General features: G+C 48.3%; 1 protein-coding gene across 1 annotated transcript; it reads left to right on the top strand.

Annotated features, from left to right (window-relative positions):
- The first annotated feature begins 4666 nt into the window (after positions 1-4666).
- Positions 4667-63031, top strand: LOC149337839 (uncharacterized). The gene is made up of 4 exons (XM_089554526.1): positions 4667-4842; positions 32700-32820; positions 55764-56045; positions 62840-63031. Exons 1-4 carry the CDS (start codon positions 4667-4669, stop codon positions 63029-63031), a joined length of 771 nt encoding a protein of 256 aa, XP_089410652.1.
- The last annotated feature ends 1422 nt before the right edge of the window (positions 63032-64453 follow it).

Here is a 64453-nt window from a genome sequence, read left to right as displayed (position 1 = left end):
CTCATGCCGACGACATCTGTGTATGGCGTTCTGGACACAGTAGGCGTATTGTGCATGCCCTACTGCAGAGGGCAATAGTCTGCATTGAATTATTCTTAAGCAAGCGCGGTCTCGCCTTGTCGCCAGATAAAAGCTCAGCAATTGTAATATCGAGGCGCGATCTTTCGCGCAACGTGCTCAAAGTTGCTGGTACCCCGATACCTTACGTCACAAGCCACAAATTTCTAGGGGTGACGTTGGACAGGCCACTGTCATGGTACTCACATGTGCAAGAGCTGCAAATCAAGCTGTGCTCTTACGCCTTTATCTTTTATATGCTCTCCACCACCAAAGCTGTTCTCCAACTTCATTACTACGACTGTATGGAGCGCTCTGTGAAAGTCTTTTGCGCTACAGTCTCCCAGCTATTCAGAGTATTTTGCAAATCAATATTAAAATACTTGAAGCTATGCAAACTAAAGTCTTGCGAATCTGCCTCGGCCTTCCTAAATATACCTCCATAGTGGGTACTCTAGCTGAGACCAGACGTCTATCTGCATCGGTACTGTTAACCCAGGAGCTCATTCGTGCTGAGGTGCGGTTTGTGGCTCGTGTACCTCACCACGCACTCACATAATACTGCACGGAGGAAATTTCTAACATTCTTCCATCACAGTACCAGCGCCCTATGACAACCTCCTCCGCACTTTGGAGGTACGCAGCATGGCAAATCGAGACTGCAGTCCCTGTCGTTAAAAGAAAAACATACACCCCCGATCCTGCACTTAAATACCTTGCTCTTGAGCACATTTATGGTTGCTACAGTGCGTACTGCCACATCTACACTGAGGCTCTGTCACATCCATCTCATCAGTGATTGGCCTATGGACTCCGTCAATGTGCACCACAATTTCGGCGACACTCAGTCCACCACTGCTACCGAGCTGGCGACTCTGCGAGCAGCATTTACTTACATCCTACAACAACCGCCAACTGCGTGGTTCACCTTCAGTGACTCTCGCGCTGCACTACAATCGATAACGCCAGCAGGAAGCCTTCAGGAGCACATTTTCGGTGATTTGAACGGATTACACACCGAGGCCTGTGGGCTGCGTCAGCGTGCTGTGCTTCAGTGGTTACCTGCTCACTGCCGCCTCGAGGTCGGCGCATGGTGGCACCTCCTTGTTTCTACCGATACCCTCTTCTCGTAGTGATGGCGCGAGACTTCTGGCTGTTAAATCCTGCCAAATGCAATGCTCTTTGTGGTGTGATCCGCAGCGTCAATATAGACCCCTTCTACGCATCGACCCCACTTGTGAATTTCGCATGCCACGCGATTTAGACAGACATGATCGTAATTGCCTGCAGCGAATTCGTCTGGACGTTGCCTTCACTAAATTCTATCTCTGTGCTCGATATGTGGTGTGCACGAGGATCTTAAGCACTTAATATGCCGCTGCCAAATCATCACTCCCCATCGCAAGCCACTGTTAAGTGCTTTAGGACTCCGTCAGGACGGCACCGTGCACCTGGATCATGTACTTCGACCGCGAAGTGATGCGACTTCGGCTGCGCGAGGGACAAAAGCATTCTTACATTTTCTAAGGGACTCGAGTTTAGTGAACATCCTTTGATAATTATGCATCTTTGTGAGTGCGTGAGTGTTGAGTATGCTTGATGTCGCCTTTTTTTTCTATCTTTTTCCCCCTCATATCGAGTAGCATGTTAAGCTCATAACCAGGCAGACCTCTCCTTTAGTCATTAAAGTCTCTCTCTTCTCTTCCTCTCCGCATAAACCCATTCGCACGTAATCGTGCCGACAAGGTTGTGATGAGACTAAACCGCCCACTTTTAGAGCGCAGCTCTTTGGCGCCCGTTTCTGCGTTTCGCAGCGTTGCCGTCGCCGTTGTCCCTCGTAACCAGCTGTGGACACCTTAGTCGCGCTTTAAGGTGCGAAACCAATGGAGCGGGAGCTTGGAAAGCAGACGGAATAAAGGGAAGTGAGCATAATGGCTCCCTGCGTCAGTGGACGCCTGAATCGTGCTCATAGTTACGTGGGGTGATGAGAGAGAGATGGGGGCTAGCCGTATGATATGATATGATTTATTTGCGTCAAAGCGGTAGCGGCTCGAACAAAAGTGAAAAATAGTTCACTTGACGAGGTTCAAGCCCCTCTTTACAAGGCATACAACGGTTGCGCAACGTATTTACATATGTATGCGTTCGCGCTGACAACGATGAGCGTACACTCGCGCTCAACAATTAACTTGCACGTGCCAGGGTGGCAGGGTGGGTGCACTGCCTACCCAGTGTCCGGAACGAACTCAACGTTACAGACGCCATGCCGCGTACAGTTGCCCGATACTCCGTAGCTTTCGCTCTCCAACCAGGTTCAGCAGCTGTTGAACTGCCACTAATTTTGCGTTTCGCCTCAATCTATCGAAAAGCTGGAACAGCAGATTAACTGTGCTAAAATTTGGCATTAGGTAGTAACGTGATCGTCAGCATTTCTTGGATATTTCTGGCTGTAATTAATTAGCTAATTAGCTCACCTCAACCCCCGATTTCCCATGCGACATTTATTGATGCTCTATCCTATGGTACTACTATTTTCCCATAAAACGATTCGTTCGGAGGTAATCGAGCGGACACTCACCGCAAACATAGCCATACAATGCTTACGCATTAAAAACAGATGCCCTTCTTCATCATCTGTCTCCCTCAGTCTCCCTTGTCTGCTAAATAACTTACCGAGTGTGTCGCTTGTGGCGGTCTTGATGCCGTAGGTAGCACAGGAACGTTCTCACAGGATCACAGGAAGGTTCTCGCACAGCTTGTGCCCTCACCGTTCGATGCCGTTCCACGTCAGACTCGCGTTAACACAGGACGTGCCATGTCCGCCGCTATTGACGAGGGTGGCGCTGGCGAACACTCTCAGCGTTCGGTTACACGCAAACATAAATGCCCCAGAAAGTAGCCCATTGGACAGCCGTCACCACAGTTCAGTTGGTAAAGCACCACACGCGAAATTAAGAGGTCATGGATTCGGATTGCACCAGCGGCAGGGTTATTTTAGAGCGCAGCTCTTGGCGTCCGTTCCCGGGTTTCGCGTCGTCGTCGGCCTCGTAACCAGCTCCGCCCCCCTTTCATCTCCCCAGCGCTAGCAGCGACCGACTGATACCGCTGGATGCCGCTGACGCCGCTAGAGAGTCAAGATAACGTGACTGCATAGAACACTGTCGCCGTCATGCAGAAAGAGGAGGAAAGGGTCCCCCCCCCCTGTTCTTGTGTGGCGGATAGGGTGCTCTTCAGTTGCCGACGCGCCGGTTATTTAACGTAGGCCCCGCCACGTCGACGAATACGTGACCACCTTCCCACGGCTAGACCTGGTTCTTAGCGCTGCGGAAACGAGGGTATCATATTGTTTGTGTCGGCATCGGCGGCGTTGTCCCTGAAACCAACTCCGCAGCTGGGGTTGACTCACTATCGGCGTCAGCGGCATCAGTCAGTCGCTGCTATCTCTTCCCTCCTCCCTTTATCGTGTTGTCCGCTTGCTGCGCGCTTCTGCCCCCATCGTTTGCCGCTGGGTGTACACGCCGCCCCCCTCCCGCCTCTTCCTGCGAAAAAAAAAAAAAAATTCTGTGATAGCGCATACATGTGTTGCTCGATTTCTTTGCCTCAATCTATCGAAAAAGTGAAACAGCTTATTTGCTGCGCTCAAATTTCGCATTAGGAAGTAACGTAATCGTCGGTAATTTTTTTCTTCTGCTTTACTATTATTTGTCTTTAAGCGACAGATTAATCAGATCATTATTCCGCCATTGATCAGCACTTCTAAATATATAGAGAAGCATTCTACTATGAGCGATGGTTTCGGTAGTTGGTGGCTTTCTTCATATATATATATATATATATATATATATATATATATATATATATATATATATATATATATATATATACAGGGTGTTTCACCTAAGACTCTGCAATTTTTAAAAATAAGCTATTTAAATTAGATGCGCGCTTTTTCTTTCATAGCATTGTGAGTGGTGTAGTACATCATAATGCAGCTAAGACGTGCTAACTAGCAGGATTGTTAACCATTTTTTAATAGTTAACTTTTAAACTATTACCGTTGGGTTCCTTAATTATTAAGGGGCATGTAGCCCACCGTATGTAATGTCCATATCCGTTTTTATAATTTCGAGAACGCGATTATCCTCGGCGCTATGGCCCAACAAATTTTGGCTATCCCGACGAGTTAGGTTCACTGGAGAGGTTGCTTTGCCTGCAAGCTTCTCAAACCGCATGTATTTTGGCGCGATGTAGGCGAAATTTGTTGGGCCACAGCGCCAAGAGTAACCGCGTTTTCGAAATTCTAAAAACTGATATGGACATTACATACGGTGGGCTACATGCCTCTCAATAATTAAGGAGCCCAACGGTAATAGTTTAAAAGTTAACTATTAAATATTGGTTAACAAGCCTACTAGTTAGCATGTCTTAGATGAATTATGATGTACTACACCACTGAGAATGCTATGCCAGAAAAAGCGCGCATCTAATTCAAATAGCTTATTTTTTAAAATTGGAGAAAGTCTGAGGTGAAACACCCTGTGTGTATATATATATATATATATATATATATATATATATATATAGATATATTGCTGGCAGGCCTCTGGGCATGCTGGCACAGACAAGGACGGCACTTCGTTTCTCACCGCAGGCCGTGTCGAAGTTCGTGACAGCGCTTCCAAAAGGGACGTCGTTTTTGGGCCTCAAGCTCAAGGACAAGAGCTCGGACCTGGCAAACATGAAGGATCTGGCCCAGGATCTTTTGGGCACGGTCAAAGACTTGCAGTGAGCACAATTTCCGTATAGCCCGCACGTGCCATATTGTCATCCCTGCCACGAGCCTCGCCTTAGGCCGAACTGCTCATAGCCTTTCCCGCTTTAATCCTCTCCCGTGCCAGCTCCCGTGGCTACCCTTTCCCCGCAGGCTGTGTCAACTGACCCCCCAATAAATGGAATGCTGCCGACTAGTGTGCAAGTGTCATGCGTTAAATAACCTGCAATGTAACGTCTGCTGCGCCGAACGAAATCAGCGTTAAGTCTGACATTAACAGCATGAAGTGCGCGATTGCTTTGAGTTGCGTATCGTATAAGAGTAGCGTCTAGCGAACCTCCGTACAAGCAATACGAATTCGGTTAGATTCAACCCTTTCTGATTTATTTCCGTTCTGTCCAAACGAAACGAAGTGATTCACTCATTCAAAACAAGTTACCCGCAGACAAGTTCCAAAGCAGACAAACTGCCGTACCGTAGGGACTGCAAAGCCTGAAATTCAAACAAGATCTATAAGAGGGTCCACCAAGTAATGAGAAACAGACTTTTAGTTTTCGATATGACTGATTATTGTAAATTATAATGAATGATAATCCTTGTGCGATTTTTTTTTTGGAAGCATCTAGATGTGCTTCAAGAAGTCAGTGAGGCCAGCCACTTTTGAAATCCCTGTTAAACGTAATTTTAGGGCCATTCCAAGTCTAGAAAAAAAAAAGATCACTTTTCTAAAACAATAAACACGGACTTCAAGAAGCATTGTGACCCGTCTAGCGCTTTCATGCCCTTTCAGGCTGAGGAATGTTTCACTAAAGAACACAGTAGCCGAGTTTTCTTTGCTCAAATAGTTTCGGATGATAAAGAGTAATTTATTTAGTAACAATCTGTTTTTCTTTTGCATAAATAGGGCTGCAGTTCGGCGAGCGGGGAATGCGGCTTGCTATTAATGCTATTTTTGTGAAATAGTTGGTTCCAAACTGCCTCTTCGAAAAGGAGTGCGCAAACCGCAGTTGCTATAAACTTCGCCACACTCGGTCGCGCAACGTTGATAACCTCGCGCCTCTCGAAGCTGTCGTCCAGCGTATTACATCCACGTTCGGGGAATGCGCGTCGTGGTTACTCAGGCAGAGCTGCGGCTGTTGAAGATGAACATAGAACACCGACCAAAAATGAAGTTTTAAAAGACGTTTCGGCTCCCGCACGGGAGCCTTGTTCACAAAGAGGAGCAGACGTGAAATGCTGGCTATTTATGCTTCAAAATGTGCCCTAGGCAGAGCGCGTACGAGCCAGGAAGTGCCCCGTCAGTGCGATTAAGAGTGTTTTCGGTTGTCTGGATGATTAAAGATTATAGATAAAGAAGACTTTTGAAATTCTTTTCTGTTTTTAGAATGTGCGCCTTGCTCCAATCTGTCATGCTGCCCGCTTTCAGAATGTTCGGAGAGTGCAATTGACGAAACTTTCTTGTTCGTAACAGCATACTGGTGATGTTTCAAACTTTTAACAATGTTTCCACTTTCACCCACATACACATGGTCACAGTCACTGCACGGTATACTGTACACTACGCCCGCATATTTTCTTTCGCACGCAATGTTTTACGTTGACGAGGGCTTGCCGCAACTTTTCGCCGGCACGTGTGACACCTCAACTTCACAGGGTCGCAAGGTGCGCGCCAAGGTTTCGCTGATTCCGGGCACATAAGGCGCAGGTGCACGGCTGGGCCACTCTCAGATCGTGGAGACCGCAGCGGTTCGCGTTCCACAGCGTTGACAAAAGGCAACGGGTAGCCACATTCGCACAGCTCCCTGCGAACTCATCGCCTTCACGTCCTCTGGCTCTGTGCACATGCGGTGTGCTCGACGAAAAAGCGAGGCAACCACTGATCTCTTGTGGGAGACTGGATGAAGTGTGCTGTATTGTTGCTAGCACGAAGTTTCGTCATATGGCCCATCCAAGTTGATTTGTTATTTCGACACTCAGGTGCCTGCATGAGTTAGCCACTGATAGCGCAATGGAATTCATGGAGTATCGGAAATGGGTAGGCGAACGTTTTTGTGAGACGTGCATGCCTTTCTTAATATTAAGCTGCATGAGCCAATCGGAACACTATTTCTGGTTTTTGTCGTCTGGTAATGATTCCTGGTCGGTATTATCAGAGATGCGGTGATAACTGACGCAGTCGTTCGCACTGAAACGGACGGATGACGAAATCGCAGATAGCAGGTCATTGATGAAAATTAGAAGGAGAAGTGGCGCAAGAATTGAACCCTGGCGACACCAGAAAAAACTTCAGTAGTTTCAGACGCATGACTGGCGATGACGGTGAACTGTGAGCGGTTAGTTAAGCAGAAAATCCAGGATTAGACAAAGGGGTCGAGGCATAGGCATGCGAGTTTACACAGAAGACGTTGGTGAGGGATGTGGTAGAATGCTTTTGAAAAAAGATACATGACGTCTGTTTGGAGTAAATAATCTAAATGTAAACTGTCTCGTTTATGCTGACTAACAAACAATAACCTGCAAAAGAAAGTAGGCTGCGGTGTCAACCACAACCTAAGTTTGTAGCCTGTAAGATGGGAGTTATCTACGAGAATCCATTCAGCTGTGGTTCCGTATATGTAGGGCAGACGGGGCGCTGCATTAATAAACGTCTTCAGGCAAACAATAACTCTTTGAGCCAGCACGGTGGGCAGCATTTAGCAAGGCACTGCCAGTCTTGTAAGATCAATGACAAGAAGGAAAAAGTATTTTGTACGCCGCTTTTCAAGCAAACGAAGATTATAGGCTGCGCGAAGGACAGGAAGGCACGCGGTATTTTTGAAGCCTGGCAGATTGCTAGATACGGTGCGGAAAAATGTGTTAGCGAGGCATCAATTCACCTGTATCAGAAATAACTTTACTTTTTGGGTTGATTAGATTGTGTACTTTTGCTTTGGGCGTTAAGTTTGGTTGCGCATGCGTTCTCTTGAAGGAAGGTCGTTTTTTCGTTCAATAAATCAGTTGTTAGTCTACGCTCGTCCTGTATGCATCTTTTCTGTGTCCTGTCTCCTGCGTAGTTTTATGTCTTCAGAATCTAAATTTAGGCGAATGTCAGTTGTAAATTAAAAAATTTGGGTTTCCCACTGGAAACCTGCCCTGAAACCATGCTGTTTGGGAAAGAAGACCGAACTATAATCGAGGTGGCTCGAAGAGTTTGCATGAGTTAGCCACTGATAGCGCAATGGAATTCATGGAGTATCGGAAATGGGTAGGCGAACGTTTTTGTGAGACGTGCATGCCTTTCTTAATATTAAGCTGCATGAGCCAGTCGGAACACTATTTCTGGTTTTTGTCGTCTGGTAATGATTCCTGGTCGGTATTATCGGAGATGCGGCGATAACTGACGCAGTCGTTCGCACTGAAACGGACGGATGACGAAATCCCAGATAGCAGGTCATTGATGAAAATTAGAAGGAGAAGTGGCGCAAGAATTGAACCCTGGCGACACCAGAAAAAAACTTAAGTAGTTTCAGACGCATGACTGGCGATGACGGTGAACTGTGAGCGGTTAGTTAAGCATTGTTAGTGAAATGGGACGATAATTCGAGGGTCACTATGGTCTCCGCTCTTTGCAAACTGGCACAACTTTCTTTGATTTCCAGTCGTCCGGAAGTTTACTGGTATTGAGGGACTGGGCGAAGATGAGTTGCAGGATTTGGCTTGTGAAAGAATCTTAGCACGAATGTCATCAAGTCCGGGTGAAGTGAAGAGCTTGAGATTATTGATGAGCTCGGAAATTCCCTCACATGTGATATACAGGTGGCACTGGAGTAAAATTTAGGCCCCATAAAGTTACGCTCTTATCCGCTGGCTTGCGGGTGAAAACTGAGGTGAAGTAGGAATTCATTGTGTCGGAATGCTCGGAAAGCGGAACGTCTGTGCCACCTTGTCTCCTTAAGGATATGTTATAGGAAACATTGTTGTAGGGCATTAGCAAATTGCAAAATTTCTTGGGGTTAACGCGATCGTGACTATAGCATTTTTATTTGGGTAAACGTAATAACCTAGTGTATTCGCAAAGGCTGCAGAAGTATTTCTCCCATTTTACCAATGATCCGGAGTTCTTGATATTACGAAAAGTTGTTCTTTTGTTTCGAGCTAGTTTCGGAATGTGTTAGGATACAATGGTTTTGTTGCATCCCTGCGGATGCATTTGAGTGCGACGTCAGTGGGTGATCAGAATTTGTTCTTGAAGACGCACCAATCTTTGTTCCCGGATCTCGTAGCCACAGACGCAGGTGGTGAAAAAGTGCTCGAGGTCGGAGTTTATGCTCGCGAAGTCAGCTTTACTGTAATCGTGGGTGTATCTCACAGACAGCTGACGGGCGGTGACATCAATCGTTAGGTCAAAGAAGAAAAGACTGCGGTCGGTCAGCCCACTGATCAAGAATATTTGAGCCTCCTGTTGGCTCATTTACTGCTTGAAAAAATATGAAGGTGAGAACGAGTTGTACAAAATCTTAGGATGGCAAGACGACGCAGTCAGAACCTCCCAGTTGGTGTCTGGGTGAATAAAATCTCCGCAAAGCATGAGAATGGCGCGAGGAAGTCGAATTGCAAGTCTTTGAGTACCGAGTGAAGATCCGTAATAAAAGAGAGATCCGGGCTCGACGAGATATAGTGATACAAGAGGGAGGACAAATTTTCAGACACATTGTTTCGTGGTGTCTGTTTACCTCTGCTTAAGCGGATTAAAAAGTTGACTGTAAAAGACCTAGAATGCCGCCTCCCCGGCAACCTGCTCGATCTCGCCTGCAGGTGAGCGAAAACCGGTTGTTGTGCGGCAACTCTGAATCGTGAATATCAGGTGTTAGCCAATATTCAGTAAATAAAGCGATGCTATAGCCTTCGGCGACGGGCTCAACTATTTCTTTTTTTTTTTTTTGGCAAGTAGCTTCGTATATTTGTGAGTAGAAGAGAAAAAGGATGGACAGTTGGGTAAGTTGGCCACGGTTCATATTGAAAAACGTGGCAGGGCGTTTCGAGTTTGGCGTCATTTCTTCAGCGCCGTATAAGTTGAGCGGGCTGTGCCGCGTGATCAGAGGCCATCGTGAGAGGATGACAAAATTTAGCCCCTTTAGTAGTAGTAGTAGTAGTAGTAGTCAGGTATGTCAGGTATCACACAGGTGGACTACGCGTGTGCCGTAGTATAGAGAAATTCCACTGCCGTGTAACAAAGTATACATAGGCCAAACCGGAAGACGCAAAAACATTCGTCTGCGAGAACAACTCAGATCCCTCTCCGATACCAACTACTCCCATTTGAAAGAGCACTGTCGCAAATGTGAAAAGGATAAAAAGAAAGAGAAAAATAAGAAAAGCAAGACCTGTCACCCTTTGGCTGCTAGCACTAAGATTTTATTTCGGGAGAAAGATAAAACAACAAGAAAACTGCTGGAGACCTACTTCATCCAAAAAAGACAATCGCAGTGTGCAAGCCAGCCTTCTATTATGCTAGTTGATAAAGAGGTCTCATTCAGTTGGTGATTCCTTAAGTTCAGGGGAGGGTGGTTTGGTTTAGCGTGGTGATAGTGGTTTTAATCAACTTTATTCAACTTTATTCAGCATTTTTGTCCTGAACAACAGAAAAGAAATGCTAGGGTAGGAGCAAAAAGCCACAAACTCAGTAGCTTGACGAGGCTCCCACCCCTAACTGACAAGGCCAACAGACTGTCACGTTATTGCATATATATATACACACACACATACACACACATATATATATATATACATGTAGGACTTACAACCAGCGAGAAAAAAAGTAGGCAATGGAATGTGCAGTAAGACAGGTGCTATATCTGAAATATTTTTGATGTGAGAAATGAACATGTATCTGTGTTAACTCGTCGCAGACTATTTATACATATTAAGATTACAATTCAACGCACAGAAAATGAAAGAAACATATCTAGCAGGAAAACAAACAAAAAAAATCGCGTCAGCGGCTCCAAAGGGTCAAATATAATCGGGCGTACACAAGTTCACATAATAGAAGCAGGAAAATAGACGATGATAAAAAGATACAATACATCCGCAGTACAAAAGCAGTTTGTGTCGGAAAAACCTAATTAAACTCATATGTCTTCAAGAATAAGGTATTTCTGCCACTTATATTTGCTTAGGTTATGTATATCTATATTTTTATTTTGTAGGAAATTCAAATATGTAGGCATGTGGTACTGCAGCATGTGCCGACCCTGATTAGTGCGGGAAGAAGGTATAGACCAGTGTTCTCTGTTTCTGAATATGTAGGGCACTTCCAAAGGTCGATGTAAATTACATAAGTTGAGGAAAGCTTCGTTGTTAGTTCGAATACTGTGTTTGTACTTCATAACGAGGTTAAGTTTATGTATGTGGTGTATAGGGAGTACATTAAACGAAGCAAAAAGTTCTCTTGTATGGGCGTCATATGAGGCATTTGCTACATGACGAATTGCTTTCTTTTGTAATAGCATCAATTTGGTAAGGTTGGATTGAGTTGTGTCTGTCCATACAAGACTGCAGTAGTTAATATGGGGAGCGAAAATTGAATTATAAAGGATTAACTTAATTTTAGTCGGAAGCATCGTTCTAAACTTACACAGTACGCCACAAGCTCTTGCCAGGTTTCCCGCCACGCGTTCCACGTGGGCATTCCAGTTTAGATGTTGATTGAACGTCACACCCAATGTTTTTATTTCTTTAACGACTTTTATTTGTTCGGAACCGAGTTTTATGTCGATATCCTCTGCAAAGTGTCTGCGCAAGTGCTCCCTTCTTATTATCGCATGACAGAGTTGTATGAAATGTGTACTTTTTTCTAATAAAAATTGATTGCGAGTCAGCGCTTGTCTTGGTTCTCCTTCTGAACGACTTGCGTCTCTTTTGCGTGGTACCTTCCAATACCATCAGTAGAATGCAATTTTTTGACTAGCTGTAGCTGGGCGCAAGCATTTTGACGGTTGGACTTGCGGGAAGGACGCGTCAGACGGCGCCTGCTTTAACCGCTATAGATTTAGTCCTACAACAAAATCCGTTTCGGCGCTGTAGATGAGACGACCTTTGCCAATAACAAAATTATAAAGGCGAATCTTTAATCAGGCGTTAATTTCTCGGCCATAAGAAAAAAGATTTTCCTTATATAGCCGAACTTTTGCGGTGTAATCCTTACGAACTCCGAATGCGGTTTCTTTAAGTTTCTGTCCTGCAACAAGAATTCTCGATTTATCTTTATTGTGTGCAATCTTGACCAGGATTGGCAGGTTTTTACCTGACTGGAAACGTCCGAGTCGGTGTGCGCGTTCTATATCTTGATTAAAGATTGTAATATCTAGGTGTTTATAGCAGAAGAAAATAGTGCGAGCCTTAGACTGGTCCCAGCCTTTTCACTGTTCCTCTTGAAGTCTGAGGAACAATAGGCATCAGCGGAAGCGGTGTTCTGCGTCATGGCACTTGTTTGTCATCGCTTTAACTTCTGAAGTCATCTTGGCAAGGTCGGTATTTCTTTCGGATGCAGATACTATTTCTGGCTTCGTTTCGAACCTTTTTTTTCAGTATTTCAAAGCGCGCTGAAAGACGATGCACCAAGTACTCAATGCTTGTTTGAGCGGACCGGATCAAGGCAAGCAAAGCAAGTACGGTGCCCTGCACGGATTCAATGCTTGGAAAATTGTTCCTAAAGATGGCGGATACGTTCGGGCCTGGGTTTAGTTCCACGTCACCAGAGAGAAGACAAGTAAGGTGGCCGTTGAGGGAGTGGAAAGAAGCACAGCACGCTTTCACCGCACAGGCAGGAAGAGTGCACAATATGGTAGGAAGCAAACTCGGGTTGAATGCATAAAGAAGAAGGGCTTGGGCAGGGCATGTAATGCGAACGGCCGATGAGCTGATGCTCATTAAGGGCAATGGGCAGGATTCCAAGAGAAGGCAAGCGTAGCAGGAGCCAGCAGAAAGTGAAATGGGCGAGTGAGCTTAACAAGTTTGCGGGGATAAGGCGGCCACAGCTGCCACACGATGGGGTTCAATTCAATTCAATTCAAGGTTTATTTTTCAGTTTACACTGGAAGGCTTTCAGGGCTAAAAGCTGCTCTGGGCAGCTTGACGTGGCCACTGAAACCTTCACTTGGCTTTTACGAAGCGACAAAAACAGTGGAAACGCAATAAATAGGTCACAAAAACAAGAGCAGATATAATACAATACAAGATGATGTAAAAAATAGCGCACAGGGAACACAAGAGACGGAAAGTAAACGACGCAGACAAGCGCTAACTCGCAACTGAGGTTTATTGCTGACGCGCGCAATATAAGGTAGTCACTTTAAAAACATAAAACAAAAACAATCACAAACAGTCCCTCCTCGAAAGACCAAGTCAGAGGAAAAAATTGAAATTGAAGCATCAGGCGCCACTCATCGCTGTGGAAGATCAGTTAAAAAACCGTTATCAAAAAAGGAATTCAATGCAACGCTGAGGCTAAAAAATCGATTTCACAGTCTGCCAAGTTAACAGAGGGCTCAATGATACACGGATTCCGACATTTCCTAATATGGTATGCCTCCATTATCTCGCGTACACGCTGATCTCGATGTCTGAAAAGTATGACGGTACTAGAAAAAATCGGTTTGCAAATTTTCCCCTTCTGCTCTTCTTTTTTGCTACATTCCCGGCAATGCTCAGGAAGATTGCCATAATGATCTTTTAGGGAGTTACGGGGTTCACCAAGCCTAACGTTGAGGCATCGCCCCGTTTGTCCTACATAGACAGCTCCGCAGGACAACGGTAGCTTGTACACTACACCCAAGCTGCAGGGAACAAACGGGGCGCGGTGCCTAACGGTGCATCCGCGCTTTTTTCGCTTATCTCAAACACCTTCCTGCCTGTTCCGTATCTGAGAGCATAAACTGCTCAGCTTGCTTGACCCGGAAAAAACTACCTGGACGCCGTAGCGGCTCCCTACCTTCTTTAACCCATGTGCCATTCTATGCACGTAGGGCACCACGCCGACTTTATGCCGCTCCCTACCAACGTCTTGGGATTTTTGTGCCCTTTTAATCCAACGCACTAGTTTGCCGCACGTCATCGAGATGACATGCATGGAGTGCGTCATTCCACGGTCGGAAGGAAAATTGAGGAAATCAGGATATCGCTAAAGAACGGATATTCGGATCTAACAGAGGAAGGCAATCTTAATGTTCAAAGAATGAACGATAATCTCGCAGCTATCGCTAGGGGGTGTTCAGTAAATGTAGGCGGTAGGATGGTCCAACAGGATACCAGCAAGATATCTCAGGAGACGAAAAACCTGATTAAGAAACGCCAAAGCATGAAACCGTCTACCCGGACGGGGAGATTAAAACTGGCAGAACTGATAAACCTAATAATTAAGCGCAAGGTAGCCGATATAAATAAATTTAATATTGCCACGTATCATTGTAGTGTCCGTTCGTTCGCGCAAGGCCGCAGGAAAGGGGTGTTATCATTTTGTTCATGACGCGAGAAGCGACCGGACTAATCTCGATTGATCACAGCCATGAAGAGCTGAATCTACGTGTTTCCAGATTACTGTTGATGATCTTGACCGGTTATCTCGAAGTTTCCTTGCCAGCTTTAAATTGAGCGATGCCGCGAACGGCGGGCATTCGTAGTTCCACGACTGACGAGCACGTTTGTTGCTTGCGCCGCCGCCGAGTGATTCAGTTCTTTTGCGGGCGCAAGTCAGCCCAAATAAAGAGCTTCGTTTCGAAGTTTTCTTGGTGTCTTCCTAACCGCTGGACTACCGTCACTACAACGTGACATCTGGTGGAAGTGCTGGGTAGCCTTTCATGTTCCGGACGCCCCCTACCTGTCGTGACGCCAGCCCTCTGAGTCATTCAACGCAGGACCTGAGTCCAGTCCACCGCGCAAGCCGACGTCTGCTAGGGGACGCACCTGAGTTCGGGATTCTGCCGGAGCCTACCCGGAAGCGAAAGCCAGTAGCAACGTCCAACATGAGCTAGCCCCAGACGACTACAATAATTCTTCAGCAGCCCCGGGCACCACCAACCTTCGACGCGTCGCCTAGCGCCGACCCCGAAGAATGGCTGGACCAGTTCGACCATGTAGCTGTCTTCAACAACTGTGATGATGCCACGAAACTTAGGTACGTCTTCTTCGCCTTGGAGGGACCAGCAAGAATCTGGTTTGAGAATGAGGAAGCTAGCCTCACGAACTGGGAAACTTTCAAGGAGCAGCTTCTGAATACCTTCACAAACGTCATGCGAAAGGAGAGAGGCCAGCAGCTGCTACTCTCTCATACAACAACCAAACGAGACCGTTGTACTGTACACTGAGGGAATGAAGCGTCTCTTCCGGCGTGCCGACGCAAACATGAAGGAAGAAGAAAAGGTAAAGCTGCTTATGCGAGGAGTTAAAGAACAGCTCTTTGCCGGCCTCGTACGGAACCCACCGAAAGCCATCGCGGAATTTGTAGAAGAGGCATCCACTATGGAGAAAACTCTTAATGCCCGAGCCCGCCAGTACGACCGCCAGCAACGCGTTTTCTCAGCAAACTGCCTGGACACCACTAACAACGATAACCTGCGGGATGTTATGCGTCAAGTTGTGCGAGAAGAGCTTCGACGATTGCTGCCAACGGGAACGCAGCCGCCGCTAACATCACTCACTGACGTAATCCGGGACGAGGTTCAAAAGGCCTTGGGTGTGACGCCGACATCCACGCAGCCTCTGCAGCCCCCAGTCATGACTTACGCCGCAGCAGTGCGCCGTCCTGCATCGGAGGGTTTTCTTACGACGCGCCAGCGACCAGCCGAAATCGAGGGATTTTTGCGTCGGGAAGAATATTCATCGCCGAGCCACCTATCAAGTTCTCTGTAGCCATCGTCACCGCGCTTTGTATCTCCTAGCCGAGGCTACGCCGTGCGTGGATGCTCCCCCAGCCCCCATAGGTTAAACGGAATAGAGCAGCCTCTGGAGGTGAGGTTGCTTCTGAGCAAAAGAACAAAGATCTTCCATCGACGAAAACTCAAGACTATGCCTCAGCTACGACGACAACACCGACGACGACGACGACGCGGCCAGACTTCAAGCTTTAACCACCGGCCAGAGAAGTAACGTCGGAGAACGCCCACCGCAGCCTCACTACTCGACGAAGCCGAGGTCGTACACCGAAGACAACGTGTAATACGAAAACGCGAACAAGTGACCTTGAAGTAACGGTTGACGATCACGCGGTTACTGCCTTGGTCGACACAGGAGCTGACTACTCCGTCATGAGCGGGCCACTCGCTGTCCTACTCAGGAAAGTGACAACAACTTGGGATGGCCCGCTGATCCGCACCGGAGGTGGCAACCTTATTACGTGGTCAGGACGCTGCACCGCGAGAGTTACAGTAAATGGGCGAACCTATGCTACCATCTTCCTGGTCCTACAGAAATGCTCGCGAGATTTGATTTCGGGAATTGACTTCCTGAATAAACATCGGGTGATCATGGACCTTCGATCAAGTCGATCAAGCTTTCTACGGACAAAGCCATACCTGTTGCGACGAGCGCGACTCATCCCGTTGCCTTAAACGTCCTCGACAAAACACTGAGCGTGCCGCCCCGATCAGGTGTCCTCGCCTGCATAGGTACTAAAGACATCGAAACTGCCGAATGCGTCGTCGAGGGAAACACCCAGTTACTCTTTGATCGAGGACTTGGGCGTCGCAAGGGTAGTCGCCCGAATTCGAAATGGCCAAGACCAGGTGCTCCTAACCAACTTCACCGAAGAATACCAACATCTGAACAAAGGTACGACGATTGCTTTTTTCGACGAGCTGGCAGACATCAGAGACATACTTGCCCTACCCGACCAGCCCGTAGAACCATCTGACCAAGGCCATCAACCCACGTTTGATATCAACCCAGCATTCACCCGGAGCAGGCAACACCAAATACGCAGTCTTCTTCAAAGGTACAGCGACTGCTTCTCATCAGCATCGAATGTGCAACGAACCGGGCTTGCCAAGCACCGCATTGCCACAGACGAACACGCCCGACCACTGCGACAGAGCCCCTACCGCGTATCGCCGCTAGAACGTCAAGCTATCCGCAAGCAAGTTTAGGAAAGGCTTCGTGCCGACGTCATCCAGCCATCGAGGAGCCCTTGGGCAGCACCAGTCGTCCTGGTGAAAAAGAAAGACGGCACGCTTCGCTTTTGCGTCGATTACTGCCGCCTGAATAGCGTTACGAAGAAGGATGTCTACCCCCTCCCCGCATCGACGACACATTGGATCGGCTATGCAACGCTAAGTACTTCTCATCGATGGGCCTGAAGAGCGGCTACTGGCAAACTGAAGTCGACGAAAGAGATCGCGAGAAGACTGCGTTCATTACGCCAGACGCTCTTCGAGTTCAAGGTGATGCCATTCGGCCTCTGCTCTGCCCCCGCGACGTTCTAGCGAGTATTGGATACGGTGCTTGCAGGCTTGAAGTGGCAAATTTGTCTAGTCTACTTAGATGACGTTATTGTCTTCTCCTCAAGCTTTGAATACCATCTAAGAAGGCTTCGGAGAGTCCTGGAAACAATCAAGTATCCAGGACTAACACTGAGACCAGAGAAGTGCCACTTCGCCTACGTGGAGCTGCTGTTCCTTGGTCACGTCGTAAGCAAGGATGGAGTGCGCCCAGACTCTGAGAAGACGGCTGCGATCGCAAGAGTTTCCACATCCTAATAACAAGAAAGCTATAAGCAGATTCCTTCGATTGTGCGCTTATTACCGGCGATTCGCCAAGAACTTTTCGCGCATCGCTGAACCTTTGACCCAACTTACCAAGGCTGGCGTGCCTTTGAAATGGGAACCGCCGCAAATGGAAGCTTTCAACGAGCTGAAGCGCCGCTTACAGTCCACTCCTGTTGTAAGGGATCGGTAGAGTACGCGGGGTCATTGGAACGCGGCTGGGGGCGCTCGAAGCGGAGCGTCTCCTTTCTCGGAACGCGGCCGCTCGCGAATGCGCCGGGAAATACGGGTGTCCACCGATTCGCGCACGTGCTGGCACAAACGTGTATTTGTGTTTGTTTTTATTTTTATTTTGTGGCGGAGAGGGTTTACTCCACGGTAGTTGGAGGGCGGTCCACGCTCTCGATTAGCCAATCGTATGAAGAGTGTAGAATGATTGGAAGCCACTTAATGTGGGCCGGGCCTTTAGGGCTTTAAAACCGGGCCCCGGAGCCGGAAGCGGGGTTCTGCGCTAAGGTGAGATGCTACGCATCTTCGGCTACGCCTAGTAGGGGCCTCCCCTAGTGTTAGCCAGATCCACTTTTTGTTGTTTTGTATCGTTTTGCCGTTTAATTTGTCTCTAGTGCCTTAACTTGTATATGCAATGTAAATAGCTGTACATAAACCTCAGTTATTCCCCTCACCCCTGCGTCTCAACTGATCACAAGACCGTCTCTGACGGGGCACCCCTGGTGCGAAGAAATAAGCTTCAGTCTTCGAGTTAAACCAACCGTCTCTGGCGGGGCACCTCTGGTGCAAAGAAGAAGAAGAAGAACCTGATCTTTACTGGCGCAGTCGACAGGATCCTGCGGCCATCGGAAGACGGCGCATGAAGAAGACTGAAGGTAGGGAAAAAGGCGACGACAAGGCAACAGGTTAGCGTTCGAGAACGGACCTGCAGGGAGAGACAGCGGCAAGGACCACGGCAATAGTCCAGGGACGCGAGACAGCGTCCGGTGAAGGAAAGCAGTGCGTTGAGAACTGGACGGTCACCGGCGAGTCACAGCAAGTGAGGATAACGTGCACAGGACCAGCGGCGTGCGACAGCTCATCGCAGCGTCCGGTGAAAGTGGCGGTGGGCTCCGACGCCAAAGAGCTGGCAATACGGATCGACGCATCGTAACTGTGAGTTTCCTTCGTGGCATCGTTCACGTCCCTGTGCATGTGTTCGAGCCGGTAGGACAGTTGAGGGTATGGAGAGTTATCCATGCCGGCCCTCACTTGATGTGAGGTACCGAGTTGAATTGGCGAAGGCGCGCTTAGCTTATTTTCAGGCTGAGCTTGCAAAAGTGAATGGAGGAAAGGCGCCGCTGTGCGAGGAAAAACCTCAGGATGTTAAGTGCGTCTTGGAGGTATTAGAAGCAAAGCGCCAGCAGCTAGAGCTCGAGCTGGCTAAGCTCAAAGAGTCTAGGAGAGCTAGTCAACTAGCCAGGGAGAACTGCCCCGAGTCCCGAGCGGAGAGGCCGCATGTGCTGGAAGATAAAGGCTTATGCTTCTCAAGCACAGGTGGAGGAGAGAGCAGTCAGGTCGCTCTAGGCGATCAGCCGATATGCGCGGACGCCTCTTTATTAGGAAAGGCCGCAGAGAGCGCAAACGAGAATCCTGAAGGGCGCGAAAATGTCACAGCTCCTCCGCCACCGCGGGCGGCTAGCAAAGAACAGGAGCAGCCCAATTCTCATGATCTAGGGTCAATCGAGACCAAAGTGTCCGATAACAAACAGGACAGCGGTGGAATTCCTGCAGGCTCGATGACTAAGATTGTGACCTCCGACACGGAGCTAGTAACAGGTGAAAATCTGGCGTTGCTGCAAACACATACTGTGTCGGCCATAGGGCATGAAGTGCCCCTTAGCGTTCCTGGTGGCAAGAGCCCTTCATCCGAGGCAGAGAGCGGAGGTGGGCCTGCTGGGCCGACCGGGCAGAGCGCCGTGCAGTTGTCGAACGCACCCGGTGTGTGTCCAGCCAGGTTATTTGAGGACCCGGAAATGAGTGGCTACTGGTCGCAAGACAAGCTCGGGTCAAGTGACTGCGAGGGAGCTCATGGAGCCTCAGAGTTAGACGATGCCACGAAGCCGGCAAATGCCTATCAAGCAGGGAACGGCAACGTCAAGGTTAGCCCGTGCAGGAACGGGACAAATGGCTCCAAGCGAAGCAGAGTAGCTGGAGGCAGGTGCGTGGCCTTCACGTTGAAAGTCAGCGCGTGGAGCAGTACGTTCCGTGCTGCAGTACGCCAAATCACGTGTGGCAAAAGCGGCCGCACTGATATGATTAGACTGGACAGGGACTATGCTCCTTACGCAGCACGCGTCTCGTATTGGTGCGCCGAAGAGAGCGTGCCCTCAAGGAAGTCGCGTGATCAAGGATTTGGACCCATCGAGTACCACAACGTTTTCGACCCTGGAGGACAGCAACTTTTTAGTTATCGCCCCGCTGTGGCGCCAGCCTAATGAACATAGCGACCATTAGGTGGTAATCGTGTCGATTGAGACACGTGGGGGCTCGAACGCACACAGGGACGCTCGGTGCGACCAAGGACGCTCACGTGGCCGCTAACGGACCCCATATCAGTGCTGCTGAAGGCTCCAGTTGCGAGTGTCTGTGTGTGTGTGCGCTCGTTCGCGAGCAGGACGAGGGTGTGTACTTGGAGGTGGTGAACTGGGTGCAACCCACCAACTTGGACGCCGTGTTACGGCGCACAGCAGGCATGCCACTGTGTGTGAGTGTATTTTGCTTATGTTTTCTTGGTGCCCTTAAGCATTTTGCGTAACGTTGTGTTGGCTCCCGTGTGCATTTTGCTTTTGGTTTTGCTGGTGCCAGTGCTGGTGTAGCTGCGGTATGTCACCCACAGGGTGGTTTTGTGACCCGTACCGATCCCTTCTTGTTATAATTCTAAAAGTGGCATTTGAGCCCTTTGTAGAATCTTGGGAAGGGCGTGTAAGGGATCGGTAGAGTACGCGGGGTCATTGGAACGCGGCTGGGGGCGCTCGAAGCGGAGCGTCTCCTTTCTCGGAACGCGGCCGCTCGCGAATGCGCCGGGAAATACGGGTGTCCACCGATTCGCGCACGTGCTGGCACGAACGTGTATTTGTGTTTGTTTTTATTTTTATTTTGTGGCGGAGAGGGTTTAATCCACGGTAGTTGGGGGGCGGTCCACGCTCTCGATTAGCCAATCGTATGAAGAGTGTAGAATGATTGGAAGCCACTTAATGTGGGCCGGGCCTTTAGGGCTTTAAAACCGGGCCCCGGAGCCGGAAGCGGGGTTCTGCGCTAAGGTGTGATGCTACGCATCTTCGGCTACGCCGAGTAGGGGCCTCCCCTAGCGTTAGCCAGATCCACTTTTTGTTGTTTTGTATCGTTTTGCCGTTTAATTTGTCTCTAGTGCCTTAACTTGTATATGCAATGTAAATAGCTGTACATAAACCTCAGTTATTCCCCTCACCCCTGCGTCTCAACTGATCACAAGACCGTCTCTGGCGGGGCACCTCTGGTGCAAAGATGAAGAAGAAGAACCTGATCTTTACTGGCGTAGCAGAAGATGCGTAGCATCTCACCTTAGCGCTGAACCCCGCTTCCGGCTCCGGGGCCCGGTTTTAAAGCCCCAAAGGCCCGGCCCACATTAAGTGGCTTCCAATCATTCTACACTCTTCATACGATTGGCTAATCGAGAGCGTGGACCGCCCTCCAACTACCGTGGAGAAAACCCTCTCCGCCACAAAATAAAAATAAAAACAAACACAAATACACGTTCGTGCCAGCACGTGCGCGAATCGGTGGACACCCGTATTTCCCATCGCATTCGCGAGCGGCCGCGTTGCGAGAAAGGATACGCTCCGCTTCGAGCGCCCCCAGCCGCGTTCCAATGACCCCGCGTACTCTACCGATCCCTTACACCTGTGCTGGGGCACAATGATAAAAACGCCGAAACCGAAATTCATACCAATGCAAGCAGTGTGGGCTTAGGAGCGGTCCTCGTTCACAAAAATGGCAGACAGGAGAAAGTTATCGCGTACGCTAACCTTTCACTGTTGAGAGCCGAAGACCACAGAAAAAGAATGTCTCGCCATTATTTGGGCCACGTCCAAATTTCGCCCCTATCTATATGGACGACCATTCAAGGTTGTGAGCGATCACCATGCTCTGTGCTGGCTGGCCAATTTGAAAGATCCCTCCGGCCGCCCTGCTCGTTGGAGTCTCCATCTTCAGGAATTCGACATCACTCTAGTCTACAAGTCTGGCCGCAAGCATTCCGATGCAGACTGCTTATCCCGGGCCCCCGTAGACGCAGCGTCGGAAGAGGAAGACGACGACGCTTTCTTAGGACCGGTAAGCGCCAGCAGTTTCGCGCAGCAACAGCGCTCGGATCCTGAGTTGCAAAGCCTAGTTGATTATCTGAAAGGCAAGACTGCTGCGCCCCCCTAGGGTTCAAGCGCCAACTGTCCTCCTTCGTCTTTCAGAATAATGTCCTCCTCAAGACGAACTTCGCGCCCAACAGGACAGTGCATCTTCTTGTCGTGCCCAAAAATCTCAGGCAAGAAATTATGCAGGCATGCCATGATGAGCCGACTGCAGGGCGTCTCGGCATTGTTCGCACGTTGCACCGCATCCAGGAGAAGTACTACTGACCGTGGCTAGCTGCCGATGTTTCCCATTACGTGAAAACGTGCCGTGAGTGTCAGCGACGCAAAACGCCTCCGATTAGACCAGCCGGACTCCTGAAATCCATACCACCTCCAACTAAGCCCTTCCAGCAAATAGGAATGAACCTTTCAATTTCAATTTCAATTTCATTTATTTTCCAGAAAATTATGGCGGCTGCCTGGACTAATAGCTGTAGGTATACAGCTTGACGAGGCCCAGGCAGCCGTTACAAGGCATAGGAGCAGACTTTGTTGAGAACATTGACATACACACAAAAAAATAAAAACGAACACATAGTCAGGTTACAGTTTTCACAAAAACAGGACATCGAGAAAGCACAAAATCGTCAATAAATTACAATAGGGAAATACAGAAAACACCTTTGCATAAGATACAGATAGCAGCTGTACTGGGCGCGAATTATACGTCAGGAATTATTTTTGAAGAAATAATTCACGCAATGCTTTCTTAGTGGGGTTATTTTTGTCTTTATATCTATTTAAAATTACTGGAAGATTGTGCTGTAATGCTTGGAACTTATAGTCAGTGCGAAAATGGGGAACAAACCAAGTGTCTGTGTTGCGAGTATGAACTGTGTGATCGTTCTGTTTCAATAGCGCAGTGCCTTCTATCATAGACCTAAAGTATGACGACAGATGAAATGAAAGCAATATTCGGAATTCATACATACTTTGAATTTTTAACACACTGAATGTTTCAAAAGCTTGCCGTGTGTGGCTTAGGTAATCAAGATTGGCAATATGACGTATAGCTTTCTTTTGCAGAAGGTAAATTTTTTCTAGGTTGGCCTTAGTTGTTGTCAACCAGACTAATGAGCAATAGCTTATTTACGAGACAAATAATGCATTATATATTTGTAGCTTTATTCTACCAGGAAGGAACGCGCGGCAACGAGCAATTGCACCTGTTACCAACGAGAGGTTTTTTATTATCTTCTCAACATGCGAATCCCATGTAAGGTGTGAAGAAAAAGTTACACCTAGTATGGTGTGTTCGTGAACAATTTCAATTTCTTCAGCACCACAAGTGATCTTTTTTTCTAGACGAAATTTTTTGTTTCTTGCACAAAATAACATAACTTTTGTTTTTGTAGGATTAATTTTAGTAGATTAATATCAGACCATTCATGAAGCCGATTAAGAAGTTGATTGCACTTGGTGACTAGTTCATTCACATCAGGACCAGAGAACAAAATCGTGCAGTCATCAGCGTAAATAATGAATTTTAAACCTTGGTCAATGTTCACAATACTGTTTATGTAGACATTAAATAGCAGAGGGCCTAGTACACTTCCCTGAGGTACGCCTCTGATTATAGGTAGTAGAGATGATTGGTGGTTTCGAATACATACACACTGTTGCCTGTCAGCTAAGTAAGATTTTATTAAAGATAAAGGGTTGCCACGAATCCTATAGACTGAGAGCTTATGAGAGTTTCAAATTGGGCTAGTTGGTGGTTGTTATTCTCGTGCATTGTTGCGCTTACGAAGGAACTTGGACACAATCAGGGACGACACAGAACAGATGTGCGCAAACTATCAACTGCAAGTTTATTTCTGAGTGCATGTATATATAGGCATTGTCAAGACAAAAACAAAAACAAAAACAAATCCGTGATCACATCGTCATGGCAAGATATCTTTTAACGTCCTGTCCAGCAGTAAAAAACATGCATTATCTTTCTGACTTAGCTGTTTGTTTTTATTTTTCCAAAAATTCTTTTTCCTGATTTGAGAGCTCGATAGAAGGCACGCTTACACATGGCCCTTCTTTTCCTGATTGTATGCAGTATGCTTCCCAAAGTTCCCTGATTAGCTTCTCTCTTGAACCGAGCAGTATTGCTGTCTGCTTAAAGTGAGGTGTGCAATTTTTGCATCTGGCGCAATGCGCTGCCAGATTTCCCGGTGAGTTGACAAGACTGCAGTTGCGCCTATGTTCTCTGAGTAGGTGCCTCAATGAGAGGCTCAGAGAACATAGGCGCAACTGCAGTCTTGTCAACTCACCGGGAAATCTGGCAGCGCATTGCGCCAGATGCAAAAATTGCACACCTCACTTTAAGCAGACAGCAATACTGCTCGGTTCAAGAGAGAAGCTAATCAGGGAACTTTGGGAAGCATACTGCATACAATCAGGAAAAGAAGGGCCATGTGTAAGCGTGCCTTCTATCGAGCTCTCAAATCAGGAAAAAGAATTTTTGGAAAAATAAAAACAAACAGCTAAGTCAGAAAGATAATGCATGTTTTTTACTGCTGGACAGGACGTTAAAAGATATCTTGCCATGACGATGTGATCACGGATTTGTTTTTGTTTTTGTTTTTGTCTTGACAATGCCTATATATACATGCACTCAGAAATAAACTTGCAGTTGATAGTTTGCGCACATCTGTTCTGTGTCGTCCCTGATTGTGTCCAAGTTCCTTCGTAAGCGCAACAATGCACGAGAGAGCTTATGAGTTAGGATACTATGATCAAGAGAACCAAAAGCCTTACTAAAGTCTATGAAGAGGCCAAGGGTTGTTAGTTTCATTTGTATATTTTGCAGCACGTGTTCCTTTAACCCCAATAAAGCTAGCTCAGTTGCACGTCCTTTTCTGAAGCCGAATTGTGCATCAGAAATGCGATCATTCTTCTCAAAGAATCGATTAAAACGATAGTGCAATATCCTTTCGAAACCTTTAGCAAACGCAGGTATTATTGATATTGGACGGTAATTTTTTGGTAAGTTTTTATCGCCTCCTTTATATATAACTGACACTCTAGACTTCTTCATTGCAGCGGGCAATTCTCCCGATTTAATAGATAGGTTGAAAATATATGTAAGTGGAGTAGTTATGTACTCTAAAATATACTTAATGGGTTTAATTTGGATATTATCAACATCAAGCGCTTTACTATTGTTCAGGGACATAAACGTTCTGTACACTTCTGCCTGATCTGTTGGCTGAAGAAATATACTTGCAGCCCGTGAGTGTCCTATATCTTCGCTAGTTGTGTAACTGCTAGCGTGTGCAGAAGATCCGATGAAATGTTTATTGAAAAAGTCGGCAAGAGCACGACCGGTGACTGGGTGGTTTCTATAAATCATTTGATCAGGGAGTGCATCTTTTTTATCTCTTCCTAGTGCACTATTTATTACTCTCCACGCTGCAGCTGGTTGGTGTCTATAGATGTTTACAAAAAGTTTTTCATAGTAAGCAACCTTTGCTCGTCGGAGTTCAGCATTTAATTTATTTCTGGCAGTTTTGAATTTTTTTAACGCCTCAGGACTTCGCATTTTCAGAAATGTATGAAAAAGAGCATTTTTCTGCTTTATAGCTTTTAAATGATTATGGGTCACCCAAGGTTTTCTTATCCTTTTTGACCCTTAAAAGTTTTTATTGGGAAGTGTTTGGAATAGATTTGAGAAATAATTTCAAGAAAACTTAAATACGCCTCACTGGCATTCGCTTTGCAATACACCGAGGACCAGTTTTGTTGGCTAATGTCATGCTGAAACGCCCTCAGGGAATCATCAGTCATATGCTGGACAGTTATCTCCTCAGGGGTACTTTTCACTTTCATTACAGAGTCACAAAACATAAAAATTGGGCAATGATCACTGATGTCAGATGTTACTGTGCCAGCACTGTGAATCGAGGTTTCAGAGTTGACAATGAACAAATCCAGTGCAGATGAAGTGGATAAAGTGACACGGGTTGGTGTATTAATCACGCTCATGAAACCCAGAGAATGAATACGAGTTGTAAAGTCAACAACATTTGGAGTATTAAGCAAAGTATTTATATTGAAGTCTCCTCCACAAGTTAACTGAAAGTTATTGCTTCGAACATACTCCAGGAGCCGATCAAAAAATTCAAAAAACGGTACCAAGTTTCCTTCAGGTGGACGATAAATAAGAGTTATAATTTCCAAGTTATTTTTTACAGTGAGAAACTCATATTCATTCGTAACCTTGCAAAATTCCGGAAGAAGTTCGCATTTTGTACACAACTGTACATAAATCGCAACACCACCACCACGTCGAATTTCACGATTCATAAAAAATTATTATACCCATCAAGATGAAGCATATCGCAGCCTTCATAGTACCAGATTTCAGTCATCATGATTATGCTGAATTTAAAAGAATTTCTCGGCCCCTCTCCGACTTTATCATCAGGCAAAAAGTGGATTACCGTGGCCACCGACTACATGACCCGCTACGCCGATGCAAAAGCATTGCCTAATGGTACCGCAACAAAAGTCGCAAAATTTTTCATCGAACGAATTCTCCTGCGACACGGCGCCCCCGAAGTGCTCATCACAGACAGAGGAACGGCGTTCACAGCGGAGCTGACACAAGCCATCTCACACTACAGTCAGACAAGCCATTCGAGCACAACTTCTTATCATCCGCAAGCCAACGGACTCACAGAGCGTCTGAACAAAACCATCGCAGATATGCTCTCCATGTACATCGACGCCGAACACAAGACGTGGGACACCATTCTGCACTACATGCTCTTCGCCTATAACACTGCCGTCCAGGAGACAACCAGGTCTACCCCATTCGAGCTTATATACGGCAGGAAGTCCACGACAACACTCGACGCAATGCTCTCGCACGTTTCAGACGAAGACAACGTCGACGTCGCCGCCTACCTTCATCGCGCCGAGGAAGCCCGAAGACTTGCGCGGCTTCGCATTAAAGACCAGCAGCACACCGACGGCCGACGCTACAATCTGAGCCGACGAGACACGCATTAGAAGTCAGGTGACCGTGTTTGGATATGGAGACCAATTCACCGCCGTGAATTGAGCGAAAAGTTGTTGTGACGCTACTTTGGCCGTATAGGGTTCTCCGCCGCATCGGTGACCTTGAATATGAAGTCATCCCCGACGGCAAGACAGCATCTCAGCGACGATGCACACGCCCGGAAGCCGTACATGTCGTGCGCCTTAAGCCCTATTATGAATTCTAAAATACTCGAAGATTACATTCTCCGTGTTTATTTTCATTTTAAAGCATCGAGGCGATGCTTCTTTGGGAGGGCGGTAATGCCACGTATCATTGTAGTGTCCATTCCTTCGAGCAAGGCCGCAGGGGTGTTATCATTTTTGTTCGTGACGCGAGAAGCGACCGGACTAATCTACGTGTTTCCAGATTACTGTAGATGATCTTGACCGGTTATCTCGAAGTTTCCTTGCCGGCTTTAAATTGAGCGATGCCGCGAGCGGCGGGCATTCGTAGTTCGACGACTGACGAGCACGTTTGTTGCTTACGCCGCCGCCGAATGAATCAGTTCTTTAGCGGGCGCAAGTCAGCCCAAATAAAGAGCTTCGTCTCCAAGTCTTGTTGGTGTCTTTGTGACCGCTGGACTGCCATCACTACAACGTGACAATATGGAGAAAATGGAGCTTGTTCTAAAGAACGGAGGTAGCCTAAAAGCTGTTAACAGGAAACTACGCATAGGCAAAAACCAAATGTGTGCTAAAAGACAAAGAGGGCAATATCATTAGCAATATGAATTAGACAACGTAGGCACAGAGCTCTACACAAATCTGTACAGTAGTCAACGTAATCAGAATGTTACTGAGAGAGGCAGTAGAACACAGCAATGGGACAACCCACCAGTAACGAAAAAGGAAGCAAAGAAAGCCTTAGGAGCAATGCAACGGGGCAAAGCAGCTGGTGAGATTCAGGTAACAGCAGATATCTTGAAAGACGGAGGGGTGGTGGTGGTGGTGTGACACTTTTTATTAACAACCTTTATGTTCGACGTTCAATAGGTCCTGGGCTAAGGTGACGAGGGCGCGTTGTAGGTTCAGGTCCCGGGAGGAAAACCAGATGGGCCACGGGGTGGGGGCGTGGCGGGAAAGGATAGGCGGGGGACTGGAAGGCTACGTGGCACTGTGTAAGGCAGTGTTCTATGTCTGCATATGTGCGTGGACAGTTTGGGCACTGAGGTGTGGAAGTGTGCTGGTACAGATAAAGTTTGGCTGGTGTACGTAGGAGATTAAACTGTATTCGGCGAAGAATGTGAGCTTCACGGATCGATAAGGATGGGTTGGTGGTGGTAAATCAGCTAAGTCCAGTTTTTGCTGCGTGTATAATTCGTCGACAGTGTGTCTGTAAGCCGTGACCGCCTGCTCCGTCGGTGGGCTCGTCCATGGGATCCCCGGCGCCCGGTGTATAGTTTCGCAGGCAAGCTGGTGAGCCAGCTCATTGCCGGGGATGCCCATGTGACCAGGGATCCACCGAAGGGTCACCGGTCATGGGCTTAATGTTAAGAGGGTGGCATCTAAGGCTGATCGGGTAGGGAAAGGGAGGGCTCTTTCATGGAAGGCACGTAGAGCTGCCTGCGAGTCTGTATAGACAACATATTGGGGAGCAGGGGGTAGGGTGGCAAAGTGTGTGATGGCATCGGCGATCCCGTGTATCTATAGGGTGAGCGTGGAGGGTGGGAAGATGTATGGACCAGTTGTGTGGGTGCTGGTTGTAGAGAGGCAAGGGTGGAGGAAAAAGGCTGCTGTGGAGCCCGCGGTTTCCGTGATACAGGCGTCTGTGTAGGCCACCGCCGTAGCGTCCAAGGGTGGCTTGTGGTTGTATGCGTATGCCTGGCGGCGGCCTGCGTGCGTGTGGGCGAACATGTTGTGTGGAATGGGTGCGAGACGGAGGTTAGGGGGGTAGATCGGAGACTGCGGTGGATCTGGCAAAGAGATCGGTGCGTAGGGAGTCTGTGATAGTATCCACCGCCCAGCTGATGAACTGGACAGGCGAATGACTTGTTTCTCTCAGTACAGGTTAAGGAGGGCTGAAAGGGGATGGAGAAGGCCTGTTGTGTACAGGGTGTCTGTAGAAGCCTGAGGGGGGAGCCCTAGTGTTGATTTGTATATTGTATTGAGGGCGCGGATTAGTTTGTCGTGTTGTGTACTTATAACGGGGCAGTAAGGGATATAGTATAAAAATTTGTTCAGGGCGCCTTGCTTGAGCAAGGCGGCTGGCATGTGTCTCGGAGAGGCCGGCATGTTTTAAGACTACGCGGCGGAGTAAGTGTGTGATAGAGTGGCATGTGCGTATGGACTGATTGATGGCAGATGTGAAAGTGTTGGAGGTCAGTGGCATACCCAGGATGCGACAAGAGTCGACACGGGGGATGCGTTGTCCGGATAGGGTGAGGGAGATGGAGGGGTTCATCGTACGTTGATATTTACTGCGTGTTATGAGCAGAAGTTCAGATTTCTCCGGAGCGGGTTGTAGGCCCGCTTGGGAGAGGTGTGAGGAAATGGTGTTAAGTGCCTGTTGGAGTGTAGTTTGGACCTCTCCCGGTGAGCCAGTGGTGACCCACAAGGTGAGATTGTCTGCATAGAAGAGGAAATGAAGGTCGGAAATATCGGCTAGGGCCCGGGCGAGCGGGACCATGCATAGGTTAAATAGAATGGGAGAGAGGACGGCGCCCTGTGGAGTGCCACGAGTGAGTGGAATGGGGTGAGACAGTTTGTCGAGATAGCGGATACGAGCGGAGCGGTGGGAGAGGAAAGCTCTTATGTAGTTGTACATGTTGTGTCCGCATTGCGTGTCAGCTAATATGGTGAGGATGTGGCCGTGTGATATATAGTCGAAAGCCTTGCGTATGTCAACTGTTACTAAGGCTTTGACCTGCGCAGCGTCTGGAGCATTTGTGTTAAAGAAGGTGTGTTGAAGGAGAAGGAAAAGGTCTTCGGTGGATAGTGCTCGGCGAAAGCCAATGATGGTGGGGGGGGGGGGAGATAGTCGGTGGCCTGAAGATAGGAAGTGAGGCGGGCAAGAACCATGTGCTCCATGAGCTTGCCCGCGCAGCAGGTGAGGGAAATAGGACGGAGGTTATTGACGGTGGAGGGTTTATTGGGTTTCGGTATGAACGGGACCAGGGATGATGTCCAATCCACTGGCAGGGTGCCAGAAGTCCTGGCGTCGTTGATGACAGTAAGATAAAATGTCTGGGCTTCGGGAGGAAGGTTATTGAGAGTTGTGTATGTTATTTTATCTGTACCGGGTGCAGAGTGTGTGTTACAACGTGTGAGTGCTGTGTCAAGTTCTGTGTGCGTGAAGGGGACGTCTAGTGCGGGAAGGGCTGGGCCATGATATGGTGAGTTTAAAGAGGATTATGAGGGTGGGAAATAAAGTTGTTGGAGGTTAGTGAAAACCTCTGTTGGAGTATAGGAGGCGAGGAGGCGTTCGAGAGTGGGTGTGGGATGAGTTTGAGGTCCGAGAAGGGAGCGGAGAAGGTACCATGATGATTTGAGACGGGGGTGGGGGTAAGAACCGGCGAAAGTCTGACCACGAAGTGTGTCGCACCTTCGCCCTGCGTCGGGGGTGTTTTATGGGTATGTTGATAACAAGGATGGAATGGTCACTAAGTAGGTATGTGTCAGTATTGTGCCAAGTAACATGTGGAATGTGTAGAGCGAAGGTCAGGTCGGGTGTGGTGTCTCTGTGATAGAAGGAAGCCTGCCTAGTGGGGCGTAAAATGTCATTCAGCAAGGAGTAGTGTCAAGAGTATATGTGATTGTGAAGTAAGCGTCCTGCTTTGAGTGTGGTTCTGTAGCCCAACTGTGTGTGTGGTGCGTTGAAGTCGCCTGCCACAAGGAGCGGGGAAGTGGTGGTTTGGAGGAAGCCGAAAGGATGGGGCAGGAGGGAATGTTGTTTGGGGGGGTTGTAGAAGTTAACGAGAATGGTGGGAGGGGATGTAGGTACGAGGTAGAGTTGGCAACTAGATGCTGTGTGAGTATATCAGGAATTTGGATAACTGAGAATTTGAGGTCTCTTCGGATATATGTTGAGACCAGTGGTGTTCGATCCGTAGAACTCGCATGAATCGCTCAGTATCCCAGGAGGTTGCGTTCACCTCTGGTTTCCTGGAGTAGGAGACCAGAGGGGGGGTGTGGAAGGGTTATGAGAGGGGAGATTGTGCTTGAAAAACTAGCCACCCTGTATACGCAATGGCTTATGAGAAAAGCGTACGAGAAGCTTGGAAGAACGCCACCATCATCTTAATTCATGAGAAAGGAGACATAAAAGACTTGAATATTACAAACCGATCAGCTGAATGTATGTAGCCTATAAGGTATTTGCTAAGGTAATCACAAATTGAATCAGGACAGTCTTAGACGTAACAAGGGGAAGCTTTGTAGAAGAACGGAAGATTGGGGGAGTTGGTGTTCCATGGCGAAAGTACATATAAACAGCGCTAAACGACAGGACGAGATAGAGGAGTAGACAAACACGGCGCTGAACTTACAACTGAATTTATTGGAAGGAAAAAATTTCAATATATACATACAAAAACGGGCACACGTGCGCACGGTCATACATCAATGTGGAGATAAAATCAACAAGCCACGATGGTCACACGTGGTGTACCTGCCTTCAAGCTACCCTTTGTGCAGCAATGTCATTTCTTTCTTTGACAAAGCTAAAGAAGTATTACTAACGCAACCTTTTGATTTTCTAGTGATATGGAATGCTTCGGCGACTTCTCTTGTAATCTTGTCAGTATGAAAAAATAATAATTCTGTATCGTCAAAGAACGGCACGCATTTACATACACTGCAATGACTTGCCAAGTTAGTATCTTTTTTCTGCAACGAATTGGCATGCTCCATAAGCCTAACATTAATGCATCGGCCTGTCTGGCCTATGTAAGTGCGACCACATGATAATGGAATCTGGTAAACTACCCCCATCTTGCAATTAACGAACTTGTTCACATGGTTCACTTTGCAGACAGACTTACGTTTGGCACCTTCCTGCTTTCTCTGAACTGCTGCTCCTAACTTACCCAGTTTATTAGGAGCAGAAAAAACCACCCTCACGCCATACTTGGCCCCTACCCTTTTAAAACGATGTGACAACGCGTGCACATAAGGCATGACAACTATTTTCTTCCCCTCAGCATTTTCTTTAGGCCGACCCGAACATTTCAGTGTTCTAAGAACCTTATCTGCACCAGCCGCTAGTACGGAATCAGGGTACCCAGCCTCCCTACATCTCTGGGCTTGGACTGCAGACTAGCAGACATTTGATGCATACAAGATTTTTTGACGGCCATACCAATACATCCTGTCACAATTCCGAATTTCACAAGCTTGGAATGGAAAGACGCGTAATTAACAAGAGGCTTTTCACTCCTGGGAGCATATCTTTGGCCCAGTTGGTCTGACATGTTGGAGAGGAGGAATAACCGCGAACTTGACAGGACTGAAGGACCGCTCGTCCTGTCCTCTTCTCGTTCTTCAGTCCTGTCAAGTTCGCGGTTATTCCTCCTCTCCAACAAGTCTTAGACTTCAATGAGCCAAATAGGCTTTCGTAAAGGATACTCGACATTCGATCACATTCACACGGTCAGTCAGGTGGAGGAGAAATGCGCTGTTCCGGTAGTGTCCAAGGAATTTATGTTTACTGACTCTTCCTGACTCCAGGGTGAAGCTGCTGGTCCTGGTGACGCACAATGTACAAGACATGGACAAGTGGTCATGCACCTCCACGCCAGTCAGCTCGTGGAAAGCCAGTGTCTACCAGGAGCCCACGAGACCTGCGCTGGTATGTTCCATCGCTTCGCATTTCTGGTTGGGAACAGTTTGTTATAAGAGACAATAGAGAATGCATTAGTAGCCTTAGATTCACTGAAGACACTGCCTTGCTAAGTCACTCTGGGTAGCAATTGCAAGCATGTTCAATACGTAGACAGGCAGAGCAAAGCTGCCGGTATTTCATGTGCTGAAAACGATGCTAATCATCAGCAGTGTCAGAGAGCAACAACAGTTTGTAATCGGTAGCAAGGCGCTGCAGGTGTTAAGGGAGTGCGTGTTTTTAGCGCAGATAGAAACCGTAGATCCGGATCACGAGGGAGAAATAACCAGAAGAAGAAGAGTGAAGAGGAGCTAATTTGGCAGCTTCTCTGAGACCTTGAATGGCAGATTACCAATACCCTTCGAGCGAAATTTGCTCACCTATGGGGCGGAAAGGCAGAGGCTAACGAAATCACCGTCATCAGGCCGACCACGCCCACTGCCCGGCAAATGAATCTCCCATGTCTCTCCAGTTAACCCTGTCCTTGCCAGCTGTGTCCACCGTGTCCCCGAAAACTTCTCAATCTCATCCTTCCACCCAACTTTCTGCCGCCCCCTGCAGAGCTAAACCATAGTTAAAGCACAGCCATTTTTTTTCAAGTCCTTGACGTCTCCTTTCTTGGGAATTGGCATAATGTTACCGTTCTTCCAAGCTTCTGGTACGCTCGAGGCCATAAGTCACTGCGTGTACAGGGTGGCTAGTTTTTCAGGCATAATCTCCTCTCAAGTCTTTCAAGATATCTGCTGTTACCTGATCCTCACCAGCTGCTTTTCCCCTCTCCATTGCTTCTAAGGCTTTCTTCCCTTTTCTCTACCGACGGGATGACGCATTTCTGTGCACTACTGTCTCTCCCCTTATGATCTGATTACAAGGGCTACTTATAGATTTGCGAAGAAACATTTGGCCACTTTAACTATATTATCTATACTGCTAACGACATTGCCGTCCTTGTCTGTTAACGCGTGCATCTGTTTTTTTTTGCCTATGCCTAGTTTCTTCTTCGCCGCTTTTAGGCTACTTCCGTTCTTTAGTGCATGCTAGATTCTCACCATATTAAACTTCTTTATGTCGGCTATATTGCTCTTATTTATCAATTTTTATAGCTCTGCCAGTTCTACTCTGCCTGTAGGCTTAGAGACCCTCATGCTTAGGCGTTTGTCATTCATATCTTTCGTCTCCTGAGACAGCTTACCGGTACCCCGTCGAACCATCCTACATCCTACTTCTACGGCGCACTCCGTAATGATATCCGTGAGATTATCGTTCATTGTTTGGACCTTAAGATCGTCCGCCTCACTTAAAGCCGAATATCTAGTCTGTAGCGAAATTCAGAATTCCTCTGATTTCTCTCTTACCGCTATCTCGTTAGTGCACTTCCGCTTCCCTAATTTCTTCCGTTCCTTCTTCAGGTGTACGCTAATTGCAGACCTTACCATTCTGTGGTCAGTACAATGCACGTTTCCGAGAACTTCACATCCTGCACAATACTAGGGTGAGCGCACAGTATGAAGCCTATTTCATTTTTAGTTTCACAGTTGGGGCTCTTCCGCCGCCACTTCCAGTTAGCTCTCTGCGGAAGAAGGTAGTCATGATCCACAGATTATTTCTATCTAAGAGCTTTACAAATAACTCTCAAGCATGGCAGCAATGTGGGCTAGTTCGTTGGGCGTTTGAGGGCAGTGTATTTATGTGTATTTCGCATTGAAGTTGCCCCTTAGTACACTGTACTGTGATTTTACTTTGTGCATTGCCGATTCCACGTCTTCATAGAAGTTTTCACCGATCTGGTCATCACGGCAGGACGTAGGTGCGTAGGTCTGCGCCACCACAGCTGCTACCTCTTATTAAACCTAATTGCGACAGCTGCCTCCTGCTCGTCAGTACTAACAAGTTCTCTATGTTGTCAGCTTTACACTGGTTGATGAGGAGTCCCACACCTAGTCCTCGTCCATGGCCATGTACCCACCAGTCTTACATACAATGGGTGCAAGCCTTCCCCTGCCTTGTTCTCGGCTTCTTTAGGGTGAAAGACTTTTGAAATGGGTCTGTGACCCAACCTTGAGTAGAACAAAACACCTTGTGCGATGGCACTCTTTGGCCGCAGATGCCCTTGCGCCATACAAATTCGTCATCATCACCAGCTCTTGTCCGTCCGCTACTCCGCGATAGCGCAATACATGTCCGCGTCTTAGTACTGCTTACGCCTCATATGTCCTCCTAACCTCACTAAGCACTACGGCATCCCTATTAATACCCGCTATTTCCTCGAACAGCACAGCTAGGCTATACTGATGTGCTCGGTGGTCGGGACCGTGGTCTTCACCGCATGAGGACGAAGTGGGCAGACTACGGAGGGAAGTCTTTAGGAGGAGCAGCAAACTTGACGGTTTATTTTACATATTAAGAAAACAGCAAGGAGTCCAAAAGTCAGAAAAGGGATGCTCTGACACACCACAGATTGCGGCTTAAATAACGTTGATGTTCCCCAAGCACCTAGCTAGGGAATCCGGTCGCTGGTTGAGCGTACAAGGGGCCTTTAGCTTCTTCTTAGGCTCCGCCCTCCCCACGTGACCACCCACACCGCACAGACACACACACTGGCAAGGAGGAACTTGGCGTCTCTCAGTCGCGAACTGTTTGGTTAGCCGCGGGCCGGCCAGGCCCAAAGGGCGTTAGCTGCTGTGTGACGATCCTGATCGTGGAAGATGCGAGTGCTGACGGCTCACACCGGTGACCTCTTCAGGTGGGTGGAAGGGACAAATCAGCCGTGACCACCCCCGCTTTGTCGGCCGCTCAAGGCGCACGCGGGCAATGGGTTGGCGCCGCCGTCACCTCCGCCGTCGCCGCCACTGGGTCTCTTCCGTAGGTCCACGAGCAGTCCAGGAGAAAAACCGCACTCAGCATCCCCGGCGAAGGGGATTAGACGCTTTTGTTCACGGCGACGCCGTCGCCAGTAGCCGCCCCCACGCCGGCGTTTCTTGTGCTTGCTCCGAACAGCAGCGCTTTCGGTCACGGTAGCTTGATATGGCGCCTGCCTGGCTAGCCTGTTCCTGCTGGCTGGGAACCCGATCACAACAGTCCGTCCACCGCCATGAAGACGCCACGAAGTGGTTGCAGCTGATCGGTGCACCACGAATGTGCGTCAAGTGTCCGAGTCTCTCTGGTCGACCGGTCTGCCATGAAGCCCTGCACAGCTTGCAATGGTCGTTGAAAGCGAGCATTAGCGATCACCCCTGCGCTAAGCCCATACCTCCAGCAGGAGAGCACCCGGCCAACCTCAGAGAACTGCCAGGTTTTAGGATTACAAAGGCTGTAAATTTTGATACACAACACAGCCTTCGCATGCCTGGAAAGCTGGCCTACCGAGCCTAGTTGGGCCAATTTTTCTTTTCTTTTGTACTGGAAGCTACTCGCTTCCGAATTTTGACCAAAGAAAACCGCTTAAACTAGACGACAAAGAACAAATCGGTGACGCTTCAGAGATGCAAATGCGGAGAAAACAAGTCGAAACTTTTTTTCTCGGGAACTTTCAGCACTTCCGATAGGGCCACTGAGAAAACACGTACCGCCGGCGTTTCCGTTTTCTCGCCCCTCTTTTGTAACGGAGCTCAATTCGTAATCATGCCAAAAGTTACGAACGTGTTTTTTCCCCTTCATCCTGCATGACCGCATACTGCCGTCACCTCTGCACAACCTGGCGTAGCTTCGCTCTATATCGGAGCCCAAGTCACATTAATCTCCCTAATGTCTTACAACAAAAGCGACTCCAGGCGCTTATGCTAGTGACCTACAATGGCCCACCTTGCTAGCACTTACGCGTGTCAGTGGACGTTGCTACACATAGGCACCACCAGTGCCTGGTGCAAAACAATTTGCATCAAAACAAAGCTAGACCGCTGCTGCCGAAGTTATCAAAGATCGCCCAAAAACTATACAGCGCTCAAAACTTTTTTCTGCGGGAGCAAAAAAAGAAAAAGCAAACAACGGGAACTTTCATTCCTGTAATCGGCTAACAACCGGCGTTGCGACACGAAGGGGTTGCCCATTCTTCAGCCGCGCCCTGCGCGGTCGCAGACTGACAGTGGCCTCGACAGACGACACCCGACAAAAGCCAAAGGGCTTAAGTGCGCGTCCACAACTTTGAGCTCCAGACGCCACGCGACGATTCGCTTCGCACCCCGGCCGCGCGTCTCCAACGCCTGAGCAGGACCCGAAAAGAATGCGGGAGGGTGACGATCTATGAAAGCAATCCTTGCGAGCATTCCACCCTCTATTCAAGAATGGCCTTAGGCTGAAACGCGTTCTGCTGCGTTCTTTAGCGTGGTAGCTGTGCATGCTTCTCTGTGCTCTGCTGCAAGTTTTACGCGTCCTGCTACCGCAGCGTCGCCACAATGGGTCAGGTGGCTTTCGCTGTGTCTGTACGCTCCTAGCCAGTCTGGCCCTAGTGCGGTGCCTGTTGCATCTGGAGTGCCGCGGTGACCGTCTCGCACGATTGCACTGCTGGCCGGCCTTTAACCTTACAATGTCCTTTCTCTGGAGAACACCCTTCGGTTTGGCTCGCCCTGCACGCGGCCGCCTTCTGGAAACTGCCCTAACAGATCGGCCCTGAGCGCCTCCCTTTCTCGCCGTGCCCTCACCCTTCACGTCTACTTTTTGACGCAGCACCGAGCCACATTTCCCGCTTGATTTCGAAATATCGGCTCGCTCTTTCGGTGAGTCACTGCACGTCGTAGTACCTGATTGTCCCGACTGCCCTTTTCTTTCTTCTGAGCACAACTTGCTCTCCGGAGGCTTGCTGTCTGACCCTACGACCGTAACGCTCTGGCCCGCAACTTGATCTGAGTCACGCTCTTCGGCTAAAGTAGCGTTTTTGTCCTGGGTACTGCCCTCTCGACTGCAGCAATCCGCCTCCTTCCCGGAAAGTGCATGCTTCTCTGGGCTCAAAACCAACGCATTGCACCTTTCCTTATTCCTAGCAGTGCCTACTCTACCCTACGAGCCCTCACGGCTTGCGGACTTGCACTCTTCCTCATCCCTAGCATTAATGCAAACACTATCCCCCGAGCCATGTCTTGCGGATTTGCACTTTTCTCATTGCTAGCCTGAGTGCCTACACTGTCCCCCGAGCCATTGCTTGCGGATTCACACTGTTCGCTAGCTTTTTGACCGAAATCATCGGTCCTCGCTGCTGAAGTGGCCCTTCTTTCTGGGACCAAATCTGCCCCATTCCAGCACTTCTGAGCAGCTTCCGTGTCTTCCGGCGACTGAGCGGTGCTCCTAAGTCGGTCGCTGACACTGTCGTGGTGTAGCTTACCACTGTCACTTTTGCTTTCGAAACTGGCCTCCGCGGGAATTCGAAAGTATCTGAGGAGCGCACTTTTAGCTTTCGCGTAGTTTTTCGCATCCTCGTCCGACAGGCACCCTAAAACGTTGGCAACTTCACACGGGAAAAAAGCCAGCAGCATAACTGGCCAATACCCTGGTCTAGCTGCTCCTCCGTAAAAATTCCATCAAAATTTTCAAGGAAAGTCGTGATTTTATCGCCTGTTCGGAAGACACTTAATCTAGATCGAATTGTTTGCATTCTGATCAAGTTACGTTGACGCGTGAGTTCCTGCAGCTCTGTTTCGCGTTATTTTTCCAGGTCTTCCCGAGCTGCTTCAACCCACTCTCGCGTTTTTTGATCGAGCCGTTTATTTATTTATTTATTTATCATCATACCCACAGCGCCATTGTCTGGCATTACAGTGGGGGGGTTGAAGAAAAAGTACACAAATGCCACTGCGTGCAGGTGGTTACAAAAAAAAGATAACAATGAGACAGAAAGAACACGGAATTATTATACACAGAAAATGTCACAGCATGGAAGAAAATGAATCATTTGATAATATGGACGCTACTTCCTCAGGCAGCTTGTTCCATTCCGAAACCGTTTTGGGGATAAAAAGACATTTTAAAAAGGTCAGTCCGGCACCTGTATTCTTTAACTTTAAGTGAATGATCTCTTCGTAAAGACACGTAATCAGGGTTGGCTATATATTTGGTTCTGTCTATTCCAGTTCTAGAATGAAATATATTATGAAATAATTTTAAACGCAGTACTTTCCTACGTTTTTGAAGTGAGTCCCAACCCAAAGATTTTTTCGCGCTCGTTACACTAAAATATCGCCCATAGTTATTGAAAACAAAACGAACGGCCAAATTCTAAACTCTTTCTAGCTTTTGAACGTCAAGAAAGGTTTTCGAATCCCAGACTGTGCAAGCATACTCAAGTATGCTTCTAACATTTGTATTATACAGCAGTTCTTTAGTCTTTAAAGGGAAACGTTTAGCGTTACGTCGCCGGAAGCCTAAAACACGACAGGCTTTGGCAGTAACGACATCCACGTGACGATGCCAAGACAATGAACTTGTTAAATATACACCAAGATATTTAAATTCCAACACTGAAAGCAGTCTGCTATTATTTATGTTATAAGTGAAAATATGGGGAACCTTCTTTTTAGTGAAACACATATGTACAGATTTTTGTAAGTTAATATGCATTCCCCAGTTCTCACACCACTGGGCCACTTTACACAAATCCTGTTGTAATGCATCGCAGTCACATTGATCGTTAATAATTCTATACAATACACAATCGCCCGCAAAAAGACGCATGTATGAAGAAATACCTGAAAAGATGTCATTCATGTAAATTATGAACAGTAATGGGCCCAAGACGGATCCCTGAGGCACCCCTGATGTTACAGGCACCTCATGCGATTGTTTCCCGTTGACAACAACACATTGACGCCTAACACTCAAATATTCCTTTATCCACCTAATAACGTTCTCATTTATGTTGTACCAGTATAATTTTTGTATTAATAAGGAATGTGGTACAACGTCCAAGGCCTTCTTAAAATCTAGAAAAATACAGTCAACAGAATATCCCTTATCTAAAGCACTTGACAGGTCATGTACAAATTCGGTAAGCTGGGTGACACAAGCCATGTTGATTAGTATTTAATAATGAATGTATACTAAGATGATTCATAATACTAGTATAAAACACATGCTCTAAAACTTTGCATAATACACTGGTCAAGGACACTGGTCGATAATTTGAAACAACATTCCTAGGTCCCGATTTATGTATAGGTACAACATTAGCAAGCCTCCATTCATCAGGCAAGGAGCCGTCCAGTAATGACTTTGTGAAAAGAATTTGAAGGTACCTTGACAACGCAAAAGCGCAAGAAGAGAGCAGGATCGTGGGTAAGCCGTCCGGACCGGTGGCACTGTTATCTTTTAAGCGTTCTAAGAGCGACACAATTCCTCGCTGATCAAATTCAATGTTCTCCATAGGTTCCGTACAGTTCAAGGCAAGGCGAAAATCGGCAGGGCTATTGCTGTCCTCAGCAGAAAAAACTGAGCTGAAAAACGTGTTAAAGCACTTGGCTTTCTGCAGATTATCATGAACGATACTTCCGTAGTGATCGAGTGGCGGGATAGACAATTCATCCTTTGTTTTTTTTTTATGTACTGCCAAAATTCTTTAGGGCGATACGCATGTCGAAAGACTGAAAGTAGGTAAATTTAGCCTTTTTGACCGAAGCATTCATATCTTTTGTAATCTTTTTTAACTGATCCATGTTATCTTCCGACGGATTTCTTTTGAAGCGCGCATATAGTTGTTGCCTCTTTTCAACGACTCTGCGCAGCGCTTTTGTGAACCATGGCTTGCTTTTGCTGCGACGTTTCGTCATCACCCATGACGGCACATGCTGCTCACGTAAATCAAAAATTTGGCTGTCAGTGAGCGCCACAGCTCATCAACGCTGAGTGAATCAGACAATGTTTCGTACACATCGACATAGGATTCAAGTGCCCGGGCTATCTCGGGGAAATTTGCTTTTCGGTAACTGTAAATGCGCCGATTGCCACAGTCTTCAAGTTTAACATACTGAAAGTTCATTTCCGCTAAAACACAACTGTGATCACTGATACCGGGCACTACAAGGGTAGAATAAGCTGCCGATGGTTGGTTAGTGAATAATAAATCCAAAATATTGTTGCCACGGGTTGGCTGAAGCACTAATTGGGATAGGCTGAATGAATTGCATAGATTTAACAATTCCTTGCCTACTTCTTCTCAATTCTTCTCGATCTCCCTTTCACACTCTTCCTGAATGTCTGCCCAACATCCGACTACCTCCTCCGCGTCTGCACCGCTTGCCTCAATTAAGAGCGGCTTCCTACGGATCGACCCACAATCAATGCCCAATTTCCCGCATATAAGAACTAGGTCCGGTTTGCGCAGCTTTTTCCAGTCCATTCTGCTCCCAGGCGACGGCTAGTCTGTACACTACGTGGTCAGAGAAGATTCCCAGGCAATCTCTGGAGCCACATTACATTACCTAGGTTAACAAATTTCCAGAGTTGTACAACTCAAAGAGACAAGACCGTGCACTTACCCATACCAGAGCCAGGACGCCGCGCAGACCATCCCACAGCTGCCATCCAGTTGATGTGCTCGGTGGTCGGGACCGTGGTCTTCACCGCGTGAGGACGAAGTGGGGAGACTACGGAGGGAAGTCTTTAGGAAGAGCAGCAAACTTGATGGTTTACTTTACATATTTACAAAATAGCAAGGAGACAAAAAGTCAGAAAAGGGATGCTGTGACACACCACAGATTGCGGCTTAAATAACGTTGATGTTCCCCAAGCCCCTAGCTAGGGAATTTAGTCGCTGGTTGAGCGTCCAATGGGCCTTTAGCTTCTTCTTAGGCTCCGCCCTCCCCACGTGACCACGCACACCGCACAGACACACACACTGGCAAGGAGGAACTTGGCGTCTCACTGTCGCGAACTGTTTGGTTTGCCGCGTGCCGACCAGGCCCAAAGGTCGTTAGCTGCTGTGTGACGATCCTGATCGTGGAAGACGCGAGTGCTGACGGCTCACACCGGTGACCTCTTCAGGTGGGTGGAAGGGACAAATAAGTCGTGACTTTGGATGGATGGATGGATGGATGGATGGATGGATGGATGGATGGATGGATGGATGGATGGATGGATGGATGGATGGATGGATGGATGGATGGATGGATGGATGGATGGATGGATGGATGGATAGGAGCGCCCCCTTTGAAACGGGGTGGTGGCAATTGCCACCATGCTCACCTTTTCTTTCTTTATTATTTTTTTGTTTACTGTGTTGGCAATTCTCATTAAGATTCGCCATCATCTTTACCTGCGGTTTCCTACAATTCTAACCTTATGCCACATCTCTGCTTTTCAGCCACCAATCCTCCAATCGCTTTTTGCTGACTTCCACTGCAGATTTATTTACATGACCATTGTTATCTTTAAACCCTAGGGCCTCAGAAAGAGTGACTGTGCCTGCATCGACATCCGGATGGATACCATCACATTTGATTATGAGGTGTTCAATTGTTTCTACAGATCTACCACACACTGCACATGTGTCATCTTCTTCGTTAAATTTCTTTTTGCAGTTGCGCGTTCTAAGACACCCTGATCTAGCTTCAAAAAGTAGGGCACTGCCTCTTGAGTTATCATAGAAAAATTCTTTCCTGATCTGCCTTTTCCAGAATCGATATAGTTCTACACTATGTTTCTTTTCCATTGAATTCATCCAATTTTTAACTTCCGCGTTTTTAACCTGTCGTTTAATGCTCTTTCTTTCTCCGTCCTCATGACCGGCATACTTACTGGATAGTTTTCTAGTTCTTTTCCGGCACTGTGAGTCAACGTTCTTTCTGTATAAATATTTAAATACCTTAGCTGCCCATCTATTATCGTCCAATTTCCTCAGGCGTTGTAGAGGGCTAGCATGCGCCATGTGTGTTTATTCCCCCCTCCCCCCTCCTTTCTTAGCGGCTAAGGAGGGGGGGGGGCTGCGTCGTTGAGCGGGCCCCAGGGAGATATGTGGATGCGTGCGGTCTCATTAGGAGCGCCCATCTTTCTGTCGCCTTTGGTGTCGCCGCTGCAGAACCCGGAGAGCCCCCGGCGGCGGGGCTGCGAGGAGAGCGCAGAGCGGGCTCACCCAAGCCTCCCATTGTCCCCTTTTGGGGAAGGACGTGTGTTTCTCGCCGCGGCCGCTTTGTGCCAGTGCACAAAGAACCAAGAGCATAAAAAGGTCGAGCCGCCGTTTTATCTTACGCCGACAGCTCACCGCGGCTCCACAAACACCAATTGCGGCCCAATTAAGTTTCGGACGCTTCGTGCGGAGGTTCGACCGCTTTTCTTTTGAGAAGAGAACACTGCCGAACGAAGCGGGGTCCGGTGCGCCCGGATGAATGGGAGCTGTGGGCGGCGGTGCAGCTGGCTGGCGTCCGGGATAGCCCCGAGGCTCGACGACAACGCGGGCTCAAGAAACGGGCCGCGCGCAGAAGACGCCGCCGCACAGGGCGAGCACTGCCACCTGCTTAATTGGGGACAGTGGCGGCCGCTTGACTGATGTCGCCGCCCCGACCCCGGAGGACAACTGGTGGCTTCGGCAGTCCATTGTGATCCGACTCTTATCGGAAAGTGGATCTGCGCTCCCGAGCGATGTTTGCGACAGTCGCAGCTGGGTTGGGGCCGACAATTGCCCTAGTGCCGGGAAGCGTCAAGGTCACGGGGACTGGGGAGACAGACGTGGGAGTGTCTTGCTATGTTGTTTTGTGCGTTTTGCTTCTTCCTCCTTAGGGGAGAGAGTTGGTCTGATATAGTGGGGGTTGTTCTTATGTGTTTTGCTTTTTCTTTCCATAGGGGAGAGAGTTTGTTTACTACGGTGGAAGTGTGGGGCGGAGCACGTAACCCGGGGGGCCAATCCGTATGTGTGTGAATTCTCGGAATGTACGGTGTTTTAAGGGAAAATGATGCCCTTTTTACAATATCTACATTTGAGAGAGAGTTATGTGCCTTAAGGAAGTTGGAGGGCGGGCCACACGGCTAATAACCAATCGTGTTAAGGGTTTGACACGATTGGATGCTGATGAATGTGGGCCGGGCCCATGTGTCTTTAAAACTGGGTCCCGGAGCCCGGAAGGGGGGTTCTGGGCTACGGAGATAGATGCAAAGCATCTTCGGCTATGCCGAGTAGGGGCCTCCCCTAAATGTTAGCCAGTTCCATGTTGTTGTTGTGCTCACTGCTCAACTTGTATATATATGTAAACTATTGTATATAAAGCTTCAATTTATATCCCCTGCAAGTTCTCTGTTGTTTGCAAGTATCATCTCCTATAGACCTTCAGCCTTCAAGTAATAACAAGCCGTCTCCGACGGCGCACCCCTGGTGCAAAGGAAGAAAGAAGAGGAAAAGAACCTATTCGCTTTTGGTAGAAGAGAGAAGAGTGAAACTTTACTGGCGTTCTTCATATAGTATTTTACTCTTAGCTTCCCGTGCTTCGAACGATGGCCAGCCCATATCCCCTTGTACTGCCTCGTTTGTGATTTTGCCGTGGGCACCTAGTGCTAATCTTCCAACAGCGCTCTGATTTACGTCTAATCTCGACTGAACTTCTGCCCTTAAGCACAGAACCGCATTGCCGAAAGTAAGTCCCGGCACCATTATTCCTTTCCAAATACCTCTTAGTACTTCATATTTGTTGTACCTCCATAATGCCCTATGTTTCATTATCCCGGCGTCTCTTCGTCCTTTTGCCCTAAGAGCCTGTTCGTGTTTTTCCGTGTATATCTGCCCTTCGTTTAGCCATATCCCGAGGTATTTGTATTCGGCCACTTTGGGTATTTCGTGTCCTTGTATTGTAAGCCCCTGATCAGTTGTATCGTTAAAAATCATCTCATCTGATTTAGTTGCGCTAAAACTGAATCCTAGAGCGTCTCCTTCGTCTCCACAGCAATTAACCAAAGTTTGTAAATCTTCCTTGCTATCTGCTAACAATGCAATATCGTCCGCATACATTAAACCTGGGAGTCGCTTCTCAACTACATTTCCGCCTAATCTGTACGATAGATTATAACCCAGATTACTTTCTTCTAGCCTTCTTTCCATATTTATCACGTAAAGCATGAACAGCAGCAGTGATAGAGGACAACCTTGCCTTAATCCTTTGTGCACCCCCACAGTTGTGGTACTTTTGTCGGCAGCTCAGGGCGCACGCGGCCAATGGGTTGGCGCCGCCGTCACCTCCGCCGTCGCCGCCACTGGGTCTCTTCCGTCGGTGCACGGGCAGTCCGGCAGAAAAACCGCACTAAGCATCCCCGGCGAAGGGGATTAGACACCTCTGTTCACGGCGACGCCGTCGCCATGTAGCGGCCCCCACGCCGGAGTTGCTTGTGCTTTCTCCGAACAGCAGCGCTTTCGGTCACGGTAGCTTGATATGGCGCCTGCCTGGCTAGCCTGTTTCTGCTGGCTGGGACCCCGATCACAACAATACTCACTGTAAAAGATTGTAGCGTTAAACGTTGCTAGGTTCTGTTTCCAATAGCGGCCAGTCCGGAGCCACAGATTCTTGGCATCCTCCGCTGCGTCACAGGACAGACCGCCGCCTTTTGGAGTTTCTCCACAGCCACTGCGGACTGAGGGCCAAGGGTTAATTGGTTTCTTCATAGAAGTTGTGGCCAGATACTACACGAGGGAAACCAAATCCTGTTCTGGTGAAAGAGTACGTTGTTGGTTCCGGTCACCGAGATCAGGCCGCAACCGAGGCCTGGCTATGCAGTTCCACGGACACGTGGAGTTTGTTTTTTTTTCTTCTAACTAGGTGGAGAATTGCGCGGCACCGGGACTCGAATCCCGATCCTCTGCACTGCGCCATCGCTGCGTAGTGAACGAAACGGTTCAACTTCAATTCAGGGCACCGCATCTAGCCATGGAAAAGGGCAGAGCAGGCAAGGGAAAAAAACGCTGTTTCATGGCTTCCCAACTGAAGTCTAATCTAGAATCTTATTCAGTGAGGCTCGTTTAGCAATGCTGTTCGAGGAACTAGTGGTTATTAAATTGAATATCATAGAGCTTAGTGAGGTGAGAAGGAAATATGAGGCCTATGCAGTGCTGAAGGGCGGGCACGTACTATGCTGTCGCGGATTAACGAAGAGACGAGAACTAGCTGTGGGATTTCTTATCGGTATATCACTGGCAGAATAGATAGGCAGAGACACAGTAACGCACAAAAATGGGATATCCCGCTAGTAAGCAACGAGGAAGTAAAAAAAGCCTTAGGAGCACTGCAAAGGGAGAAAGAAGCTGGTGAGGATCACGTAACAGCAGTTGTGTTGAAGGATAGAGCAGAGATTCTCCCAGAAAAAGTAGCCACCCTGGATACGCAATACCCTATGACCTCGAGCTTACCAGGAGCTTGAAAGAACGCTAAGATTATCTCAAATAATAAGAAAGAAGACGTCAAGGACTCGCAAATTTATGTCATCATCATCATCATCATCATCAGCCTGACTATACCCACTGCAGAGCAAAGGCCTCTCCCATGTCTCTCCAATTAACCCTGTCCTTTGTCAGTTGCCGCCACTGTATCCCCGCAAACTTCTTAATCTCATCCGCCCACCTAACTTTCTGCCGTTCCCTGCTACGTCTGCTTTCTCTTGGAATCCACTCCGTTACCCTTAAGGACCAGCGGTTATCTTGCCTTCGCATTACATGCCCTGCCCAAGCCCATTTCTTCCTCTTGATTTCAACTAGAATGTCATTAACCCGCGTTTGTTCCCTCACCCACTCCGCCCTCTTCCGATCTCTTAACGTTACACCTATAATTTTCCTTTCCATAGCTCGCTGCGTTGTTCTTAACTTAAGCTGAACCCTCTTTGTTAGCCTCCACGTTTCTTCCCCATAGGTGAGTACCGGTAGGATACAGCTGTTGTATACTTTTCTCTTCAGGGATATTGGTAAGCTACCATTCATGATCTGAGAGAACCTGCCATATGCGCTCCACCCCATTCTTATTCTTCTAGTTATTTCGCTCTCATGATCCGGATCTGCGGTCACTACCTGCCCTAAGTAGACATATTCTCTTACTACTTCCAGCATCTCGCTACCAATTGCGAACTGCTGTTCCCTTGCTAGGCTGTTGGACATTACTTTGGTTTTCTGCATGTTAATTCTTAGCCCTACCGTTCTGCTCTGCCTGTCTAACTGATTGATCATGCTTTGCAGTTCTTGTCCTGAGTGGCTTAGCAAGGCAATGTCAGCAGCGAATCGCAAATTACTCAGGTATTCTCCATTAACTCTTATCCCCAACTGTTCCCATTCCAAATGGGAACAGTTGGGGATATACCCAAATTTATATACCGCCCAAATTTATATACCGATCAGCTCACTGTCTGTCGCCTAGAAGGTATTGCCGCGAATGTTTGTAGTGTTTGTTTGTTCATTCTTCAAAGCTGCCGGCACGCCTTTTTAATAAGGACGGAAACTGGGCGAGTTGGTGGGGATTCATACTTTCAACTGCGCAAAAAAACACGGACACAAGATAGAAGGCAGGACACGAAGCATTTATCTCGCCTTTTTATCGTTTTGTTTGTGATGCAAGAAGCGCCTAGATTTATCTCGATCGATCGCATTCAGGCGGAGCCGACTCTACGTTGTTCCACATTGTTCTAGTAACTGTCCTAGCTTTATCTCGAAAGTTCGCTATCAGCTATAAAAAGAGCGCAGCCGAGAGCGGCGGGCATTCTGTTCGACGACCGCCGAGCACGCTTGTTGCTACGCCGCCGCCGAGTGATTCAGTTCTTTGCGGGCGCAAGTCCGCCCAAATAAAGAGTTTCGTTTCGAAGATATTCTCGCTGTTTTACTGTTCGCCGAACTGCAGTCACCACTACGTGACATCTGGTGGAGGTGCTAACGGATGTTCCTGTCGCCCTCACCCCCTGGGAGCCGTCAGAGCAGCCCGAGCCGTCTCGAAGAAAATCACGCGAAAGCCGCAGAAGTCGTCCCCCCCGCAGGCGAAGGGCGAAGCAGCCGTCGTCTCCAGAAGTGTCCACCAGAATTCGCACTGCTACCGGACCGCACGCGAACGAAGAAGGACCCCTCAATTTTGACATCAGCCATGGGTACGACACCCGCCCCCATTATTTTACACCAGCCCCGACTGCCGCCCACGTTCAACGCTTCACCGGGCGAGGATCCCGAGGAACTGGAACTGGAACTGGAGGAGCTGGAACTGTTTGAAGGTGTCGCCGTGTTCAACAGTTTGGACTACGAGACTAAAGTGAGCCGTGGTTTCTTCGCCTTGGAAGGACCAGCGAGAATTTGGTTCGAAAACCACGAAGCTTCTCTAGCGATGTGGGAATTATTCAAGGGGCAGTTCCTGAAGGCCTTCACAAGCATCATCAGGAAAGAAAGAGCTCAGCTGCTTCTCCAGTCACGCATCCAACACCCGAACGAGTCAGTGACCGCGTACGTAGAGGACATGAAGCGCCTTTTTCGACGAGTCGATTCTGACATCACAAAAGATAAGAAGGTGGAGCTTCTGATGCGCGGTGCTAAAGAGGCATTTTTCGTTAGTTTGACCCGCAATCCACCCAATACCGCTGCTGAATTCACCAGCGAAGCAGCCACCATTGAGAAAACTTTGGAAGCACGAGCCCGCCATTTCCCTCGACAGCTCTAAGTGACCTCAACAACCTTCTCGGATGGCGCAGCATTCGGATGCAACCTGCGGGATGTCATACGCGAAATTGTACGGGAAGAGTTGCGTCGCCTATTACCATTCTCAAACCAGCCCCAAGTTGCGACACTTGAGGAAATCGTACGTGAAGAAGTGCAGCATGCGCTTGGCACCCCGTCATCTTCGCCTCCAGCTGAAGCTCCAGCCTTAACCTACGCCGCTGCAGTACGCAGACCTCAGGCCCAACGAGAGAGCCGAAGTCCGCCTCTTCCAAGTGAACCAGCTGTTCCTGAAAGTCGCAACCCTGCCCCCACCCGCCTAGCCTACGAACGACGCCCAAGCCCCAGGAAGTGCGACGCCTGGAGGACCCCCGAGAACCGCCCGCTGTGCTTCCATTGAGGCGAAGCCGGTCATGTACTTCGCCACTGCTCGTGCAGGAGCATCGGCCTGCGTGGTTTCGCCATCGACGCCCCACGACCGCTCCCCAGCCAGCGACCACGGGAAATCGAAGACTACCTGCACAGAGGAGAGTACGTCTCGCCAAGCCGTCTTTCCCGCTCGCCGTCGTCGTCTACCGCACGTTTTGCATCACCAGGCCGCAGCTAAGCGCGGCTGTCCGAGGAAGGTCCCCTAGCCCCCTTGGGGGAACTAAACAAAGCAACCTGTGGAGGTCAGGTTGCTTGCCGAGGAAGCAACGAAGATCCTCCAGCGACCACGCCATATGAAGACGCCGCATACAATGACAACCTCGACCACGACCCGAATCGCCTTCAAAACTATGCCACCACTTAGGAAAGCTTCGATCACACGCCCCACCCACGATTCACATACACGACGAAGCCATGACCCGAAGCCGAGAACGACGTGCAACTCCAGAGCGAGGACATTCGACTTAGAAGTTGTTATCGACGGCCGGAAAGTCACCGCTCTAGTCGACACAGGAGCCGATTATTCGGTGATGAATGGACCATTCGCTGCGCAGCCGAGGAAAGTAACGACCGCTTGGGACGGCCCACAAATTCGCACCGCAGGGGGACACCTCATTACGGCATCAGGACGATGCACAGCGCGAGTGACTCTCAAGGGACATACCTATCCCGCGACCTTCGTAGTGCTACGGCAATGTTCCCGCGAAGTGATCTTGAGCATAGATTTCCTTAATGAGCGTCAGGCGATCATCGACCTGCGATCCAAGCTAATTGGCTCCGCGCGGTAGCTCAGTGGTTACGGCGCTCGGCTGCTGACCCGAAAGACGCGGGTTCGATCCCGGCCGCGGCGGCTGAATTTCGATGAAGGCGAAATTCCAGAGGCCCGTGTACTGCGCGATGTCAGTGCACGTTAAAGAACCCCAGGTGGTCGAAATTTCCGGAGCCCTTCACTACGGCGTCCCTCATAACCTGAGTTGCTTTGGGACGTTAAACCCGAATAAAACCAAACCAAAACCGGTCCAAGCTGATCACACTTTCCACAGATGAGGCCATCCCGTCGACGGAACATCACGTTGCGCTTAGTATCCCTCCCCGCTCAAGCATCATCGTCACCGTAGGCGCCGCGGAAGCCAATAACACTGAAACCATCATTGAGGGGAACATGCAATTGCTTCTAGACCGAGGAATCGGCATCGCAAGAGGCATCGCACATTTCCGCAAAGGACAAGCCGAAGTACTGCTGACTAACTTCAGCGAAGAGTACCGGAACGTTAACAGAGGAACGATGATTGCTTTCCTCGAAAAAATGTCTGACGTACGACACTTCTTCGGCCTCTCCGACCCATCCGCAGAAGATTCGCCTGACCAAGAGAACTCGCCCACTTTCGACATAAACCCAGCCCTGCCCCGAAACAGACAAGACCAGATCCGCAATCTCCTTCGAAGCTACAACAAGTAGTTTTCGCCATCGCCGAAGGTTCGACAAACGCCGATTGCCAAGCATCGCATAATAATCGTCCAGCGCACCCGACCTCTCCACCAAAGCCGCTGCCTAGTGTCGCCGCGAGAACGACAAACCATCCGGGACCAAGTGGAAGACATGCTTCGCGACGACGTCATCCAAGCTTCAAAGAGGCCCTCGGCCGCACCGGTCGTTCTAGTGAGAAAGAAAGACCGCACACTTCGATTCTGCGTTGATTACCGCCGCTTGAACAACATCACAAAGAAGGACGCGTACCCCCTGCCCCACAACGACGACATACTGGACCGGCTCTGTAAGGCTAAGTATTTCTCATCGATGGACCTTAAGGGCGGCTACTGGCAAATTGAAGTCGATAAAAGAGACCGCGAGTAGACCACATTAATCACTTCAGATGGCCACTTCGACTTCAAGGTGATGCCGTTTGGTCTCTGTTCCGCACGAGCGACATTTCAGCGAGTAATGGATACAGTGCTGGCAGGCCTGAAGTGGCAGATTTGTTTGGTATATTTAGATGACGTCTTCGCCTCGAGCTTTGAGGAGCACCTAAAAAGGCTCCGAACAGTACTAGATGCAATCAAATCGTCCGGCCTAACCTTCAAAGCAGAGAAGTGCCATTTTGCCTATGAAAAGCTGCTCTTTCTAGGCCACATCGTTAGCAATGAGGGAGTACGCCCAAAGCCGCAGAAAACAGCTGCTATCGCAATGTTTCCGCACAAGAAAGCTGTGCGCAGGTTCCTCCGACTGTCCTCGGATTCCTCAGACTTACCGACGATTTGTCAAGAACTCTTCGCGCATCGCCGAGCCACTGACCCATTTGACAAAGGCAGACGTGCCATTTAAATGGGAAGCGCCGCAAGTAGAAGCCTTCAAATAACTTTTTCAGCGTCGTTCACAGTCCAAACCGATCCTCGCGCATTTTGACGGAAACGCTGAGAATGAAATTCGCACCGACACAGTGGGGGCTGTCCTCGTTCGGAAAACTGATGGAGTGGAGAAAGTCATCGCATACGCTAGCTGTTCCCTGTCCAAAGCCGGGGCTAATTATTCGACAACCGAGAAGGAGTGCCTTTCCATCGTTTGTGCTACGTCGAAATTCCGCCCCGACCTGTACGGACGAGCATTCAAGGTGGTCAGCGATCACCACGCGCTGTGCTGGCTTGCCAGTTTGAAGGACCCCTCCGGCCGCCTCTCTCGATGGAGCCTGCGCCTACAGAACTTTGGCGTCACCGTCGTTTACACATCCAGACGCAAGCACTCTGACGCCGACTGCCTGTCATGAGCCCCTGTAGATGCACTGCCGCCAGACGTCGATGAGGACGCCTACTTGGGACCCATCAGCTCCAGCTCTTTTGCACGACAGCAACGCTTGGACCCCGACCTAAAATGCCTCGTCGAGGACTTGGAAGGCAAGGTTTCTTCACCTCCCGCGTCGTTCAAGAGAGGATTGTGTTCGTTCTGTTTACAGAATGATGTCCTCGTGAAGAACTTTGCAGCGAACAAAACCGCCTACCTCCTTGTTGTACCTGCAAGTCTGCGCGGAGAAGTTCTAGGCTCCACACGACGAGCGGATAGCTGGACATCTCGGGTTTTCTCGCACCCTTCGCCGCATTCATGTCAAGTATTACTGGCCACGAGTGTCTGCCGATGTCGCACATTGTGAAAACCTGCCGAGACTGTCTGCGATGAAAGACCCCTCTAACCCGACCAGCAGGATTTCTGAATCTCATTCAACACCCCTGAAGGCCCTTTCAGCAGATGGGCATGGACTTGCTTGGCGCTTTCCCGAAGTCAACATCTGGAAATAAGTGGATCATTATAGCGACTGACTACCTGACCCGCTACGCCGAGGCAAAAGCCCTACCGAACGAAACAGCAGCAGAAGTCGCCAGATTTTTCGTGGAGTGCATGCTTCTGCGACACGGCGCCCCCCATGTGCTCATCACGTACAGCGGAACAGCATTCAAGGCGGAACTGACGCAAGCCATCCAGCGTTATAGCCAAACCAGCCATCGGAGGACAACTACATACCATCCGGAGACCAACGGACTGACCGAGCGCCTGAACAAAACCATCGCCGATATGCTCGCCACGTATGTCGATGCCGAACACAAGACGTGGAATGTTATCCTGCCTTACATCGTCTTCGCATACAACACCGCGGTGCAGTAGACCACCCAGATGACGCCTTTTAGGCTCGTCCATGGCAAGGAGGCCACGAGCGCGCTAGACGCCATGCTGCCCGATGTTACCGAAGAAGATAACGTCGACGTCGCCGCCTACCATCAACACGCAGAAGAAGCCCGAAGACTTGACAGATTACGGATCAAAGACCAGCAGCGGAGCGACGCCAGACGCTACTACGTACGATGACGCAACGCGGAATACAAGCCAGGAGACCGAGTCTGAGTTTGGACTCCCATTCGCCGCCGCGGATTTAGAACTTTTGCGCCGCTATTTCTGCCCGTGCAAGGTTCTTCGTCGGCTAGGTGAACTGCACTGGGAGGTCGCCCCTGACCAAGTGACTGCATCCCAGCGACACCGCGTACGACCAGAAGTTGTCCATGTCATCCGTCTATGCCCTATTGTGCGCGTTAAAGCACGTGGTTTTTATTTTTACACAATCCGTTTTAGTTGTCTATGGCCGCATTATGTACTAAAGCATCTGGTCGATGCTTCTTTGAAATGGGAGTAAAGCCGCGAATGTTTGTAGTGTTCGAAGCTGCCGGCACGCCGCTTTATTGCTTTGTTTGTGATGCAAGACGCGCCCAGATTTATCTCGATCGATCGCATCCAGGCGGAGCCGACTCTACGTTGTTCTAGAGTATTCTAGTAACTTTCCAAGCTTTATCTCGAAAGTTCGCTATCAGCTTTAAAAAGAGCACCGCCGACAGCAGCGGGCATTCTGTTCGACGACCGCCGAGCATGCTTGTTGCTACGCCGCCGCCGAGTGATACAGTTCTTTGCGTGTGCAAGTCAGCCCATATAAAGAGTTTCGTTTCGAAGACATTCTCGCTGTCTTTCTCTTCGCCGGACTGCAGTCACCACTACGTGGCAATAGTAATCACAGATAGAACCAGCAGAACCTTCGACTTCAATCACACAAATGACGAGGCAGGTTTTTGTAAACAATACTCGACAATAGAGCATATTCACGGTATCGGTCAGGTGATACAGAAGTGCGTGGAATATAAGCATCCTCAATATATAGTATTCATTGATTACGACAACGCATTTCATTGAGTGGAAACCTCAGCAGTCATGCAGGCATTGCGGAACCCGGGTGTACAACAGTAGTATGTGAAAATACTGGAAGATATATATAACGACTGCACAGCTACCATAGTCCTTCATAAAGTAAGCAATAAAATTCCAATCAGGGAGAGTATCAGGTAGGGAGACACGATATTGCCAGTGCTATTCACCACCTGTTTACAGGAGCTGTTCCGGGGCCTGGATTGGGACCACCTGGGAATAAGGGTTAATGGAGAATGCCTAAGCAATTTGAGATTCTCTAGTGTCATTGCCGTGCTAATTAGCTACGGAGTTGAGCTGCGAAACATGATGAATGAGTTAGAGGGGCAGAGCAGAATGGTAGGTCTTTAAAAAAAAAGTGCAGAAAACCAAAGTAATGTTCAACAGTCTGGCAAGCGGAGAGCAGTTCACAATCGATAGCGAGGTACTGGAAGTGGTAACGGAACACGTCTTGTTTATTTATTTATTTATTTATTTATTTATTTATTTATTTATTTATTTATTTATTTATTTATTTAAACATACTGCAGGCCCTTATCGGGCCCATGCAGGAGTGTTTACAATGCATCACTGATCAAACAGAGTAAAAACAAAAATTCAAAAATACAGAGATGTTCTCTGACCCAAATACAAAAAGAGTAGGAGAGAATTAAACAGAAAAGTCAATTTTTTCGATATAATTAAGAAATAGTTCCATGGACGTACACTTCACCGCATCTTCAAGGAATTTATTCCAATATTATATAGCATCTGGAAACAGGGAGTACTTGTGGATATTTACACGGCTAACTGGTTGACGAAGTGTTTTACTGTGGTTAGTTCTAAACGAGTGTTTCAATGGCGGGTGTAAGTATTGTGAATTGGCTATTTTGAAATGGCCGTGAAGAAGCTGGAACAAAAACTTTAATCTTGAAATGATTCTTCTCTGTGACAGGCTTTGTAAATTTGACTGAATTATTAGACTGGTAGCATTAGTTTGGCGCGAATATTTTGGATAGACAAACCTCACTGCTAGTTTTGGATGCGCTCTAAATTGTTGATTAAATTTTTTTGATGGGAGCTCCAGACTATATCCGCATATTCTAAGGTAGGTCTTATAAGAGTTTTATAGGCACTGAGTTTAATATGGGCCGGCGTGTTACCGAGCTTTCTCCTTAAATAATGTAATTTCAGCTTTAGAACCAATGAATTTGATGTAGGGCTCCCAACGCAGATTAGATGTTAGGATGAGTCCCAGATACTTCACCTGATCATATTTTTTAACCTGTGTGTCAGCAAGTGTGTATGTAGAACTTAGAGGCTGCTTCTTATTAGTGAATGTGATGCTAGTGGCCGATAATCCGGATCAAGAGGGGGAAATAACTAGAAGAATAAGAATGAGGTAGAGCGCATACAGCAGGTTCTCTAAGATAATGAATGGCAGTTTACTAGTATTTCTAAAGAGAAAAGTACACGACATCTGTATCTTACCGATACTCACCTATGGGGCAGAAACGTTGAAGCTAACGATAAGTGCTCAGCTTAAGTTAAAAACAACCCGGCGAGCTAAGGAAACAAAAATAATAGGTGTAACGTTAAGAGACCGGTAGCGAGCTTAGTGGGTGAGGGAACAACGCGGGTTAATAACATCTTAGTTGAAATCAAGAGGAAGAAGTGGGCTTTTGCAGGAAATGCAATGCAAAGGCAAGATAACGGCTGGTCCTTAAGGGTAACGCAGTGGATTCCAAGAGAAGGCAAACGTAGCACGGGTGGTAGCAAATGAGGTGGGAGGATGAGGCTAAGATGTTTGCGGGCATAGGCTGACCGCAACTGGCAAAGCACAGGGTTATTTGGAGAGACATGGGGCAGGCCTTTGCCCTGCAGTGATCGTAGTCAGTCTGATGATGATGATGATGATGATAGCCAGTAATATAACTACATGGGCTTGCGCTTTCAGACTGTGTGGTGATGCTGCGCTTCAATTTTTTTTTCGCTCGGTCGCCGGAACTGAACGAAAGCTGGCATTAAAACAAATCTGTAAAAGGACGCTTAGCCTCATTTGGCGTAGACTCCTAATCGACAGTAAAGTACAAATTTTCAAGGGTAACGCTAGCCTCTTTGCATCATAATATTTGAGGAAAATGGAAGTTGCGGGCGAATGAACGCACGAGATCAAGAGCTTTCTTTCCTCACGTCTAGGAGCACATGTTCAAGTTTCTCGTGTCTTTCCTGACGGGTGAGAAGAGCATCGAAGTGGCGGTGTCATCTACGCTGGTCTTCGTGGCCTACACCATGGTAGAAAATGTGACCCAGCCCGTGACGTTCGGCAAGCCTTGCGTGGGCGCCCGTCCGCAGCCCTTCTACGCTTACTGCCACAAGACAGCGCCCAACGAGCAGGAGCATGCGGACAGCCTCACAGCATTGAGCTACGAAGTCAACACACTCGCTACCTTCGAGACGCCCGCCACCGTGGAAAAGAAGGTACCGTTTACCTTGAAAGCGTAAAGCATGCTGGGAGCCATAAGCTACTCGGTGACTACCTCTCGAGGGCCTTCTCTCGCAATCAACTCCCTCCCCGTATACTAACCACGCTAGCTGCATATGGACAATGCCGTGCAGCAGTAGTGGTCCACCTCGAATGGATCCCAGGTCATACTTCCTCTGTGTTAAACGGCAGAGTCCACTCCACCGCCTCGATCTCCCGGGGCTCATATATTTCTCATGCTTGCCAAGAACCGTATTTACCAGCGGTGCACAGGGCTCAACGCTACAAATAGCTAATAGCCTACATTAAAGGGTTCGCATAGCCAGACGAGAACTGCGTAGGCCACCCTACTATCGCTCTGGAAAGCACGCAGCGCAGCTCAGACAAGCCCAAACTCACTCGCTACCCAATGACTTCACCTTACACAACAGGAGCCCAATACACATCACTATCAATTGTGTGGCTCCATGCCCGCGCTTCTTCACACGCACTGGAACTGCCCAAGAGCCAGCACCACGCAACGTCGCTCTCGCTCATCGCTCTCACTCAACACATTCACTTGGGAGGCCCGGGTTGCCTAACTCGGCAAAACGGCTCTTCGTCTCCTGCAACACCTGCTCACGGTCCTGGGGGAAGAACTCCCTCTCTAGGCATGGATCGTTTAAATAAATGTTTTCTCTCTCTCTCTCTCTCTCTCTCCTCGAGGAAAATAAGACACAAAAGAAGATGGCTGGTTCTCCCTTGGTGGTTAAGGTCAAGAGAAGCACAAGGGCGAATAAGATCGGGAAGATCGCGTCGATAAGGTGGCCGCAGGAGTCGCTGGACAGGAACGTATAGCGAGAGTCCTTCAACGGCACTGAACGACCTTTGGTATAGCGACTTTGTGCTACAAGCAGACAAGGATAAGGAATTTGGCTTGTTGCGACACACATACCCGCCGTGGTGGCTCAGTAGTTACGGCGCTCGGCTGCTGACCCGAAAGACGCGGGTTCGATCCCGGCCGTCGCGGCCGACTTTCGATGAAGGCGAAATTCTAGAGGCCCGTGTGCTGTGCGATGTCAGTGCACGTTAAAGAACCCAAGGGGGTCGAAATGTCCGTAGCCCTTCACTACGGTGTCTCTCATAGACTGAGTTGCTTCGGGACGTTAAAACCCTAATAAACCGAAACCGAAACACATACGAAGAAAGCCATGAGTCGCCAAAAGAAAGGAAATCATAGAGTAATCTTTCTATTTTATTTAATTTGTTGTGAATGGGAAATTAGTAGTGTAAGAATTTTTGCCTGAAAGATAGGTAATTATAATGCAGAACAAAAAACAACCACATGCGACCGGGGGGCGGGGGGGGGGGGTGCAGGGGGAGGGGGGCCAACCTATGACCTCCGCATGTATCGTGCAGTGCTCTACCTACTGAAGTACGACGGTGACTGTCCCGTGGACTTTCCAGGCCATATGTGTTGCAATGGAGCCCAGTCCGGAAAGTTTCACGAGCGCCACCCTCGACGATAGCGCCGGACATAGGATTGGCATGTTAAACCGCAACTGCCGCGTAGAACGTGATAGAACGCTGAAAGAGGCAGCTGTACAAAAACCCTCTTATTCTTCCTATGGCATCAGTAGCGTGAGCATCGTTAAGCTATCAGGTGTACAAGGATGGGGGGTTGAGGGGCTCGTAACGTAGAATACGGAGGAGGCCAAGAACCATTCAAGCCAAGGATACCGTGGGAAAAATTTTCAGTTTCTAAGCGCGAAGTCATTGTTGTCCTCATAACCTGAAAAATACGCTTGTGTGGCGAAGGTTTCCAACTTATTCACGTCATGCGGGAAACGGAGGGAAATAAACGACACCTTGAATGAGGATGAGCTTGGCCAAATGGAGAATTAAAATAAGAATTGCCGCGACTCCGTTTAGAACACGCTGCGGTGCGAACCGATCAGTTTCGCTGGCCACTTAGCACCATGCTATCGCCGCAGCCGATCACGCCTTCTGCTGAACTGCAACCAGCTCTCGTGCTGTGCATTGCATGTCGTCGTCTTAATAAACGTCCATCGTGCTTCCAGGTGCGTCGAGTTTGTGTCTACCTCCAAAAACCTGCTTTCGCACTATATTTCGGGGTTGGCAATCCAAAACCGCCAGCAGTTTATCGTTTAACTGTGGTATTGATGACTGGAGAAATTAGTAGTAATTTCTTAACAGATTCTAAGAGGATTCTGGTGTGGGCTAGTTGGTTCATGCTTAATAAACAGATTCACAACAGCGCTACGGAACGGAACGAGGACAGAAGGAACACAGCGCCCGTCCTGTGTTTTTCGTGTTCCTTCTGTCCTCGTTCCGTAGCGCTGTTGTGAATCTGTTTCTTAACATAGGATCAGGAATTAAGCATTGCATTCAAGAGCAGTTCTGTGAGATTGGAAGAGATAAATTACAAATTTTTGCTGACCGTGAAGAACCACTCAAGCATTTCTACAGTCAAAACGAAGATTTCAACAGCTATTCAAGTACTACTTGTGTTCGAGCTTTTTAAACTAAATGATCCGGTGTCTCCCCGTGACGTAATGAAGTTAGCAAGGTAATGGGGAGGATCATTAATAAAAACTAGTAATAAGAGCCGACCGAGAACTTATCTAAGAGGCATAACTCTTGTGGATACTAGTATGCGCTTATTTCTTTTTAATCGGTCAGTCAGGAGCGCACCGCGAATACAGCAGTATCAGCAGCAGCGAATACAATCCGGAAAAAAAGTGCAGATGCAGGCAGCAGCGCCCGTCAAAAGATTACAGCAATCTAAGAAGGCTATCTCTTTAGCAAGCAAACAAAATGTACGGCTCTTCTGCTTATTACGAAGGCTTCTATAATTCTCGCGCGAGTGATTTTTCAAGATCTTGCAGCAATGCAGTGTGAGGTTGGTCTTGGGGGCCGAAGACCTTAACATTTCAGCACGGTCCCTCAGACGGTCATTCTGCGTCCATCCGGACGTGCTGCAGTTGCGATTTTTTCCTGATATTGCTCTGTTGGCAATCTTATTCAGGTTCAAAAGTATCTTCTGGCGGGCTAGTTGGTCTGAATCGTTAATACTTAAAACTGTGCGAACATAACAAGGACAGAGTAAGAACACAGAAACACACACAAGCGCAGTCAAAAGTATCTTCTGGCGGGCTAGTTGGTCTGAATCGTTCATACTTAAAACTGCGCGAACAAAACAAGGACAGAGTAAGAACACAGAAACACACACAAGCGCAGATCAAAAGTATCTTCTGGCGGGCTAGTTGGTCTGAATCGTTCATACTTAAAACTGCGCGAACAAAACAAGGACAGAGTAAGAACACAGAAACACACACAAGCGCAGGTGCAGGGCCGGGCTTGGGCAATGGCTTCATCGAGGCGACGTGCTGTCATGTGGTCATTAATACACTGGCCGTATTGGTTAATGTACGACCGGCCACATGAGAGCGGATTATCCTACACCACACCTTGCTCACACCGTATGAAACAGGTCTGGTGCTTGTTACGACATTCCGACTTATTTCGTTCACCTCCGTTTACAAGTTAGCATAACCCGGCCAGCTTGTGCGGTGCGGAAAAGACCACTCGAAAACCAAACCTTGCGCCAGGCTTCTTCAACTGGTTCGCAAACGCATCGACGTAGGGAACCACCACCAGCGGAACTTTTTCCTTTTCTTTGGTGGTCAGTTGACCACGTAATTCGCCCAAACTCTTTTCAGACAGCCTGCGAAGAAGATGCTCCGGGAACCCTGCCGACCTGACCCGGTTTATCTGGGCATCAAAGCTGGCTTCACCTAATGGCGCGACAGGACCTGTTGAGGGCATTTTTCATAGCAGTGATGGCTATACCCCGCTTGAGCAGTTTTGAGTGAGCAGAGTAGTAAGGCACGAAGCCATTCTTGGAACGGAGTGCATACCTCCCCCACAATTGGTCCCCCTTGATCATCAGTACTAAGTTGAGAATGAGAATTTTGTTGTTTTCAGGAAGCAGATGGGTTAAGTCTAAACCACCTAGTGTGCTCTTGAAAATGTCAAGCGTAGGCGTCACATATGCCGCTGCATGATTATTGCAAGGTTTTAAGATGACCTGGAAATCATCTACAAACCTGAACACTCTGGCGATGGCCAGTCCCTGGAGTGCAGCTTCAAGCTTTGAGTAGAAGTGGGCTAGGAGCAGGTCGCTCAGGATTGGAGCCAGACACGATAGAATGTAAACACCTTGCTTCTGAACGTAGACGTTCTCGTTGAAGTTGATGATCGTGGACTCCAGGTAGAAGGAGAACAGTTCAAGACTGCTGCTCACTCGTTTCGACTGGTTTGGATGTCAAATGGTATCGACGTCGAATGGTATCGACTCGTTTGGTTGCATCAAGTTTCAGAACGTAAGCGGCACCAGCGTGAGCCGCTTCCTTAAAGAGTTTTCGTTCAAGATGCTGTCCAACACGATCATCAGCTTCAACAAGGAGGTCTACGTTCAGAAGAATGGTGTTTGCTCTGGACAGTGTCTGGATCCAATCCTGAGCGATCTCCTGCTAGCCCACTTCGACCGAAAGCTTACAGCTGTGCTCCAGGGAATCGCCATCGCCAGGGTGTTCAGACTTGTGGCTCATTTTCTGGCCATTCTCAGACCTCGGAAGGATCATGCAGCAGCATATGACGCCTACGCTGGATTTTTTCAAGAGCATACTCAGCGCTTTTTATTTAACCCATGAGCTATCCGAAAACATCAAACTCTTCTTTCTCGACTTAGTACTGATGATAAAGGATGGCCATATGTGTTGGGGTTATGCACCTCGCTCCTAGAAGGGCTTCGTGCCTTATCACTCTGCTCACTCCAAACTTGTTCAGAGTGGTATAGTCTTCGCTCCTATGAAAAATGCCCTCAACAGGCCATGTCGCCAAGACATATAGATTCCAGGGCACTCTACGGATGTTGGAAATGAAGGCGCTCACGCTGCGGCCCGCGCACTATTACCCCGGGCCCCCCGGCATTCGCAGGAACATAATTATTCTGAACCACTATTAAGCTCTAGGGATTTACTCCAACATTTGAGATTGACGAGTAAAGTATACGCCGAACCGCACAAAAATCTAAACTGGGAGCAAAGGGTGATTTTAAGGAAATTGCGATCGAATACTTATATAAATCCTGTCAAATTCAGCTATACGTTTACAAATTCGTACAATCCGCACTGCGCCCTCTGCGGTGAAGTCGCTCACTTATACCATATGGTATTGGCATACCATAAAAGCCCAGCTATGAAAAGAATCAATGATCCAACAACTAAGGACTGGGAGGCGGCGCTGTCCAGCTGACATTCGGAAGATCAGCTTTCGCTTGTGAACAGGGCAAGATCGGCGGCAAAAGCCAATGGGCTCCTGGAATGGGGGCCCACCCAAACATTTTGCGCATTAAACGTTCTGAAGCGAAATTTCACTACGGGACCTCGGGCTTTCTTTGAGGCGCTTGCGGTTTTCATCATCGTCATAATCAGCCTGACTACACCCACTGCAGGGCAAAGGCCTCCCCAATGTCTCTCCAATTAACCCTGTCCTTTACCAGTTGCGGCCACCATATTCCTACACACTTCTTAATCTCATCCGCCCACCTAACTTTCTGCCGCCCCATGCTACGCTTGCTTTCTCTTGGAATCCACTCCGTTACCCTTAAGGACCAGCGGTTATCTTGCCTTCGCATTACATGCCCTGCCAAAGCCCACTTCTTCCTCTTGATTTCAACTAGGATGTCATTAACAGGCGTTTGTTCTCTCACCCACTCCGCCCTCTTCCGATCTCTTAACGTTACAGCTACCATTTTTCTTTCCATAGCTCGCTGCGTTGTCCTTAACTTAAGCTGAACCCCCTCTGTTAGCCTCCACGTTTCTGCCCCATAGATGAGTACCGGTAAGATACAGGGGTTGTATATATACATTTCTCTTTCTGCGGTTTTCACCTTCAAGCAATTTAGAGGTCAAATGACTGTAGAGTAATGGTGTGTTGCTATGGTGCTGCACCAAGGTGGACCATAAGTTCATAGGTCAGGTCAAGGTCATGGGTTAGGGTGAAGGTACAGTCAAGGTCCAACAAAAACATCGCTAGTGGTTTAGCTATGTGGTTAGAGTAGTGAGAAATTTATGACCTTACGGGCCACCTTGGTGTAGCCTACACTTGCTTCGGCATTCTCTGTCAACCTAGTAACCACCAAGTCTCACTGCACTGACCATCGGAGTGTCTTCATAGGATCATCCAAACGCAAAGCCAAACTAGTCTCGTCATTGCTTCAACCACAATCAGCACTCTTAGCGTAGCCATTGAAATGAAGCTCTCGCTTATACACACCAGGTTTAACAAAAGATAAACCATCAGCAATTTTTTTCCTCTATTTCCCTGTTGTAAGCCTATAAAAAAAACGTAGCGACTGCACTACCTTTATTCTCTGTGTCGCTAATTAATGTGCTGTGTATTTTGTATTTTGTTGCTTATTGAAATTTATTTTCATGGCAGGTCCCGCCCGCGGTCCTGTACCGTGGGACCTCTCGCTTGTAACTTTGTTTGAATTCCTTAATGAACTTTCAACTTCAACTAAGGTGGAAGAGAATAAAGAGCAAGTCGCCGTTGGCAGTCAGATTTTGGTGCACAATAAAGAACTTGAGTTACTGAAGATTCCTAGCCAGTTTTTCTCCTACGTCGTGCCCGATAGCCCGAGGTGATTCACATAGCGTGCTGCATGAACGCTAGTGCCATGCGCGTTCCTGGCTGGTGGTGTTCACTGCAGATATTCTCGCAGATGCGCCAGTTCCTGATGCCGCTGGATGACGCGGTGTTCAGGCGCGTCGGGTGGGCCTTCTTCGACTTGGCCTTCGAAGTGTTCGACAAGAGCCGCTGCGTCGTCAACAACGTCGTCGATAAGAATTTCCCGCGACTTGCCGTCGCCAAGGAGATACTCAAGGAGAATAGGAACCGGAAATTCAGGAAATAAGCAACATATGAGCGGGCATTCAATGCCGACGAACACGGAAGAAAGTTTAGATATTTAGTTCATTTACTGCCTCGCTGCATCGTTGTGGCTTCTGTTTCCAGAAATGTGGAGATACGCATCGACACCTAGCATCAAAGCGAGTTTTGCCGAGAAATTATTTCGAACTCGTGACTCACGTCAGTAAGCGTCACTGCCCTTTTTATATTTGTCGCGCATGGTAGAACGTTGTGGCGTTATTTTATTCTCCATTCAAATACGAAAAAAAAGCGCTTCGTCGTGTGTGTGTCCGTGTGTCCGTTCCTGTGGCAGTTTGCGCTCGCCAAAACTGTACTTTGCAGTATGCTTTTCTTCTTCAGTGGAGACCGAAATAAATGTGATAGTAACTCTGCTTCCTGGTATACAAGATGTCTTTGGGGGCTAAACTGGCACTGAGATGTCCTATGAAGCAACCGAAAATTTCCTTTCGGCCCTGATTTTTTTTTGCTACTTCGAGAATTTTTCTAAAGTGTTATTTTGCTTCACTGCCACCCAAGGAACACACTAGTGTAAAAAATTTCTCTAGAACTACCTTGGTTTTAAAGATGGCGCCGTGTCCTATATATAGGACACCAGGGCTTAGTGGTTGCAAGAACAAAAAAAAGGAAAGTTTGACGTTACTCTTTATTTCAAGACCTTCACAAAAATTCAAATATTGAGAACAAACATGCTGGTTGCCTTGAGGTGCAGCTAATACTGGACGTCGATTAATTCGTGTTAAATGTTTTGAAACAGCTGGAATGAGTTCAGTGGATGAACCTTGATAAACGACGAAGTCGTAGGTAATCCCCGAGGCGGCGCACAGCATGAAAACTTTCACTTCCGACGTATTTGGTTTCCCTTTGATGTATTGTTTTATGTCTCGCTGTCCTTTGAACGGAATGATTTGCTCATCGCTGCAGAGATGCTCCTCGAAAGAGAGGTTTAGGCAGGCATCTTTCACGAAATGTGTCCATATCTGTTGTGACCTTGGTCTTGTTACAAACCTTGTACGCGCATGGCGCGCGCCGTGCTCCCATGGAACACAAACGGACGCTCGGGATAGAAAGAGCGTTTATTCATCCCGATCAGCCAGCATACATAGCGTGACCGGGCGAGGGTAAGGGGAGGAAGGGACGAGGGAAAGCGTGAGGAGCATCCGCTTGGCGTTCGCCGTTGTGAGGCATAGCGTTCGCAGTAGTGAAGGCATAGCGTTCGCCGTATTGAAAGCATAGTGTTCCCCGTAGTGAAGGCAGGGCGTTCACAACAGGTCTCCGTTCACGTCTACAATGTGCAAGCAGATTCTAGCCGTGGCTAGCGAAAGACACCCATCGCTAAATGCTGTGAAATCAGCTTTCTGATTTCTTCTTCGCCATCTCAACGGATTTTCCTTCTTGATAAATAGAA

Source organism: Amblyomma mixtum, chromosome 7 (assembly GCF_055824585.1).
Source record: "Amblyomma mixtum isolate Tamu chromosome 7, ASM5582458v1, whole genome shotgun sequence".
In the NCBI taxonomy this organism is placed as follows: Eukaryota; Metazoa; Arthropoda; class Arachnida; order Ixodida; family Ixodidae; genus Amblyomma; species Amblyomma mixtum.
This window is presented reverse-complemented; position numbering and strand designations above follow the sequence as displayed.

Coding starts and splice junctions, on each gene's coding strand:
- LOC149337839 (XM_089554526.1), top strand. CDS start 4,667: ATGCTGGCACAGACAAGGACGGCACTTCGTTTCTCACCGCAGGCCGTG. Junction 32,821..55,763: donor AGCCCACGAGACCTGCGCTG/GTATGTTCCATC, acceptor CCTCACGTCTAG/GAGCACATGTTCAAGTTTCT. Junction 56,046..62,839: donor CCGCCACCGTGGAAAAGAAG/GTACCGTTTACC, acceptor ATATTCTCGCAG/ATGCGCCAGTTCCTGATGCC.